This window comes from Xenopus tropicalis, chromosome 2 (genome assembly GCF_000004195.4).
Source record: "Xenopus tropicalis strain Nigerian chromosome 2, UCB_Xtro_10.0, whole genome shotgun sequence".
NCBI lineage: Eukaryota > Metazoa > Chordata > Amphibia > Anura > Pipidae > Xenopus > Xenopus tropicalis.
The window spans coordinates 70,868,624-70,940,712 of record NC_030678.2 but is presented as its reverse complement, the minus strand read 5'-3'; the positions used below and the strand labels follow the sequence as shown (position 1 = coordinate 70,940,712).

At 38.5% G+C, this 72,089-nt stretch overlaps 3 protein-coding genes across 5 annotated transcripts in view; all 3 read right to left on the bottom strand.

Annotated features, from left to right (window-relative positions):
- The window catches only part of LOC100489782 (gastricsin), a 7,326-nt gene extending 1,193 nt beyond the window's left edge, over positions 1–6,133 (bottom strand). The window contains exons 1-7 of the mRNA XM_002932982.3: positions 6,015–6,133; positions 5,569–5,710; positions 4,754–4,871; positions 3,474–3,604; positions 3,051–3,250; positions 2,448–2,555; positions 432–576 (exon numbers count right to left, since the gene is read on the bottom strand). Coding sequence (XP_002933028.1) covers positions 432–576; positions 2,448–2,555; positions 3,051–3,250; positions 3,474–3,604; positions 4,754–4,871; positions 5,569–5,710; positions 6,015–6,070 — 900 coding nt within the window. The 5' untranslated portion in view covers positions 6,071–6,133. The remainder of the gene's footprint in view (positions 1–431; positions 577–2,447; positions 2,556–3,050; positions 3,251–3,473; positions 3,605–4,753; positions 4,872–5,568; positions 5,711–6,014) is intronic.
- A 14,142-nt stretch (positions 6,134–20,275) lies between these two features.
- On the bottom strand, positions 20,276–26,119 carry LOC496913 (gastricsin). The gene is made up of 9 exons (XM_002932979.3): positions 26,014–26,119; positions 24,766–24,901; positions 24,436–24,553; positions 23,756–23,874; positions 23,393–23,592; positions 23,098–23,217; positions 22,802–22,949; positions 22,577–22,675; positions 20,276–20,592 (listed from the first exon to the last, which is right to left on the bottom strand). Exons 1-9 carry the CDS (start codon positions 26,067–26,069, stop codon positions 20,437–20,439), a joined length of 1,152 nt encoding a protein of 383 aa, XP_002933025.1. The 5' UTR covers positions 26,070–26,119; the 3' UTR covers positions 20,276–20,436.
- Positions 26,120–30,902: 4,783 nt separating this feature from the next.
- frs3 (fibroblast growth factor receptor substrate 3) lies at positions 30,903–52,549 on the bottom strand. 3 transcript variants are annotated; one of them, NM_001113669.1, is given in 8 exon segments: positions 34,535–34,810; positions 34,847–36,501; positions 38,311–38,462; positions 41,434–41,595; positions 48,643–48,829; positions 49,263–49,345; positions 51,001–51,144; positions 52,371–52,443. In NM_001113669.1, coding segments are annotated over 5 exon segments (1,554 nt in total). In that variant the 5' UTR covers positions 49,323–49,345; positions 51,001–51,144; positions 52,371–52,443; the 3' UTR covers positions 34,535–34,810; positions 34,847–35,508.
- Positions 52,550–72,089: the final 19,540 nt, after the last annotated feature.

Genomic DNA, 72,089 nt, shown 5'->3' with positions numbered 1-72,089 from the left:
TTGCCGTGAGAGGAAACCGTGTGTCACGGCCCTAAATCAGCAAAAAGTTTAAGATGGGCTTATAGATTATGTGGGTTTTTTGTTTTGTGTCTGATATTATCTGACAGGCCATTGGGAATAGGGCCATAGGATAACATTTGGAAACATACTGCAGTTCTCCTACACAATAGTATCATATTTTGGAAACAAAGGTATAACTACAAAATATCAATTCTGCATTTGTCTTTGTTTTATTATCTGCACTGGATACTGTGTTAAGCATAGTCCAGAAATATGTAGAAATGCTAGTAAACTAGACCAGGAATATTGGAGTTAAGTGAAAGACTGCATTCTGTTTTCAAACCACATTGTAAGAATATGCAAAGTAGCACTACAAATAACATAACTCCTTTTTTTGTGACATTATTTGTATAATTAAATTTGTTTCTTACTCCTCCATTTTGGGTCTGAATGCCAAGGTATGGCAGCAGCTTTGTCAAGTATGTCTGGGGGATATTGAGCTGTGTGGTTCCAGTGTCTACAATGGCCTGACAACCTTGGCTACACCACCCAGTAGCTTGTCCATTGATGGAGAACCTTGAAAAGTATAAATAAAAGTACAGTTTGCAGTTATTTTATATATTATTCAATAAGGCTAGGGGAGGCTAAGCCTCCCCAAACCTGCTTGGCACGTTAAAAAAAAACTAAACAAAAAAACCTCCCTCCGTTTCTGCGCTGTCCTGGAAATCTTCTTGACAGACAGTAAAATTGACCAATCAAAGCAGGGCTCGGGAGATTTTACAAACTGAAGGCAGTGCAGAAATGAAGACTGAAAAGGATCTGCAGACTGTAAACTTTACCTGAGAACCAACTCTCAACTTTTGCTGTGGATTTCATCCCACTCCCACAGGTACTATACACCGGTACAATACACAGGTGCTATACACAGGTACAATATATAGGTACTATACACAGGTACTATACAGTTCTAAAGGCTGAATCACTAGCAGAAATCGAATAGTTTTTTGCCTGGCCTGGCATCTATAATATCTGTATCACCTATCCTAACAGATGGATGGTAAGTTAACTCTTTCCACCTGAAAAAGCTCATTGTGCTATTATATATTTGTTGTTTTTTGCACTTACTATTTTTTTTTTTACTTTTGTCATTGTTTTGTTCATTTCTAGTTAGTTATAGTGGGGCCAATGTTGTGTATCAGTGCCAGTGTTATAGTGCCAGGGCCTGAATATCTGCCATTAGCACCCACTGCATCTCATTGCATATCTTGTGCGGGTTTTGTAAATAAAGACTGTATCTCACTGTATATAATGTCCCTGGGGTGTCAGTACCCACTGCCTTTCTTGCTATTAAACTAACGTAAACACATCTGATGGGGTGGTTCACTTTTAGGTTAACTTTTAGGGGCCCATTTACTTACTCACGAACCGGACGAATGCGTCCGATTGCGTTTTTTTCGTAATGATCGGTACTTGGCGATTTTTTCGTTGCCATCCGAATGTTGCGCAAAATCTGGCGATTTTTTCATAGCGTTAAAACTTGCGCGAAAAGTTGCGCCTTTTTCGTAGCCATTCCGAAAGTTTCGCAAAATGTTGCGATTTTTTCGGAGCGTTCGGATTCATTCAAGCTTCAGTATGGTGACTTTTCTTGGGCCAGGTTGGAGCTGCAGGGTGCCATTGAGTCCTATGGGAGGCTTCCAAAATCATGCTAAGTCTGAAAGTTTCGGCCGCCGCTTATGAGCGCTCAATACGAAACGAGCGAATCGTAATGGCTACGAAAAAATTGTGTTTTTTCGCGAAAATCGTATTGGTAACGAAAAAGTCGCGACAATTTCCGAAAAGTCGTAAAGGCGCCGAAAAAATCGAAAAAAATACGAAAAAGACGCAAAATGTTCGTTTTCCAATCGGAATTTTTCCAATTCGGATTCGAATTCATGTCTTAGTAAATCAGCCCCTTAGTATGTTATAGAATGGCCTATTCCTAGCAACTTTGCAATTGATCTTCCTAATTAATTTTTGAATTAATTTTTTGAATAATTTGCCTTTCTCTTCTGCCTCTTTCCAGCTTTCAAATAGGGGCCAAAAATGATTGCTCTGCGAGGCTATAATTTTATTATTATTATTGTCATTTTTTATTACTTATTTTTCCATGCAGGCCCCTTAACTATTCATATTCCCATCTCTTGTTTAAACCACTACTTGGTTGCTAGGGTAAATAAGACCCTAGCAACCAGATAGCTGCTGAACAAAAAGCTAAATAACTGAAAAACCATTAGCTTTATCTCACATTAGCTTTAGGTCAGTCTATGTATGGCCCATCTTTAGCCTCCCCAAACAAAAAAGTCACCCTCCGCCTATGATTATATAGAGATGAAAAACTTGACTTCTAACATATTCTTTGTCTAATTTTGTAAGGCATCACAATATTCTGGTAACACGCATATACTTACTCTTGAAGAGCAACCTGCCAATACAGTTCCTGAGAAAGGGGAGCCCAGTAGATCTGACCAGTGTAAAGATTAGAGTCCACGCCTCCAAAAATAATTTCTCCTGACTGGCTGTGTATTCACAACATATTAGGTGAGTCATATTGTCGGTTATGGCATTCACATATTGCAACAATTGCTCTCGGTATAGATTGTAACATTGTAACATAGTAATTAAGGCTGAAAAATGGCATATCCATAAGTACAGAGGATGGTGACAAAAAAACCCATCAGAAGCCATCTTGTGTCAAGGGGGAAAATGTATTCTACATTCTAAGAAGACAATAGGAATGGTCCCTGGATCAATCCCTATCTTTTCTTAATGGGTTTCTCCCAACTGTAGATAGTTGGCCAAAATATGCTGCAGATGTAGTTACAATTTTGATTATATTAGGGGTTTAAACTAGTCTAAAAATAATTAATGTAGTGCTTAGAAGAATGTTTCAGGTAATCTTACCTTAGTCTTTTTTCAGGGTTATGATAGTTAAATAGTTTCACAAATATTAAGAGAGATGGATAGGTTGATATTTTTCAATGAATTTGAATGAAAACCTTTGTAGCACCTACCTGCCCAGATAAATGCTGAACATTGATGGATTTAGCAAGTTCTCCTGCATCATTCCCTGTAACACTGTCTGAGCCCCTTCTACAGAGAGGCCAGGATAAGCCAACCCCAAAATGCCATCAAATGGAGAATAGTAAAAGTTTGAAGTCGGTTCTGTGATTGTCAATCCAAATTCCTGGTTGGTGATGGAAATTCCTTGGATCTAACAATAAAATGTTGAAAATATGATGCCTATTTTTCACAATTAATGATATGATTCACATTTTTATTTTATTAAAATCCTTCAGTCAGCTTCCATTTACAGTGTATGCTAATCTTTGCAGAGTGTGATGTTGTTTTGTACTTTCATTTTTATATAAGATTGTGCAACAATTTTTTGTTGTCTTATGGGTTTTAGCATTTAGGAGCAATATTTTGATACTTACACTAACAGTGTCATATCCAAACAGACCAGTGACGCTGCTCGCTACATTCCCACCACCATAGCCCATGGTGAATTTCTGTCCATTTGAGGAATAAGTAGAGGACTGACTTGGTTTAAACACATTGTGGTTTGCTGGAAGCATAAAGCAATCATCCGTTATGTCTGTTCATAATGGAACATTTGATCAAGACTGAAAAATTTGGACACTACAGTAGACTGTTTATTATGGGACATTAAGTTTATGATAAATAAATATATTGTTGAAAAATCAACAATATAGTTAACCGTAGACTGAATGGAACATATTTGAGCAAATCTTAGACAAAATGGATTAACAAATATTTGATGATATGAATGGTGGTGACAGTTTCAACTTCCTTTAGAGTAGACTAATAAAGAGTTGCATACTTAAGACAGGCTGTTGATATATGGAATGCAATTGTTATATTTTATATATTTTTATAAATGACCCTTAAATATACCCCCTTGTTCAACATGATTTCAATGAATAAGGATTATGCTGATCATACTTTTTGTCTATTTCTTGAGCTAAATAGAGTAAACAGGGAAATAGAAGCTACTCCCTTGCCAAGTACATAATAGATTAGCAGCGTAAAGATAATACTCCTGCACAAAGAACTCCTGCTAACAAAACAGTAAGGGCTATAACACAGAGCTACTTGTAGCCACAAAATATCCTGCCATAGACAATATTGAGAATTGTCTCTGCTTAAACACACGTAGAGACAATTATCGGTATTTTCTATTTTGTAGCTGCTACAAGTAGCTCCATGTGTCATTGCCATAACAAAAATGGTTAAAGACAGGAAGTTGTGTACTGGCAAATAAAACAATATGCAAAAGTTATATTCAGCACAAACCCTATTCTTTGAAGTCACGTTTAGCAAAGTGGGTGTACTAATTAAGTATCCCAAACTAAACTTAAAAGCGTCTATATAAAGCTAGAGTGCAAATAATAGAGATCTTGCTGTTGTGTTTAGAAACAGTTTATTACCAAGGCAAACCAATCCCTTTTTAATCAAGAAAAATTACAGCTGTATAAAGATAGTGGCATATGGGGGGATTATTTCCTAAAGTTAATTACAGCGAGCAACTAATTTCCCTGAAATGCCTTCTCACCGGCAATAAAGTAAATCACTGGTTGGATAACATATTTGTTAGTTCGTTTTCTGAAATTACCCAACATTTTCTGCAGAATTTTTAATTTAGATCTTGCATATGTGTTATTTCTGTCTTCCCACTTATCAGTTAAAAACTTACTGCAGGCTGAACTTTGACAGTAGCTAGATGGGACCCAGAGATTTGAGGATCCAGTATCAAAAAGAACCAGAAAATTCTGAGGAGGTGTTCCGATGCTGATTGGCCCATAGTAATATGTCTGAGGAATGATATATAATGATACACCTTTTAAAAAACTGTTCACACTATTAAAAATATGCACCATGCTGTTTTGTTTAAATATTCTAACTTAAAACACACAAAAAAATTATTATGAAAGGACAAATGTCTAAATAAGTTCTTACATGAATTTAATTTCTTTCTGCCCTAGTTTTTTTTAATGTCACACAGACATTGAAAGCTGTACAATAAAAGTCCTTTTCAAATTAAACATGAAATCCAAAACAGACATAGAGGTTGGGGCAAGCAGTTACTTTCTATTCTGCACTTCCTAAATGTCACTGCACTCCTCATTTCCCCTACACCCCCACATTCTATAATTGTTTATCCCGTGCATAGGCATCAGGTCCCCTATTCTGGTGGATAAACCTTTAGGGGTAGATTTACTAAAACTGTAACATTTGTCATATTTTCTTAATTTAAAATTCTAATAAACTCGTTCCCATGAATATTTAACATTTACTTAACATTTACTAAAAAGTTTGCACATGAATATTTAACATTTACTTAACATTTACTAAAAAGTTTGCACAGGAAAAGTTGTGAAAATTCTTCAACTTCGAGTTTTTCGACTTGTTGCATGAAAACTGTGACTTAATGCAAATATATATTATATATAGAATATATAGGATATTAGAAAATAAATTGAAAAAAAAATATGTTTTTCCATCACATACATCAAAGTACATGGACTCAGTAACAACAGCATATCCTCTATATCTGCTGGACAGGTCGATCTTATGTGTCTGCAAATACTTGTCCAAAACGCCAGCCTCTGCCATGTTCTGTCTGATGGACTTGGATTTCATCAGGGGGACCCTAAAATACAGCATTGTATTGGGTGATTGATCTGAACACACATACCAAATATGTTTTTTTATTGTCAGTAGCAAACATGGTTTCCATTGGTATGCAGTTTTTTATATTTATATATGCACTGATGGTTATTTATATTGTTTTGACAAGTTTCAAGGACATTACTATTGGTAATTGCATATTACCCTGTTACACATTTAGACATTGATAATTTTTTTTACGTGTTACATGTTATATTTTTTAGATTGTGATACAGTATCCTATCCTTGAATTGGCCATTCTATAACATACTAAAAGCAATACTCACCGCACCAAGCCCTCTGATAGTTGTAGACACACAAGAATAAGGATCAAGAACTTCATGGTTGCAGGTTTACACCAACCTCCCACAAGCAGGAAACCACTTTTTGTTGTAGCTGTGTTGGTAGCATTATAAATATATATATATATTTGTATTTATCAGATTGTACTGTCCTATCTTAACCTATTTAACTGGGTCATATCTACTTTAAAGTCAATATTAGTTGATGTTAAATAAATGTTACAGTAAGTTCATAAAGAAAGCATTTGGTTACTTAAGATAAGAGTTTAACTGAAAAAATGTAATTCATTTATATCTTATGTCTTCCACACACTAATTCAGAGGTGTCTGTTTAACCTTCAGGATCTGTTCTATAACATGTACAGAAATTTAGTATTGGTAATATGATATACAGTATAACCAAGGCCTTATTACATAGGTGGTAAATCATATTGGGATAATTATATTATACTATATGGCACAATTTGCACCTCAGTGTTAATATTTATTAACAAATTAGCTCTACAGATCTCACTAAAATTAATATAATTTGTTGCCTCAAGTAGATACATTTCTGACTTGTTACTAGATGACCCATAGTTAGTGGGCAGTAGATGTCAGAATGAGATGAAATCAGTCATAAAATTATTAAACCCTTCCAGTTAGCTAAGTTCATCACCTGAAGGGGCTGCACTGACATATCCCGTAGACCAGTGGTTCCCAAACTATGGGGCTGGCCCCCTGGGGGAGACTTGAGCAGTGGTTTACGCTCAACACAAAGGTCTGTTAGGTCAGTGAGAAAATACACATTTTCATTTATAAGTATGCATTATCATTTTTTAACAATATTTACAGTATTTACCTAATGGCAGTGTTGTTTTATGAATTTGTTTATTACATTAATTTAAAATGCTCAATACGTTTATGCAATTCATAATTATATAATAATAACAGCAACAATCACTAATTGTTCACATATTTTTATATAGGCTTGTACCCCCATTTAAAGTTTTTCTAACTACAGTATAGGCATATAGAGTGGAAATGTTAAAGGAGAACATCCCTGAACATTACAGCCCGTATGTAAAATACTGCTTCATGTAAATAAACCATTTTTTTAAAAAATGCACTTTTCTATTAATCTGCTATCTGGATAATCCTAAATAGAAAATTGCCATTTAAAGTAATAATGGCAGCCCCCTGACAATTCCATTTGCTTACACACAAAAAAGATAACACATCCATGTTAATGTAGATCAGGCAATGAATGGACAAGGCTCTTTTTTTCTCCCACACTTCCTGTTAAAAGTAGAGCTGCATTATTTCCCTTCATGTGATCTCTGAGAGATCAAACAAATAATTAAAAATAATGGCTCGAGGGAGAAAATTTAAGTGCAATATTTACTAATATATACATAGATCTGCCAATATGGTAAGCTTATTTAATATGTATGTATGTATGTATGTATATCTTTATTTATAAAGCGCTACTTATGTACACAGTGCTGTACAGTAGAATAGATTAATAGAAATAAGGGGTTATTAAGATAATAATAGATAAATACAAAGTATAACAATAAATACAGATAAATACAGTTGCAACAAGTTAAGAGTCAAAGACACAAGATGAAGGAGGTCCCTGTCCCGTAGAGCTTACAATCTATATGGGAGGGTAACTTACAGAAACAAATAGGCAAATGTAAGTGCTGTAGGTCACAGTGGGTGACATTACAATATAAGTGCTAGTTCCCAGATCAGGTGCTGGGAAGTTCTCCAAAAGGTAGTCTTTAAGTTTAGTTTTAAAAAGACTGAAGGTCCCCATACACGTTACACCATACACCTACGGGTGGGCGATATCGGGGAACGTGTAGGCTAAATTTTATCGTTTGGCCCTGGAGCCAAACGATCAAATTATATAGGCGGCAATGGGGCAGTCGGTTCGGGGACCGCATCAATGAGCCGATGCGGTCCCCGATCCAACTGAATCTTTTAACCTGGCTGATCGATATCTGGACAATTTCAGGCCAGATATCGGTCAGGCAGGCCCCTCGTTTCTGCCCCTTCATGTATGTGGACCTTGAGGGAGGATTCTCTCCAGAGGAAATCAGGGAGGGCATTCCAAATGTAAGGGGCAGAAAGGTTTAAGGCGGGGGGCGCAACCAAACGGTTGCTCTGCGAGGAACGAAGGAGTGGGCCAGGAACGTACGGAGACACAAGAGAAGAGATGTAGTGAGGAGCCGAGGAATGGAGAGCTTTGAAGGTTAAGAGAAGGAGTTTGTAAGATATTCTTTGTTTAATAGGAAACCACGATAAGGACTTTAGCAAGGGAAGGGCCTGAACTCTCCTGGATGAGAGGAGGAGAATTCTGGCAGCAGTATCTAAAATAGACTGTAGAGGGGAAAGATTGGAGATAGGGACTCAGGCCAGTTAGTAGCAGGTTACAGTAGTCAAATCATGGGGGAGAGCATACATGAGCAGCCTAGCTGTTGCAGTAGAAAGAAAGGGGCGGGTTTTGGCAATGCATAAGAAAAAGTGACAGGTTTTGAAAGTGGTGTTAATATGGTCAGAGAAGGAGAGACAGTAGTCAAAGATCACCCCCAAACAATGCGCCAAATCGACAGGGTTGATGAGGGTGCCATCAATAGAGATAGTAAAGGAAGGGGTAGGACCAGGCTTAGGTGGAAAGATCATTAGTTCAGTTTTTTTAAGGTTCAGTTTGAGGTGGCATTGGTTCATCCCATTGGAGATTGCTAGGAGCCAGTTAGAGATTTGAGTCTCAGTTTCAACTGTTAATGAAGGGGTCGAAAAATAAATTTGGATATCATCAGCATTCAGATGATATTTAAAGCCAAATGAGCGGATAAGATCTCCCAAAGACAGCTTGTTAATTGGTCAATTATGATTGAAAATATCTGTTTGTTATGTATTCATTCTAAAGGTATCATTTTCCTTTAATCCTAATGTATTATTCTACCTAATAATATTAATATTATCCCTGTTTCTTATAACATTAATACTGTTTCAGCAATTGTTTGCTGCCAGGATAATTTGTGGGATCAGGTACATTTCATCATGGATAAAAAGCCCCTAGTCTAGTAAATTGGGAAATGGGCCTGGAAGAAGCTTTCAGATATATCCGGGGCCAACTTCACATGAAGGAGGCTCAGGTTCTGCTAGGATGCATTTGATACCCAATTCCCTGTAAATGGGACCCTTTTTATGAAGTCACAAAGTCCTTAGCCCGAATATTCATATAACATATTTGTGTATAACTTCAAAGTTTACATAAAAGAGCATCACAGAGGGAAAAAATATGTTAGTTCGGTCAGTCAGAGTCACTTAAGGTAAAATCAATATTAGTATTTCTAAGACCTCAATGATATTCCAGGTAATTTTTTTCAGAGGTCATCAAACAAAATTCTTTATCTACTACAAACTACTTTTAAGTGTTTTACTATTCTAAGAAAACCAAGAATTCTCTGATAAAAGTTCTGTCCAATGACAAAAAGCATTCTAAAATGTCATTCTTCTTTTTTGGCAACTTGTTATTTCACCAAAGAAATATACTCCAAATATATTCTAAAAACAGACTGATGTTAAAAGACAATTACCATATCACATTTTTTTATTACATTTATTTTTTACCTATGCTTACATATCTATTTAATAGTTTCTGGTTTCAAAACTGCAATAGCTCAGTGGTTTATATTGTTTGCTTTATTGTTTGCTTCAGAGTGCAGAGACTATGCAGAGACTATGGGGCTGATTTACTAACCCACGAATCCGACCCGAATTGGAAAAGTTCCGACTTGAAAACGAACATTTTGCGACTTTTTCGTATGTTTTGCGATTTTTTCGGATTCTTTACGAATTTTTCGTTACCAATACGATTTTTGCGTAAAAACGCGAGTTTTTCGTATCCATTACGAAAGTTGCGTAAAAAGTTGCGCATTTTTCGTAGCGTTAAAACTTACGCGAAAAGTTGCGCATTTTTCGCGTAAGTTTTAACGCTACGAAAAATGCACAACTTTTTACGCAACTTTCGTAATGGATACGAAAACTCGCGTTTTTACGCAAAAATCGTATTGGTAACGAAAAATTCGTAAAGAATCCGAAAAAATCGCAAAACATACGAAAAAATCGCAAAATACCGATCATTACGAAAAAAACACAATCGGACTCCATTCGACCCGTTCGTGGGTAATTAAATCAGCCCCTTTGTATAGTTAAATAGGGTTGAAAAAAGACCAGAGTCCATCAAGTTCAACCCTACCAAGTGAACCCAGCACCCACAAACCTATACTGACCTATCTATACACTCACATACATAACTATATATACCAACATCATTACTAACTGTAGAGTTTAGTATCACGATAGCCTTGGATACTATGCTTGTTCAAGAACTCATCCAGGTCCCTCTTAAAGGCATTAACAGAATCTGCCATTACAGCATCACTAGGAAGGGCATTCCACAACCTCACTGTCCTCACCGTGAAAAATCACCTACTCTGCTTCAAATGGAAGCTCCGTTCCTCTAATCTAAAGGGGTGGCCTCTGGTACACTGATTTTTTTTATGGTAAAACATCCCCTATCTGTCTATAATCTACTCTAATGTACTTGTACAGAGTGATCATGTCCCCTTGCAAGTGCATTTGTTCCAGAGAAAACAGCCCCAACCTTTACAGTCTAACCTCATAGTTTAAATCTTCCATCCCCTTTACGAGTTTAGTTGCACGCCTCTGCACTCTCTCCAGCTCATTAATATCCTTCTTAAAGGAGAAGGAAAAGTAAAAACGAAGTAATCTTTTTGTATTTTTTTTTTTGTAAACATGATATTCCAGTGTCTGACTTCCTCTGTCAGAAACAGCCTTAAATCCCAGGGCCAGAGTCTGCGCAGTTCTCTCCTCTCTCCCCTCTCCTGCTCACCCCTCCCGCCAGAATGCTAAGAACTCCCTCCCCCCTCCCTTAGAATGTGTGAATATGCTGTTTACTCAGGTATGTTAATGGTCTCTGTAGAATAAATACATTGTTCTAGGTGGCACTGATGTGGTAAATCTATTGGCAGTAAAATGCCAAAATGACTTTCCTTCCCCTTTATGGACTGGAACGCAAAACTGCACTACACACTCAAAGTGAAGCCTTACCAGAGACAAATTATGTTTTCATGCCTTGAGTCAATGCCCTTTTTTATGCAAGACAGCACTTTATTTGCTTTAGTAGCCACAGAATGACACTGCGTGGAGACAACTTGTTATCTACAAAAATCCCCAGATCCCTTTTAACTAAGGATCCCCAAACACACTACCATTTAGTGTATAACTCACGTTTATATTATTTCTACCAAAGTGCATAACTTTGCACTTTTCAACATTGAAGTTCATTTTCAATATTGGCATATTTTGATCTTATTAATGAGTGTGAAGCTCAGCTACTCTTGTCCTCCCCACAGGCCCAGATTAGTGGGAAGGCCACAAAGGCCCAGGCCTTGGGTGGCATAAGTTGTTAGCAGGAGATTTGTTTTACTCTCTTGTGCGCCAATTCCTCAGTGCTTTTTTTTTCAGGACAAATGAAGTTTCTTAATCTACCAGAATCTTTGTGAGATTAGATTATATCCTGAAAGAGTGGTATTGTAGTATTTTATAGTATGTCCTATTCACAGAAAATTTGTAACTGGTTTTTATAGTTTTGTAATTATTTGTATTTTTGTATTTGTATTCCTGTTCTGACTCTTTCCAGTTTTCAAATCTGACCCCAGAAGCCAAAAACAATTTTATTGTTAGTGTAACTTTGTATTAACTTTCTATTCAGACCCTTCTCTATTCATATTCTTGTCTCTGTGTTGAACCACTGGTTGCTAGGTTAAATTGGACCCTAGCAACCAAATACATGGCAAAATTCAAAACTGGTTAAATAATTTTAAACCTGCAAATAATTAAAAATGAAGACCAATTGCAAACTGTGTCAGAATGGCACTATCTACATCAGGGATCCCCAACATTTTTTACTTGTGAGTCACAATAATATGTAAAAAGTGTTAGTAAACCTTACAAGCATGAAAAAAGTCGTTTGGGATGTCAAATAAGAACTGTGATTGACTAATTGGTAGCTCCATGTGGACTGCTAGCCTGCATAAGGCTCTGCTTGGAGTAAAACTGTGTTTCTGTGCTTCCAAAACTTGTCTCCAAGTCAGAAATGTAGAAATGTGCTCCTACTTCGAGGCCATTGGGAGCAACGACAAAGGGGGTGGGGAGCAACAGGTTACTCACGCACCACTGGTTGGGGATCACTGATCTACATTATAATAAAAGTTCATTTAAAGGCAAACAACTCCTTGAATGTGCCAATACCAATTTGTATACTTCCTTTCTTACTTTCTTACTCATAGTTCAAAACTTCTAGCTACCAAATTTTCACAGCACAGCTTCAGAAATCAGCATCCTTCAGATTTCAAGGACATAAATTCTACAGTATTCCTCAGGAAAACATAGGTTTTCTGAACAGTTTGATGAGCATGTAGGGAACACAAAATGAAACCACTACATATGAATTGTCGTTGCCATCACTTTATTTACCATATAAAAAAAATTAAGAAAAGTACACATTCTGCCCAAAATGGGCAAATATGTGTTTCTATTCCAAACTACCAAACAGTTTAGCTTTGCCAAAATTAACTTGTTGATAGCATTTCTAAAGATCTACTCAAATATTCAAATTTCAGCATTTTCTCTCCACATATGCTTATGGTGTAACCACATACTGCTAACAGTTTTTAGACACATCTCAGAAAAATGGGTACAAAAATTGCAATTTACATAATCTTATCTCCCACATATCCTTATATTCAAAGATAAAACATCCTTAATATGAATGTTACTGTCTACTGAACAGTTTGATGCCCAGCATGCATAAAATTCCCCATGTATGTGGCATGTAGAGGCCCCAAAATAGTGCATATGTATTTACTCATTTTGAATCCAAAATAAATAAATATGTCATTTAACTCCAAAGTACTGCAAAGCTTTGCTAAAATGGTGTTGATTGCATTTCTAAAAATCATGTCCAAAATGTAAACTTATCTCCCACATATTGTTATGTACAAAGATGAAACATCCTGTTCCTACATGTGAATTCCAGGGGTATTTTGAATAGTCTGGTACCCAATATGTTTAGTGTTACAAAAGCTACTGTTTGTAGCGTTTAGAGGCCCCAAAATGAAAATGCACACACATAATTTTCATACATAATCATAAACAATGCAGCATGCATCTTAATAAAACCACTAAAAGCAATAAAAATTGTTTTACTCATACAGAGTTTCTTTTGCAGCTATTCACCATAGTGAGTGTAGTGGTGAGTTGCCGCTGGAACTGGAAATTCACAGGAGAATTAAATTACTGTATATACTCGAGTATAAGCCTAGTTTTTCAGCACCCGAAATGTGCTGAAAAAGTCACCCTCGGCTTATACTCGATGCCATGGGTTCCTCCAGACTAGCACCCTCTGTCCTTTGTGTGCAAATTAGGCCACTCGCAACCACACCCTCCAGTGCCCTGGCCCGCTCCCAAATTTATCTTCATCTACCATCCTCACCTGTCCCATTCTGCACTAGGCATGGCACTTTATATTCTATATAAACTATATACAGTTTTGAAGGATTGAGCTAAGGGGGGTAGTACTCGAAGTTATCATTGTTGATACCATATTTTTTTGTTGACCCTCTTCTACACTTACAGAGCTAACTCTGTAAGTAAATATTTAAAAACATATACCCCACTGATGCCTCAATTAATGTAATTTTATTGGTATATATTTTGATTATTGAAACTTAGCAGTAGCTGCTGCATTTCCCACCATAGGCTTATACTCGAGTCAATACGTTTTTCCAGTTTTCTTAGGTAAAATTAGGTACCTCGGCTTATATTCGGATCGGCTTATACTCGAGTATATACGGTACTGTATATTGTACTCTCTTACAATCTTTTTGTAAGTAATGATTGTCGCATATTTCCATAGGAGCACTAAGATGTAGAGCTGGACAAGGCAGGCAAGTGATTTATGTAAATTCAGGATGTGGGGAATTGGGAATAATCTAGGGTGTGTGGAGCCACATTATTTCCTAAACGCTAGCTAATTTAGGAAGAAACTCAAACCGAATAGTTTAATTTGGGGTTTTCCAGAAATAAAAAAAGTCACACACTGGTAAGCATCAAATTTTTCCATTTATTTTCAATGAGCCTGAGAAATATTCCATGCTGTGTCACTTGTAGATTCATTGGTGATGTCTTTAAGGAGCAGTTTGATTTATAATAAGAATTTTTTTCATTTCTCTTTCTTTTTTTCAAGTTAACCGGTAAAATAAATATAAAAAGCAAATTCAATAAATATATATATGACATACTGTAAACGTCAAAAATGTATCTAATAGCAAGATATTACACTACATAAGGATGCCTCAAATCAATACTGAATATATGTATGTATTTGTATTAAGGAATAACAATTTCTAGGTTGCTCATTTACTAAAACAAAGAAATAGTTAACTTGCAAAGTAAATTTATAAAGGTCTAATATTATGCAGCCTATTAATCCTCATATTGTGTCCTATATTATGTTAGCATCCATTAGATACATATCCTTGCGATAACCCCTTATGGCCTACCCTTTTGGACATTGGGGATTTTATATAAGTATAAATATTATGTCCCAAGCCAATATTCCTTCATTTAATCAGTAATAGTCTGCTTGGTAATGTATCAAATGCTTTAGAAAAATCTAAGTAGATCTAAGTACATCACATCCACTGCCACCACAATGCCTAGACTTGCGCATTTCTTATGCAAATAAAAAAATCTTAGAAAACATATATCAAGTTTCAATAAGGCAGATTACATTTAGTATAAATTTAGTTTAGTTTTATTTTAAATACTGATATTCAGTGTGTGCAAATGATAACATATATATGATAACATAATCTTTAATATGTCTAAAAATGCTAAAACAATACCACAGCATCCAGGGCACAGAAGACCTGGTAAATTTACTATTAAGTAACCACAAGATGGTACTACATACCTGTAAGACAGCATTTGCTGGAGAATAAAGAGGCTTTATGTTTCCATATCTGGTTTTGGTGCTCTGAAATTAAACAGTTTTTTTTAGCACTTGGCTCCTACCTTTGTTATGAATTTTCAAGTTATATTCTTGTATATACTTTTTAAAAAAAAATAATTGATGACTTCTATACTGAAAGATTTACTAATCTGAGTTTTATGAATTTTGCCGCAAAAGTGTATAGTACCGGGTCAAAAAAATTGCTCATGCCTGTTGTAAAGTCCATGGGAGAGAAAATAAACATGCCATACTTTTGGAACAATTTAAACATTGCCCAAACATTTCAAATATTAAATCCAACACACATGTATTTTAAAATATTAAATGTACCTTTATAAAAAGATTACATAACAAAAACAATGAATTATAACCATGAAAAACTTGGAAACCTGAAATTCATATTTTACTCATCATTTTTATTGGGTCAACAAGATCGAATACATTTGAAATACTTGAATAAATACAGTGAGAAACATAAGTATTTGAACAGCCTGTGATTTTGTTCTCCCACTTAGAAATCATGGAGGGGTCTGAAATTCACATTGTAGGTGTGAATATGTCATGCAATTGGCTGTATCCACATGCTTCCAATTTAATCGCTAGTTATTACAGAATAGGATAATACTCCCCAAACTGGAGCGCCCCAATGAAAGTAAGTTAGAACATAAAAGTTTCTTAGTCAATTACACTTTAAAATATATTTTTTACAAAAAAAACAATAATATTCAATAAATTCAATGAGGCCATTGGACTCTACTGTTTACTGTTGCTTTTTCAGGGGAACTGCATCCCAAAAGAAAAGTGGAGGCAAACTAAGAACCACTGGAAAGCTTCATTAACTTTCTTTTTCTGGCTAAATATGATCTTTATTCTTTAAAACTTAAAAGTATATTTACACAACCCATCACACAACCTTCCTTACCGTTTTTTACACAAAAGGGGAGATTTATCAATCCACGAACGCTCCGAACGCTTGTTCGATCGGAGCGTTCCTATTTTACGCAAATTTTTTGTACCTTGCATATTTTCGCCGAATTTTTCATTATTTTACTGACTTTTTCGTACCTGCGTTAAAAATTAGGCGAAAAAATCGTATTGTCGCATCGACTACGAAAGTTTCCATCAAAGGATCAAAGTCGGAAAGGTTTTCTTGCATTTTATGATCGTTCGGTATGAAAATTTGAGATCGCCAATACGATATTATCGTGACTAATACGATTTTTTCATAAGCATATTCGTGATATTTGCAATTTATTAATTATTATATCCAATCCGAATTTTTCCCATTCGGGATTCAAACTCGTGTTTTAATGAATTGGCCCCAAAGAGTCAAACAGGTCCATGCCTTGGCAGGACAAGCATCTCGCATATAATTTGATGAAAGGTGAATCTATTATTTTGAAAGATCTTGAAACTACTAAATATGTTGCAATAAAACCTGTAGACACATTTGTAACCTGGGCAAGCAATTTTTTTCAGCCATCTGCAAGTTGAACAACGACAAACAAACATCTGATTGATTGCCATGGGTTACTGCCTAGTGCAAATAAGCCCAGTGTTTATAAATGACCTCCAGTGATTATGAATAAGGTTGATTACCATAAGCAAATATGTAGACAAATGAGAACACTTTAAAGTCCCTCTTTATAATCAGGTATTCAATATTGCCAAGACCATTAATATCATGGTAAAAGGAGCTGCAGAAAATCATGTACTTACTAAGTTAGCAATAAATACCCATTTACACCAGTTATTTACATTCTACCTTCACAGAGCACAAAGACTCTATGCACCCTCTGGGTTGGCCAGTAGGAGCTCATTCTGTTTTGCAACAACTACCAATATTTTTCGATAAACTTTTACAACCATTACCACAATTCAGTAACTTTTATATGTGAGATATGGCACACCCTTTATGGCAATCTTAAATAGATTCCTATTCTGGCTACCAACTTCTTTTTAGTAACTCTAGATGCTCAGAGCCTATACACTGCAATTTCCTATATACATTAGTTATGGGAATGTAGGAAACAATGGGTTCCAAAATGGCACCATCATATGCCAATATATTCATGTAACAATTTGAGGAATAATGCATCCATGCAGAACATCCCTTTCACACACAATTAGATAGAGAACTGGCTGAAGGATAGATTACAAAGAGTGGTGGTAAATGGAACATTTTCTAATTGGACCAGTGTTGTTAGTGGAGTACCGCAGGGGTCAGTCCTTGGTCCTTTGCTTTTTAACTTGTTCATTAATGACCTGGAGGTGGGCATAGACAGTACTGTTTCTATTTTTGCTGACAACACTAAATTGTGCAAAACTATAAGTTCCATGCAGGATGCTGCCACTTTGCAGAGCAATTTGATAAAATTGGAAAACTGGGCAGCAAACTGGAAAATGAGGTTCAATGTGGACAAGTGCAAAGTTATGCACTTTGGTAGAAATAATATAAATGCAAGCTATCTACCAAATGGCAGTGTGTTGGGGGTATCCTTAATGGAGAAGGATCTAGGGGTTTTGTAGATGACAAGTTGCCTAATTCCAGGCAGTGTCATTCTGTGGCTACTAAAGCAAATAAAGTGCTGTCTTGTATAAAAAAGGACATTGACTCAAGGGATGAAAACATAATTTTGCCCAACCTCTTTAAGACAAGGGATAAACCGGTGGACACCATACTTCATTGCTTAATCTGCTTTAACATCAGTTGTATTACTGAATCCTGTTATACCTCATCTGAGAGTGAGTATTGATTTGCCCTGCATTACCACCTTTTGTCTTGGACAAATAAACAGTTTTCTTTGCTTGCAAGAGCTCCTGGCGTCCAGCCATCATTTATCTGAGCTTTGCACTACACAGTGGCAGTGGGAGGAGTATTTACACAACACTCTCCATAAGCACCTTCCATTTAGCGAAGGCCCATCCTGTGAATCCGAGTCGCATGTACCCCATGCTCTTTTCACTTGCTGTTACAGTGAGTTACACTAAAATCTTTTGTAACATGGAGGCTCTAAAGGGCAGAGAGCTGTAGATTGTCTTTCTAGCTGGAAATCCTTACCAACAGGTAAGGATTTTTGGGCGATAAATGAGCTGTACAAGCAATTGTATTGTGTTTCTAATTGTTGCCATGTGCTCACTGCCTTTAGGATGATATTACTCCCAATGCACTGCGTGAAAGAAGAGTGAAGAGAGAGTCATTTCAATGCACTACCTGGTATCCTTACTATGTTTTCCACCCCATGCTTGTCATTTTAGCAATACTGTACTTCACATTCTTCTTCTACTTTCTCTCTTTGGGGTATATTCATCAAAGAGTGAAGTTAGAGCTCACCACGGTTCTCTACAGTGAAATTCCTCCACTTTCTATTGATTTCTATGGGATTTTTAAAGGCATATTTATCATATTCACTTTCACTCATTGATAAATACTCATTGAAAAGTACCTGCATATTGCCCCCCCGTTACACCCTAGACAGGTGCCTTTGCTGCCTACCCCTAGTTCTGGCCTTGTCTCACCCACTTTTCCTCTGATCTCCCCTCCCTCAGATTAGTTCTTTTCTTTTCCTCTTTTTTTACTGTACTCACCTTTTTTCTTTGCTTTCCTTTTATGCACCTATTTTCCCACCCACTTAAAGCAGAAGGAAAGGTATGATCAATGGGGGGGAGCCAAAATGTTAGGCACCCCCAGAGATTGTTATCACTTACCTGCAAAGACAGAAGAGGATCATTCACTTGCAGGTACCCTGGGCCAATGCAGTTTTCTGCTAACAGGAGCACCAGCCCGGGGTACCTGTGAGTGAGTGATCCTCTTCTATTTTCTGTCCTCTTCTATTTTCTGGCTTTGCCATGTGCAGTATCGTGAAAGCTGAGCTTTAACAAAAAGGCCAGATTTTTCACTGTACTGGAATGTATCAGGCTGAAGAAAGAAGACAGCAGGAAGAGAATCGCTTGCGTGCAGGTACCCCAAGCTGTTGCAGTTTTTTTGCTAATGGGCACTGGCCCAGGGTATAAGGTAAGTGATTACAATCTAAAACACTAAGGGCAATCGCACACAGGACATTTTCTTTTGTATATCTACACTACAGCGGATGATAAAATGTTCCTAATTTCCTTCCTACCAGTAGTACTGTTAATCTCTGGTCAGAAAACCTATGCAAAGTAACCCCAAGTCTCTCTATAAAGCAGCTTCGGGCTACTTCCAAAAGCAGAAGCAACGTTCATGTTTCCTTATCAGTCACATTACTGCTGGTGGAAAGGAAAATAGGGATGCTTTGCAACTGCAGTGTGCAAAGTGCAATTCTGAGCACAAGTGATAATAAAGTGATAATAAAAGCAATGATGCCAGCACTTGTCACAATTCAAAAAGAGCTGCAAAGTGGATTCCCCCATTATAGGAGATGGTGTGTGTTAAGCAGTCTCTTGGGCCTCCCCTGGAGGATGTGACCATAAGAGTTTTTCATTAAAATTATAATTTGCATAAATTGACTTTCTCTTGTTTGCCTGTTTTTCCCAACCCCTTAGGCTAACGGTACATCAGGCTGTGTACCTACATAGCAAACACAGGCAAAAAAACTGATTCAAGTTGACCTATTTTCTTGCTGTAAGTGAAGTGCACTGACAGGTAGAGAGTTGGACTGTGTGCAAGCACGCATGCATGCATACTTTTGTGTTTTTGTGCTAAAATCAGCTCCATGTCCACACACACCAGCATCTGTTGATGCCAACAGTTCTAATAACTGGCATGCCTTTTTGTGCGAGTTTGTGCATGCGCGGGGGGGGGGGGGAGAGCTTGGCCCGGCTCTGCAGGTATGAGACCCATTATCCAGAATGCTTGGGACCTGGGGCTTTCAAGATAAGGGGTCTTTCTATAATTTAGATCTCCATAACTTATATCCACTAAAAATAATTTAAACATTAAATAAACCAAATAGAATTGTTTTTCTACAATAAGGATGAATTATATCTTAGTTGGAATCAAGTACAAGGTTCTCTTTAAAAAGGAAATATTTTAAAAAAAATTTAATTATTTGATTAAAGTGCAGTCTGTGGGAGCTGACCTTCCTGTGATTCAGAGCTTTCTGGATGACAGGTTTCCGGATAATGGGTCCAATACTGTTACCTTGATCAATGGTAATAAACAGAAACGCAGTCAAGGGTTAATTTCCATTTTATTTATGACTGACAATTGCCAATAATAGCCAAAACTTTACCAAGACAAAATGTGCAATTTATCACACTAATATTGTGTATATCATTTTACTTTCATATATTTGCTGTATGTAATGTAGCCTACAAGCAGAAGGTTTTTCTTCATGCAGCAGATGCAAAACCAACTTGGTTGTTGCCCAAATCATAGACAGAATAGTACTGCCGAAGGAAGACATCACCCAGGATCCACATAGGTTGCCCATTCTGAGAGGAAAGGTAGGTGGGCATGATACCAATGGTACAATACCCACTGCTTTGCTACAAACAAAAAAACAGGAAGCAAAATAAGAACTAACATGGTATCTATTAAAGTGTGTATGTATAAAAAGTTGTATAATAAAAGTCCTTTTCAAATTAAACATAAAAACCCAAATTCATTTTTATATTAACACATCCAAACCCATTGTAAAGGAATTTAAAAATCCCAGCTGTCAATCATAAATTGGTTGCTTTCCATTCAGCACTACCTAGATGTCACTGCACATCTCACTTTTCCCCTCCCTCCTCCTCATCTAATTGTGTAGCCAGTGCATGGGCATGGGCATCAGGCCCCCCATTCTGGCACATAAACAAGATTTTGGCATGATACACAGATTGCCTTCATAACAGTGTCCACAAAATGGTGCCTGCCTGCTTGCTTTGATTGAGGTATTCCAATACGGAAGGAAACAAGATTTATATTATTTATATAGACTAAGTAAAGTTTATTTTGCTCAACTAACAATATAGAAAATAATTTGAAGTTATTTCTTAGGGTGACAGGTCCCCTTTAAGAATAGGCTCTTTACTATAAAGGTTGCCCTGTTAAAATGCAATTTATGTGTAATGGGCAAATGCACTTCTATACATTATGTATTATAAAGCATAAATGGTGCTGGGAGTTTTGATTATTGACTAACTAACTATTGCCACGGTCTACATAACAGAGGCATCTGAATCTTAGGGAGATTAATGCATGGCTAATGGTGAAGAAACATGGGCTGATAAAAGCTGCCAAAGGACAGATTCAGCAGCTTATCAGTCTATGTATGAGGCTCTCAGACGGCCTGCCTGACTTATATCTGCCCAAAAGTTAAGCATTATATGTAATGCTGTAAGGGCAAGGAGCACATCGACTCACAGTGCTCAAAGGCCTGCATTCCGCGTGATCTGATCATTTGGTCCAAGGGCTAAACAATTGGATCAATCCAATATCAACAACATGGGGAAGGCCTATAGGGAAAAGATCTGCTTGTTTGGTGACCTTGCCAAACAAGAGGCTCTTTCAGTGTATGGCCAGCTTAAGAGTCTCGTATAAAGAGAAAGCTTGGTCATTTTAGAGAACTAGGATGAATTTTCCATTCACCAAAAAGAATTTTGCCAGGGATAGCTGCACCTCATTGATGAAGAGGATTGCTAGAAGATTGCTGAAACTAGATATGGGGGGGTACAGTGACACATTATGTTGAAGATGGGTTAGATGAGGATCTGGGCATAATAGGGGAAAATGGGGTGGAAAGGTAAATACTGTAGAGATATCATGATATCATGTAAGACAGGAAAGGTCAGCAGTTGCATCTACACAATATACAAACTGGTAACAGTATTATTTGTATAGTGATTATGCTTATTATGCTAACTTTTTTTGTAAAATCCCAACTGAATGAATTTATGTTAAATATGGGGATATTTTTAACCTTCAATGTAAACCTTTTTTTTCTATCCCTCTGCTACTTCCTAGTCTAGCATGAAGCTCCGTCCCCTTTTATTTGCTGAGCTGACTGTGAAGAGGGTCAACGAGGTGTCTACTTTGCATGCTTGCTGTCTCTGCTTCAATGAAAATCAAACAGGCATGCACAGTAGACACCTCTTCGACCATCTTTAACTACTTTGTTATTATGGCATATTCACAATGTGCATGCCACCATATCTTTACAAATTTACTTATCAATATGGGATCATTATAGTAAATATATTATTTCTCGCAACATAAATTTATTTTGTTCTTAGATTGTAAGCTCCATGGGGAGGGACCTCCTTCCTACATTGCCTTTTAACACATGCCACTTAATCTCTGTATAGTGTACTTCTTTATTTTAAGGATTTATTACAACAATGCTTGTTCTCCCTGTGTATACATTTTTACATTGTAAAATTGGGCAGTACTGCATATCCCAGTAGCGCTATATAAATAAAGCTATACATGCATACATTATATATTATATTTATAAGCACATTATGCCATTAAAACACCGCAAGTTACCTGAAGAACGTAGGCAGATGGTGGCAGGGGGAAAGAGACCCCACTGATGGTGAAGCTGATTGTGGGAAGATTCTGGATGCTGCTACAACTTACTACATACTGAAAAGTGAAAATTAAAGACATTTGATGATTTAAATTTAAATTTGAAGAGTTCAGATTAGTATTTCTTGTTTAGAGGGTTTGAATCCCTCTCTAAGACTTAATATGGATAATTAAACAATCTACCTCTCCATTCTGATCTTGCTGAGCTCCAATATCTTGCATGAGTGAAGCAAAAATACTTTGAGGAGCAGTCAACAGGGAGGTTCCAGTATCAACGATACCTTGACATCCTTGGCTACACCAGCCTGAAGCTTGGCCATTTATGGAGAACCTTTAGAAAAAATAAAACTGTGTTTTCCTAATTGACATAAAAAACACTTAAAATTTGCTTGGTCAAAATACTTTATATTCATTTTGTCTTTATATGCACAGACCCAGATGAAAAATATTAGACTGTGTTAGCATTATATGTTTGTTACCCTTGGATTCCAATTTGCCAGTATGTTTCTGATGTCACTGGAGTCCAGTAGATTTGCCCTGTGTAGTAATTTTGATCAACACCACCAAAGGCCACTTCACCACCACTCTGAGTGTTTTCTCTGAAAAATAAAGTACCTTTAGAAGACATCTATTGCAGCGATTTTAAAATACTGTTTATACTAGATCTGTATGGTAAAACTAGGATTCATTTCCCTTTGTTTAATACCAGTGTAAGCACTGTTGTGGCATACTTAAATATTGTTACATTTTTGAGTAATTTTGATGAATGCTTACCCACTCAAGTAAAACCCAAAGACAGGTTCGTTTAGAAGATTTTGCTGCAGCATTCCCTGCATCACTGTGGTGGCTCCTCCCACAGCAATGGATGGGTAAGCTAGACCCAAAATGCCATCAAACTGTGCATACACAAAGTTGGTTCCAGGCTCGGTTACACTCAGGCCAAACTCTTGCTGGGAAATTGCAATATTTTGGATCTGCAAACAAGTAAACATTTCAACAATGAGGCAATAAAATCAAATGTTTTCTTTTTACCAATTATTCAATTTATGGTTGTTGTTAAGTCATTTACAGATCACCAGTACACTGCCTCTACATTATTTATATATGTAGCTAAATAAAACATATTTCACTACATACTGTCACAGTGTCATATCCCAAGATTCCTGTCAAGCTGCCAGTTCCGTATTGCAGGGAGAATTGCTGCTGGTTTGAGGAGTAGGTGGAAGACTGACTAGGGTTAAACAGTGGGTGGTTGGCTAAAATAAAAAAGACATTTTTATATGAATATATATATATATATAGACTTATTGTACAAATGCATCATATTATTTCTTCTGCTGGTAAATTGAGTACTAAATCTAGTCTGTTCTGATTATTATACCCCTGAATGTCAGATCTCTAAAACAGCCCATTTCAATAAAAACTGATTGTGTGTAAAACATTTATGGGGTTATGTAACAAAAGGTACTTAATTTGCCCAGGAGCAGTAACCCATAGCATTCAATCAGCAGGTAGCATTTACTGGTCACCTATTTAAAACTTGGTGCCTTTTAATACATATGGGGTTAAAGACCTATGAAAAGGTCAACAAAACTATTATTCTGATTTTAGATTCGTAAAAGAAGTAGAAAGAAAAAAATATATACATATAATATAATATATATTATAATAATAATGAATCAATATCTGTGGCAAAATTATCCTACTACCTACTGGGTTTATTTAATATTTAAATGATATATGCTACAATGTAACATTGTTTTCATTTTATGTTGTTACATAATGGACAACAATATTATCATGGAAAAGGTACTTACTGCAAGCTTGGCTTTGACAGTTAGTAGAAGCAACCCACAGATTGGAAGATCCAGTGTCAAATAAAACCAGGAAATTCTGAGGTGGGGTTCCAATGCTGATCTCTCCATAGTAAGACATCTAAACAGTGAACTAAATAATTACTATACTTATTTTGCAACATTTAAATTGTCTTCTATTAGTGACATTTTCGTTATTCAACACTTGAAAAGAAATAACATGATAATGGTCTATTTGCTTTTAAAGCTAAAAAAAAAAGTTTAAAGAAAGGCCTTAATGTGCGCAAAGCAAAATATTTGAGAACACAGTTGAGTTCTTTCATTGCTACTCACATCCATGTAGTTTGCAAGGGGTTCAAAAGCAGTAGCATACTGGTTGTAATACTTTGAGGCTGGATCCACTATTGGTGCTTTGATTCCATGTTCTCTCATGACTTCCCTCATAGACTTAAACCTCTTCAGGGGGACTCTAAAGTAAAACCATTAAACACATCAGTGAATACTAGGGTTTGCCAATTTAAGATGGCAATATTTTCAAAGTGAACTGCAAAATACTTAGAGAAACAGCAACAATGTCTCATTATTTTGAGTCCCAGCATTTTCTAATTACACCACCATCAATATACAGTTAGTTGTCTGCCACTTCAGTCATCTTTTTGAAACTTTCTAAATAGGCAATTCCAACATCAAGGTTTCTACCTTTTCACCTATGTGTACATGTGTACTTACCTAGACATGAATGGGGGAAGTAGGTCCAGGTTGGAGAGCCAATACTTCCTGGCGGGATTCAGTTTTGGGTCAGTGGGGCCCACATGGCCCAGTCTGACCCTGTTCCTACTAAGCTTTATAAATATGCCCCTAAGTCTAGGAATGTGCACAACAATTGCAATAATCTTTATACATGTCAAAAGCATACGAAAATCCCTCAACCCAAATGAACATCTGTGGGATGAAATGGAACTCTGATGCAAGCTAGGCGCAAGCCCACCAATATGTAGTGTAAATACTTCCCAGATGAGTAGTGGGTAAGGCTAATGGCACACACTTCCTCCTTTCTGGTGTTCAATAGCAGTGTTAGTAAGAGCATTCATCTAGATTTAGTTATGATTAGAGCTATAAATATCTCTAATTATTATTTAGATGTATTCTTCTTTTCTCATTTGCACTTAATTTCATTTAAATGTACAAATAATCACAATTACTAAACTGTATTTACTATTTATTTACCTTAGGGGGTAATGGCACATGTGCCTGTTCACAGAAGGTTATCACCCTAGTGCATTCAGCTAAAAAACACTAAATCACCTCTGTATTTTTTTCTTTTTCTATGCAAAAACATGTTTTGTTTGGAGAGCCCTCTTAAATGTTTATATTACCTTTTTCTTATTAGTAAACATGTAAATATTCATTATAGGTTTAATTTTTGATGGTTATATTTACATTTTCTAGTGGTGCATGTCTTTGAAAAAATCTAGCTGATAATAAATTAAATGCTTTACTGGTGTGATTAACCAAGAAATATTCAATTTCCACTTTTATATATGTATCCTACAGTTTTAAGGATCAGGATTATATACTTACTTGATTATCCCCTCTGAGAGCTGGAGACATACAAGTGCTAGTATGAGGAACTTCATCTTGATCAATTAGGTCCACAACTGAACCCAACAACTTATATACCCGAAAAAGGTGCTCAACTTTTTTTTACACAATAATGTTAATCATTACATCAGTGACATTTGGAAACCCTTATCAGTTCACAACTGATTTGCTTTATTAAAACAACTCTAATATCAGGAGGCATGTATTTATATTAAATATATTTGTGGAAATAAAAACAGTGAAATCTGATTATATGATAATGTTTACTCATTTCTGGTGACTTTGTAAATCTATCAAAGGTCGTGTCCACCTAAAAGCTGTTTTTTGCATAATGAAACAAAATACAATTCTAAGCTGTCCAATCATGCATTAAGAGGTTTGAATTATTTTATTGTTAATTATAAATGTAATTGCTATTGAAAGTAGTATTTGTGTATACAGGTATGGGACCTGTTATCCAGAATGCTTGGGACCTGGGGTTTCCAGATAATGGATCTTTCTGTAATTTGGATTCTTTCTGTAATTTGTACTTTATGTCTGTTAAAAAATAATTTAAACATTACAGGGATTTTCATGGTTTTATATTTTTTTAAGACCGTAACTAAACTGATTTCCACGAATCAAAAATCTGAATCAAAAAAGTTGTGAAAAAATCGCAAAAACTGAAACCTATTCACACAATAACCTCAACCTTTTGTATCATTGCACAAAAGCCAGCATCAAAAAAATCCTGACAATCTCTAAAACCACATAGCAAAGAAAGAACTTCAAATAAAAGGGACATCTGACTTCAACATGATCTCTCCAACCGAAAAAATCAAGCAGTAGTAAATGCCCCCCTACACTAAATAGGATTATTTTGCTTCCAATATGAATTCATTATAGCTTAGTTATCATCAAGTACCATAATACTGTTATTGTTACTGTTATTATTACTTCAGAGAAAAAGATATTCATTTTTTTAAATTAGAATTATTTGCTCTATGAGAGATGGCCTTCCTGTAATTCGGAACTCTGGATAATGGGTTTCTGGATAAGAGATCCCATGCCAGAAAAACAAAACATACAAACCCCCAAACATATTTTTTATTTATATATCCTTATATGTACAAAACTATTTTGGCACAATAATAACTACTAATCACAAAATCTCTGACATAAACCCACCAAATTAGTAAAGCATATTGCTGCTAAAAAAATTCCACTTCCTCATATGCAGAACGATGCTACTTCCTATAGGGGGCGAGTACTACTGTTTTATTTTTGCTGACGTTTTTCCTGTTATCCTCTCTTATCTCCCCCCCCTCCACCAAAAAAAAAACCCCCAAAAAACTCCTCTTTCTGGAAAACTTTCTGCACTGCTCTTTTAGTGGCCCCCTTCCTTATTAATTTAATATTAATGCTTACCTTTCCTGCACAAATTATCTACTTCAGCACTGGGGGCTGAAAGGTTAATCCTGATAGGAGTCCTAGCACAGATCATTTCTACAGGAAGGGTAAGAAGACCACGCATATATAATCAAGTAAAGAATGAATGGAATAAAAAGCCATTAAAAAAGAGCAGCACAAAGAAGAAGTAAAGAAGAGAAGTTTTGTGGTGCAAGTGTCAGAGTTTGACACACTTCTCTTTCTTTCCTGTATGGTGCTGTGAATGTCAACCCACAGTATTATTGAAATGAATTATGTGATATTATTAGAGCTGGGCGGTATGACCAAAAATTTATATCACGGTATTTTTCAAAATTATATCGGTGTCACGGTATTTGATGGTATTTTTTTTTAGGTATGCAGCTGTTCACAAAGAGATGTTCTCCACCCTGACTGGGGCATGTAATATCAGCATTATAAAGCATTTACAGAAGAAAGATCTGCTGATGCTGCAGCCAATACTATGGAAACAAGAAGAGCATCTCTGGTCCCCACAGGGCTCTATGTTAAAGCATAGTGCAGCAAGAACAGTCGCACAGCACAGCCAGCAGCAGCAGCTTTCCCCACAAAGGTCTCTGGAAGAAAACAAGGAGAAAATGAATAAAGCATAAAATATTTTTTTGCCTTCTCCTTCGGGCTTCGGGCTCCTCCAGTGAAGTGTCCCGAGCGATGCCGTTTCTGTTGTCTCCGAGCAGAGACAGGCCCTTTTATAAAGTTGCGCCCGTGTGTACGGACGTCACGTATGCACAGGGCAACCCCGATCTACACCGGTATGGGGGTATTTAAAAAATTAATATCAGTTTTTTTTTAAAAAAACGGTATTCGGTATATGACGGTATACCGCTCAGCACTAGATATTATCTTTGACAAACTCCCACAACAGAATAGTCATTGGCATTGGCACAGTTTTATTGGTATTGGGTTCAGTTCTAATAGCTCAGTATCTGTGTTTTCTACATATGGATGTTTTTTGGTTTCTGTTGGGTGCTCTAGTTTCATCATTGACAGTTAAGAAAAAATACACCTGTGAGTTTAATGGTTTTTGAGTTATATAACTTTAATTCCACTAAGAAAAAGTTGCTAGATAAACTCAGAAGTTGTGAGGTGCATTATCACACACTATGTATAAGCAAGATATAATACAGAAGGGCGTGTGAGCAAGACGACAACCTTGATAAAGGTTTATTTGCATGATTAGAACCTTGTGTTTGGTGACAAGTAAGGGAACAAAGATTAAAAATCATTTTTATAGTGTGTACCACAGAGTGACGCTTATCAGTCTAACGTGGGGCCTGGGTGCACATAACCCAGACCTGCAGGTTGAGGAGAAATCCAACACCAACATTGTACTTGGATAAAAAACTGGCTGAAGGATAGATTACAAAGAGTGGTGGTTAGTGATAAGCATTTTTTTTTCGGAAGGCATGGATTTGCAGCGAACTTCTGCGAAAATTCACTACGGAAAAATTTGTTGCGCTCCAAAAAAAGTCATGGTCGCATCAAAATGGACACAGCCGCATAAAAAAAAGACACAGGTGACAAAAATCCTGTGGGCGACAAAAAAAGTTGCGCGACAAACACGTTCTGCGGATTTTTTGCCGTTTCGCAAATTTTTTGGTCGTTTCGCAAATTTTATGGTGAAGCGAAACGGGACAGATTTCCTCATCACTAGTGGTGGTAAATGGAACATTTTCTAATTGGCCCAGTGTTGTTAGTGGAGTACCGCTAGGGGCCAGTTCTTGGTCATTTGATTTTTAACTTGTTTATTAATTACCTGGAGGTGGGCATAGAAAGTACTGTTTCTATTTCTGCTGATGATACTAAATTGTGCAAAACTATCTATGTTCTAAGTTCTATGCAGAATGCTGCTACTTTGCAGAGCAATTTGATTAAACTGGAAAACTGGTAAGCAAAATGGAAAATGAGGTTCAATGTTGACAAGTACAAAGTTATGTAGAAATAATATAAATGCAAGTTATACACTAAATGATAGTATGTTGGGGGTATCCTTAATGGAGAAGGATCTGGGGTTTTTGTAGATAACAAGGTGTCTAATTCCATGCAGTGTCATTCTGTGGCTACTAAAGCAAATGAAGTGTACAGCACTGCGTACATAAATAGCGCTTTATAAATAAAGATATACATACAAGTGCTGTCTTGTATGAAAAAGGGCATGGACTCAAGGGATGAAAACATAATTTTGCCCCTTTATAGGTCCCTGGTAAGGCCTCACCTTGAGTATGCAGTGCAGTTTTGGGCTCCAGTCCTTAAGAAGGATATTAATGAGCTGGAGAGAGTGCAAAGTGAAAGATGTGCAACTAAACTGGTTAAGGGGATGGTAGATTTAAACTATGAGGTCAAGGTTGGAGTTGTTTTCTCTGGAAAAAAGGCGCTTGCGAGGGGACATGATTACTCTGTAAAAGTACATTAGAGTGGATTATAGACAGATCATGATTATACAATCAACAATTTATCATCATGAGATCCCTGACAAACATATTATCAGGTGTCTAATCTCATTTAATGCCAGGTGTCAATAATCTTGTTATCAAGGCCCTATATAAGCCAGTGCTTTCCTGCCAGTTATTGCTGGATCATTGACTCATGTGTCCTACTTCTGTGTCCTAGCTGTTTGTGCCCATGCTCCTATTTTTTGCCCGAGTTTCCCCCCCCAACCCCACATCTGGCTTGTTATATGGACTCGGATTTGGTTTTGATTGGTCTTCTGTTTTCACACTACGTATTTTGGCTTCTTCTAAACACCAAACATGGAAACATCACGTTACCAAGCAATTCGGCTCCTACCTGCCACCCACTCACCTGTGGCCCAGCCTGACACATATATAGGGTTATGACAAAATTAATCCATAATACAAGGCATTAAATACATCCTGACAAAGAATTATTTTTAGTTGAGGGTGATTATCTCCTCCAGGAGGCTGGGAATGTAAACTGAGACTGGGTAAAGTACACTGTAAAAAGGTTTGCATATCTGGGAACAAACCTACTAAAAGGTCACAACCTTCTAGTAGGTTTGTTCCCAGCTATGCAAACCTTTTTACAGTGTACTGGGAGCAAAAAAGAATATTTTAATTACTTGATGGTAATTAAGGCTTGGTCTTCTGGACAGCGCCAGGTCCAGAGAAAAGTGCACCTGTGGCAAGCTGCCAATCAGACACCCCACATCCCTCATAGAGTGCACGTGCACACGCACAAGAGTGACAAGCAGGGGAGGGGTGTTATCTGTAAAGTATTTAGAAGAAACAGAAATCCCACCGCTCTTCACACAAAAGTTGGAACTGTGATACTTTAGAGCCTGAACTGAATCTTTGTAATTCAGTTTTTCAGAATTATCCAGTGGACATGACAAGATCAGAAAAATGTAACTGCTTTACCACTACTCAATGTAAATAAGTTAACAGTGGCTTATTTCAGTCTTATTTTATCATCTCTTTATTCTTTATACAGTCCAAATACACAATAATACATTAGCTTTCTTTAGTTCAAAATCACTGGTCAGTTGTATTCTGCATGAATTATCTCATAGATTTAATATGATCAGGAATGGAATGAAAAAAGTTCCACAGTGAGCCTTTAAAATGTACTTCCAACAGGAAGAGTGTCAGATCTCATCACCACCTGTGTCGGTAATATTCAATATTTAAAACACACAATCACAGATAATTACAACAGATCACAATTTTTCTAGGCAGGCCCAGGGGACCATAACCCAATGTACCTGACCAAGAAAATAATAACAAAAGGATACATTTTTTTTTATTTGAAGAGAAAAATAATTTACAATATTGCATGATTGCAAACAATGGACAGTGAGAAGGAACATTATCACCAGCAAGCAATATTTGCTGTATAAATGTATAAGTTCTTGTGCTTGCATCTTTGTCTTGTTCTGTCAGCAAGGCAGTCAAGCATATCTATGTTGTCTCATACAAATATTTCTCATCTAACCCTTGTAGTAACAAACTGCATACATTTTTGTTGCTTTTCCCCCAAAAGTTGTCTTTCAGTAAGCTTACACTACACATTCCTTATTATATCCAATTTGTGTTGTGTATTATAACCACAAAGGCTTTTTACATGTAACTTTAAAATTACATTTTAGATGGTCTGCTTTTAACCTAACATACATACTATATGTGTATGTCAGATTCACTTCCACAAGACAGATTCATTTAGGTTAGGACTGGTTTACAAATGTTGAACTTTAAGTTATAAGCACAGTTTATGCACAGTACCACTTGCATGCTATGGCACAGATTACATAAACCCATGTAAACCATGCAGTAGGGTATAAAATACCTGAAATGCATAATTAACTGGATAAAGTTTGTCACTCTTGTAAATTAGGCCTTAAATCTGTATGAGTGTACATAGCTTCCGCAGGAATGTAATGATCCTTACTTTGCTATTTAAAAAAAAAATGTAGGCATATGCAGTAAAGTACAAAAAGCAAAACCTTTCTTTTTAGCTAATATAGCAGCATGGGTGATTCAGACATCAGAGTAGAGCTGCACAGGCAATGAAGATCCAGATCCAGTCTTACAGGGACATTACCTACAGAAAATAGGGATGCCATGCCTGTATCTGTCTCAATAAGGGAAGTTATTGGGCCCCGTAGCATCGTAGCATTTTAGCAAATGCATATACAAATTCAGTGCGTGGCTGCACTTAGGTTAACTCAATTTTTTAAAACATCTTACTAAAGAAGAAGGAAAAAACTAAGTAAGCTGTATCAGAAAGGTCTATGTAAATACAGCCATACGCACTTACAGTTATACTGCACTGAGTCCTTTATCAAAAGAAACACACGATTTCTTGTCTCTTTTTTTGTAAACATGATGTTCCAGTGTCAGACTTCCTCTCTTAGAAACAGCCTTAATTCCCGTGGCCAGAGTCTGTAAAGTTCTCTCCACTCTCCTGCTCCTCCCTCCCTTAGGAATGTGTGATCAGAGCTATAATGGCTAGACTGCAGGCACAAAGCTACTTAATATGGCGGCAGCTGCTGTCTTAAGCAAACAGAGAAAGCTGTTTACTCAGGTATGGTAATGGTTTCTGCAAAATAAATATATTGTTCTAGATGGTACTAATGTGGCAAATCTATTGGCAGTAAAATGACAAAATGACTTTCCTTCTCCTTTAAAAGGGGACCAAATGAATTAGGTAAAGTTAGAAAAAAATTTGAATTAAGAGCAAAATGTCAATTATGACTTTCTCCTTGCATTGTAAATAAAGAGGAGAGCATCATCATGCAGTGACTGCTGAGAAAAAAAACTTATATATTTCAGATCACTTGTGTGCAGTAGTCTGAAATAAAAGTTTTTTCTAAGCAGTCAATCTGCACGATTCTGCTCTCCTCTTCATTTACAATGTACTAAGAGGCAAGCAGGAGCCATTGGGGATTGATGCATTGAGCCTGGAAGCAATAAAGCTGTGCAGTTGAATACATAAATTTTGTTTCTCCTTGATTATTGTCAAACTAAGAGGTACATTTTACACATATATCTTAAATATCTGTAAGTAAAAACAATATATAAATAGCATTATTATTATTATAGCGCCTGTGCACCTGTGTATACATTCAGAGTACCTTGAAATGCTTTTATAATAAATAGTATGCATTGTGGAGTAGAAAAGTTTTGTTTGGCAAAAGACCTTTATATACGTCATGCAGGCATGTTGTCTGTTATGCAGGTAAGTCACTTAGTTTCTCTTGTAAAGGAGAATGAAAATAAGATATGTACAATTCATGCAAATTGAACTGAGCAGTGCATGAACTATACAACAGACAAAAGGGAAACCTCTATTTAAAGCACAGATTACATACTGCCAAACAATTTTTCCTGATATTTTCAAGAAGGCTATTTAAAGGCAATCTATAACAAAATAGATGCAACTCAAAAAGCCCCATCAAAATACCTTTTGATTTTTTTATTTTTTTTTAACATACAAACTAGATCATCTTATTCCCACAACATACATTATTATCACATTATAGACCTACTTTGGGCTAAAAAGCAGAATTGGGAACTCTCTGCACATTTTGATACTAGTTGAATTAATAACAAGACAATGTCTGCCAGTGAGATTGTGGTGGGATTCAGAAATAATTCTTTGTTGCCACCATGGTATTTGTGGTGCCAGTCACTGCCACTACAGCAGGCACTCAAAGGGTTATAGTCTGGAAAGGAAAAACACATTGTTTTATCGGAGTGTCTTGGACAAGTATTAATGCTCTTGCTGCTTTAGCTTCCTGTTTCAAGAATAAAGGCAGAACAATGATTTACTAAAGTATAAACTCCTTCAGGGTGACAAAATCACCAATACGTCAGTGTTAACCAACTATACTTTATTTCTGTAAGACCATGGGACATGATGTATTTTCAGAAGGGTTTAGTAGGCCTGTAACAGTAATCCATGCCTTTAAAGTTGTCCTCAAGAGGTAGCCACCTTGGATCTTGTTAGCTTATCTTTTTAGTGGCACCCACATGCTCAATATGCTCTGGATAGCTGTTGGGGTAATCAGAAATCATCAAGCAGAAAATTAGGTTAATTTGTCATAGAAGTAGATGATACAGTGCTGTCAGAAGCCCAGAGCGAGTGCTACTTGCTAAGGTCCCCACTGGAACAGGCCAGCTCAAGCTTGTACCTATAGAAACAAACTGCATCTTACCCACTTCCTTTTATGGCTCTGGTTCACATTAAAAATAAACACAACCTTCTAATACATACAGTGTTTTCAACTTGTAAATGCCAAATATGCATGCATATCCAAAAGTGGACAAAAACAAAGTTTCACAAGCCAATGAGTCACAAAAGCAGTAACTGCAATTTTTTCCATAACTTCGATTCATTTGACATGACACTCAATAGATTTCTTATATACCACCAAAATTGTTAAATTTTGTGTAGTGCTGTATTAGCTTCTGGACATGTCCACGAAGCTGAAGCACTTACCTTATATATAGAACAAGGCAAAAGACGCAGCACAGACTTGTAAAGATTAGAAAGCAGAGCTGTACCATTGTAGATGGACCTTGCAGCAATTCATGTGTGCATGTTACATAAATTTTAATAAAACACTGTAAACATACACAAAGTATAAAGGAATCAAAGTACAATTACACAAAATTAAATTTTTACATGGCACAGGTAGAAATATTTGGCACTTTTAATTCAAGTAATAAGTACAGAAAATATGGGGCTTCTTTATAATCTGTATTAAGTCCTTCACATCTTACATTGTTTTTTTTTTCTGTTTCTGTTGTGTACATATATATTTTAAATTATATATATATATATATATATATATATATATATATATATATATATATATATATATATATATATATATATATATATATATAAAATCTTTTAAGGTCCATCTTTTTCTTATTTTAGCACCTATACATAACTGCAAAATGCAATAACTGGGTATATACAGTTCACTTGTTTGTAACATGCCAATATCCAAATGACATCAAAAGAGGTACAAGGATCTAACCAGTAATGCACATCAGTCAAGAATAATGACCTTCAGGCATTGTGAGACTAGGCAGTGTTATTCCAACGGCACAATACGGCATGGAATGTTTACAAAAATAAATAGAAAAATAAGTTAAATCAATAAATTAAATCAGCAAATGAGAAAATGTCTCAAGTCTACAAAAGCAACAGTAAAAAAATAAATACATAAAAAAACCAAACACTGAGATTTGACCCATAAAGAGCATTTCCAGCTGGGTGAAGTCACAGTCATCACCTTCAGTATCTTCCTGGTCCTTGCAGCACAGCTGGAGCAAGGAGTGCTTTTACTAAAACATCATCCAAACATCACTGCCCAAGATGCTAAATTTCACACATTCTTAAAAACAGAAATATCTCTCTTGGGAGGAACATTTTATACAAGGAAGTGGTGGGGTAGAAAAGACCAGGATGTACTCACACAAGAAGAGAGAAAAGCCAAACAGAGCAGCACAGATGGCTTTTGAAAAGAAAAAGGCAAAGAGAGCAATGGATACAGAGCTGTTACAGGGGCAAGTCTGTGCTGTTGTGCCTGGTCTTTCTAGACGTGCCATCGTCCCGTGGCAGTGCTCTCTGCAGGCTAGACATGGCTGCCGTCTTTTTTAGGTCGATAACAGCATAAGAGTCAGCACAGCGGACTGGGTGATTCGGAGCTGGGGTGCAGGTGATCTGTGGAATCGGACGTGCTTTCCCTTCATTCTTCCCTTCTAGTTCCACCTGAATGTAGTTAAGTTGTCTCTGCTCAGTATGTGGTCTTCGGAAGTCAAAGTTGAACACATTCGATGGGCAGCTTCGTCGTGGTTGGCAATCTAGTCGGTGATGGTGGTGGTACCCTCCACATGCTGATGCACTCTCAGCATTCATGTAGTTTTGCACAGGATCATCATGGTAGCCATTGAGTGAAGGTGTCATAGCATCGGCTGAGTCCTCCTCTTCATCATCCTCCTCCTCTTCATCTTGGTGCAGAGACTGGCACTCCCACACAGGAGGAAGTGGTGGCAGATTCTCATAATGTAGCATTGCTGTCCTCCGATGAGAGCAGCTGCTAAAGGGTATACCATCAGCTGACAGTTTCAGGCCCCTACTGGTGCCCCCCCTTCGTAGAGCTATACTTCCTGGTGGTACTAAGCCATTGATGTTCTCATAGGCACACTTGTGTGTGCTCCACTGATCTTTGCACTCATTATTATTGTTGTGAAGTGGCAAAGGTTCTCTCTCAACACTGCAAATATGGCCCTGGCAATCCCTGTGATGTTGGCAGAAGCTGTCTCCCCTCATTGGCATTCGCCTATAGGCAGGAGCTGGTCCCAGAACAAACTTTACTTCTCCTGGTTGAAGATACACCTGGGGGTTCCTTTCTTCCATGGAACAGCTTGGACCTAGCCTGTGTCTTGGTGGGTCGTGGTATGGTGCATGTGCCTCAGGCAAGGAATGCATACAATGTCGGCCTCCCAATTCTTCTTCCCCTCCACTGGCTGTATTCACATATGTGTGAGACTGTTAGAAAAGGAAGAAGAAAAGATGCAATGAAGAACTTTTTTTGTGTGTGTGGATCAGGCCACATATTAAATGTCTGTAACAATAAAATCCAAAACGGTGTATTTCTCTCTATATTAGTGGTTCCCAAAACTGAACTACTTGAGAAAAGAAGAGAACTGCCTCGGTAGGTAAGACAGAAATTTGTAAGAAAGCATGGACAACTGCAACACTTTAAAGGAGAAGCAAAAGGGACAAATAATAATAATGCCCTTCTTCTTGTCTCCTAAACCGCCATAATGATTTTTTAATAGTCTTTTTTAATAGTCAGTACTGTACATGAATCAGAACAGTGTCACTAATGCCCACGCCATATTAACTCACACAGACATCACTTCCCTATTCTTCTCCTGAGGACCCCGCTGTCACCACTGAAAGAAGACCAAAAAAGGGAACAGCGCGCAGAAGCATGCAATGAGTTCTGCACGGGGCAGCAAGGAGAAAAAGGAACGGAACTCTGGCACAGCAGGGGATCTAAAGGCAGGGCCCACACAGCAGCAGCACAGTAAGATATATATAAGGCGGTTTTAGTGAGAACTTGCAGATGCCGCTCACTTTTTTTTCTCCTTTAAGTCCATCTGTAAAGATCTTGTTTCTGTGTCCATCATACACAATGTTAACAAGAATTAAGGGACCCCTGGCGCTGTAGTAAATCTCTCCACTGAGGAAAGAGAAAATTTGAAGTGAACATGTGTATCTACATTTTTTAATTTTCTTTTTTTATTTATCTTTATTCATTTTTCCCTAAAAAAGATTTATTTTATTGCCATGATTGTGAGAGATAAGCAGGAATGCAATATATATATATATATTTTTAGGGATGTTATTGCATATTCATGCAATTGCGCATATGCACATTACTTTTTATTACTTGCTTGTCCCCATAAGGTTTTCTTTGCAGAGTTCCACTATTTTTATTGCTGTATATTGCAAGCTTTGAAGAAATGCCACCCAAACAGGGAGCACATATTGTTCAAAAACACCTAGCACAAAGTGCAACACATTACAAATCACAATCATTAATACTTTCTTGTCACCATAAGGTTTTCATTGCAGAGTTCCACTATTTTTATTGCTGTATATTGCAAGCTTTGAGGAAATGTCATTCTGTGGCTACTAAAGCAAATAAAGTGCTGTCTTGTATAAAAAAGGGCATTGACTCAAGGGATGGAAACATACAGTAATTTTTCCTCTTTATAGGTCTCTGGTAAGGCCTCACCTTGAGTATGCAGTGCAGTTTTGGGCTCCAGTCCATAAGAAGGATATTAATGAGCTGGAGAGAGTGCAGACATGTGCAACTAAACTGGTAAAGGGGATGGAAGATTTAAACTATATTCTTTTTTTTTCCCAGAGGCCACCCCTTTAGATTAGAGGAACGGAAAGCAGCATGTTTTTTCACAGTGAGGGCAGTGAGGTTGTAGAATGCCCTTCCTAGTGATGCTGTGATGGCAGATTCTGTTAATGTCTTTAAGAGGGGATTGGACGAGTTCAGTATAGGTTTGTGTGTGCTGAGTTACCTTGGAAGGGTTGAACTTGATGGACTCTGGCCTTTTTTCAACCCTATGTTACTATGTAACACAGTTGCCACTTAAAGGGTTAACTATTGTTTCTGTTTCTTAGAATGGTTTACCAGTTATTCCCTATTTTCACACAGGCACAGCCACTATTGTTACAACTACAGTTAGTATTTGGTGGATAATTTAGGGAGATAATAAATGTTAAAGTAACAACACCTTTAAATGCATAACATGTCAGAAAAATAATACAAACCTGATCCTCTGGTGCAATCAAACCATGACCTGCTTCCTCCCCAACGGAAGGATGTCTCATAGTTCCCACTGAAGGGTGACGAGCAGATGGATAGTTGGGCCCATCATGAGGAAAACTATGGAATCCATTTGGGAACCCTGTATACCCCAAACCTACAGAAATAAAGAAGGAAGAATAACTGGGAAATTGATTTAACAGATATTTTCATAAAAGGCATTTATAAACAACAGTACAACATGGTACTGGTAATTGCAGACAATAGAGAAGATCTGAAGCATTCCTACTGTAAGTTTAGATGCAGCACTAATATTGCAATATTTTTTTAGGTGCCCAATGGGTTACTAGTTAGGCAAAAAAAACCCAAAAAACAACAAATTGTTAGCTTAAAAGACGGTCAAAACACCAGTTTCCGGCTGTCATGGCTCTGATGTTATTAAATGTAAAGCACCCTGGCTGATGAGCACTAAGTGACAGGTGGACAGTCACACCAAAAAGTGTTTGTGCTGAGGTGTGCCTGTCACTGCTTATTGTGTGCCAGCCAGGGTTTTTCTCTGTTAACCTTTCTGCTGCCAACGAGGTATGGCATACGTGATTGCAGAAATATTCATTATGTGCCAACCACGTATACCATACGTTGTTTGGCAGATCGAGGTTTCTCTCTGCAGAGGCGGCATGCATCACTTCTGCAGAAAGTTCTAAACAATGACAGGCCCCAGGGGGGCTGTCATGTCGGTCCTGCGATGCGATCCCCAAGTAGCAGATGCTTCCTCCCCCCTCCAGAGATGCCCACTCACTTCCTGCTGCCTGATGAGCTCTGTACACGGACCTTCCAGAAGACTCAGGACCCCTCAAATATGGTTTTCTGGGGGACTCTGTATAGTTAGGGGGGGTCTTACCACACATAATACACTAAGAGGGGGCTCTGTGTGCAAAAGCTGAGTTTGCAGGCGAGAAATCCATATGCACTATTTTCATTTTGGGGTAAGTACATACCACAGACTTTGGTATATCTATGGATATTGGGCATCAAACTGTCCAGTAGACCATAGGTGTTCCTATTTGGAGTGATTTGCCTTTGTATGCCAGAAACTGTGTGAGATAAAAGCGGCAAACTGCAACATTTTTAGGTGATTTTCTGAAATGTCATAGAAACAACTAACTTTAGGAAAGCTTTGCAGATTGGTACTTTGGAGTAGAAAGGACTCTTTGCCCATGTTGGATTTGTCAGAATGTGTACTTTCCAAAAATATATGGTTTTCTGGGTTTTTATGTATAGTTAGGGGGTCTTACGGCACATAATACATGGTCAGTGGGCTTTTTATTTTTTTGCAGAAAGTTTACAGCTGAGAAAATTCATATGCATTATTTTCATTTGGGTGCCTTTGTACATCACATATCTTTGCATATTGGGCATCAAAGTGTTCATTAGACCTCTGGCATTCATATTCAGGGTGATGTGTCATTGTATGTGAGAAATGTTGTAAGATAAATGCAGCAAATTGCAACATTTTTAGGCGTTTTCCAGAAAAGTCATAGAAACCACTAACTTTAGGAAAGCTTTCCAGATTGGTACTTTGGTGTAGAAAGGCTTCTTTACAGATGTTGAATTTGTAATAATGTGTACTTTGCAAAAATATATGGCTTTCTGGGGTGAGTGTACTTTTTTGTAGCTTTATCCCACATAAAATGATGTAAATGTGTTGATTTTGCAGGAGCTGAAATGATAGATCATATGGGGGAATGTTCACATTGGGGCCTCTACATGCCACATACTTAGGTAAACCTATACATAGTAACATACATAGTAAAATAGTAAGTTAGGTTGAAAAAAGACGTACGTCCATCAAGTTCAACCATAATGCCTATATATAACCTGCCTGCTAGTTGATCCAGAGGAAGGCAAAAATCCCATCTGAAGCCTCTCTAATTTGTCGCAGAGGGGAAAAAATTCCTTCCTGACTCCAAGATGGCAATCTGACCAGTGCCTGGATCAACTTGTACTAAGAGCTATCTCCCATAACCCTGTATTCCCTCACTTGCTAAGAAGCCATCCAGCCCCTTCTTAAAGCTATATAATGTATCAGCCAGCACAACTGATTCGGGGAGGGAATTCCACAACTTCATATTGAGTATCAAACTGTTCAGTGGACCCCTGGTGTTTAAATTTAGGGTGTCTTATTTGGTTACTGACCTGTAGGAGATAAAGATACAATAGACTGGAAGCTTTTATGCGATTTTTCAAAAAAAAAAAAAAAATCACAAATTTTAATAAAAACCAATAAGTTCAGGAAAGCATTGCATCTTGGTAGTTTGGAGTAAACAGACATTTCTATCTATTCTGGATGCCCCAAAATCTGTTCTTTCCAAAAATGTATAAATAAATAAACCTTCTGTTAATGGAATTTTTGGCCTTGAAATCTAAAATATGCAGCTTTCTGGAGCAGTGCTTTGGAAATTTAGCAGTGTACAGCTGGGAGTTTTTGACCTTTAAAAGTGAGAATTCTCCATAAAACTATATATATTTGGTATTGGCACGTTCAGGAGACATGGGACTTTCCAAATCAGGTGTATTTTCATGCATAAAATAATTTTTGTTTCTGGTATATGTGTTTGTATTATGGAAAATTATTTTTTTTTATTTTTAGACATTTAGACAGAATTGTAATTTCACAAATTCTATCATATTTTGAAAGCTTGGGGTGTCCTGAAAAAAAGGATATATTATTTTCCTGGTTAAACTAAATGTCCCCCCAAGGAAAGGCTCCTAGATTGAAACATTGCAAAATGTTCATAAACTGTCTGGCAATACAAGTTCCGCTTTGACCAAAACGGCTGGCAGTAAAATGGTAAAATAACATCAGAAGCGGCAAGCCATTTTGTCAACGATTACTTTCTGGGTTTTTTTTTTTTTTTTAAGGGATGTACCACAGTATGGTGAGAAATGCGAGATAAGCTTGTGGCCAGGTAACCTAAGAAACAATAGCATCTTACACCAGGTATATTGCCCGTTAAAATGTACTTGTACAAAGGTCAATGAAAAACCAACTTATCGGCAGGATATATTTTTTGGTTAACGTTGTCTGATACATATTATTTTTTATGGTCTTAAATGTCTTAATATACCTCCTGGGGCCTGCGGGGTACGCACTAGATCCATCTCCCCAGGGTGACCAGTTCTGGTAATCATTACAGGTTCTTCCACAACACTGATGCTGTTCCGCTGCATAAGCTCCTGAAGCAAGTTGAAGATTTCTTCTGCCCTTGAGCACTTGAATGCAAAGATCCCTGGAGAAACAAAAAGAAAATACTAATTTGAATGCTAACCCTCAGGTCCCATAGGGTTCTGTATTGGTACCACTTTTATTTAATTTGTGCATAAATTACTTAAGAGAGGGTATTTTTAGTAATTTATCAATGTTTGCAGCCAGTGCTCAAAAAGGGTATTACTGAATTACAGCAAGTAAGCTGGCAAAGGGTGTGGAAAGTCTACATTATAAAGAAAGACTGGCCAAGCTGAGGTTGTTGAAAAAGAGGTGCATAATAGGAAACATGATAAGTATGTATAAATATTTAAGGAAACCATGTAATAAACTCTCTAATTCTTTCTTTACCATTGGTCCTACCCAGCAGACACAAGAGCATCCATTCAGATTAGAAGAAAGGAGGTTCCATTTTAATATTTGGAAAGGGTTTTTTATAGTAAGCGCTAAGAAGCTGTGGAATTCTCATTGAAGTGGTTATACTGCCAGATACATTAGCTAGCTTCTAGAAGAGGTAGGATAGTTTAACAAGGTGAAAAAATACAGGGTTTTTAAAAAAAGCTTTTAATACTAAGTTGATCCATTGTCTGGGTCCTGGGGGTTTAGAAATAAAGGATGTACAGTCATGGCCAAAATTGTTGGCACCGCAGAAATTTTTCCAGAAAATCAAGTATTTCTTACAGAAAAGTATTGCAGTAACACATGTTTTGCTATACACATGTTTATTCCCTTTGTGTGTATTGGAACAGAACAAAAAAAGGGAGGAAAAAAAAGCAAATTGGACATAATGTCACACAAAACTCCAAAAATGGGCTGGACAAAATTATTGGCACCCTTAACTTAATATTTGGTTGCACACCCTATGGAAAAAATAACTGAAATCAGTCGCTTCCTATAACCATCAATAAGCTTCTTACACCTCTCACCGGGAGTTTTTGACCACTCTTCCTTTGCAAACTGCTCCAGGTCTCTCTTATTGGAAGGGCTTTTTTTTTTTTCTTTGAAACTTGTTTGGGGCTGCTTATCCACCATCCGGACTATCCTGCGTTGCAACCTTTCAGCGATTTTTCTCTTCCGTCCACGCCCAGGAAGATTAGCTACAGTGCCATGGGTTGCAAACTTCTTGATAATGTTGCACACTGTGGACAAAGGCAAATCTAGATCTCTGGAGATGGACTTGTAACCTTGAAATTGTTGATATTTTTTCCACAATTTTGGTCCTCAGTCCTCAGACAGTTCTCTTCTCCTCTTTCTATTGTCCATGCTTAGTGTGGCACACACAGACACACAATGCAAAGACAAAGTGAACTTCTCTCCTTTTTATCTGCTTTCAGGTGTGATTTTTATATTGCCCACACCTGTTACTTGCCACAGGTGAGTTTAAAGGAGCATCACATGTTTGAAAATCTTATTTATCCACAATTTTGAAAGGGTGCCAATAATTTTGTCCAGCCCATTTTTGGAGTTTTGTGTGACATTATGTCCAATTTGCTTTTTTTCCTCCCTTTTTTGTTCTGTTCCAATACACACAAAGGGAATAAACATGTGTATAGCAAAACATGTGTTACTGCAATACTTTTCTGTGAGAAATACTTGATTTTCTGTAAAAATTTCTGGGGTGCCAACAATTTTGGCCATGATTGTATCTGTAATTTAGATGACCATAGCTTAGTATACTAAAAATAATTTAACCATTAAACAAAACCAGTATAGATTCATGCAGCTTAGTTAGGATCACATATTTGCTTAAAGGGGATCAATATTCTGAATTTGAACAGCCCTTGCCAGGAAAAACATTTTTGTAAATCATCTTTATATTTTAAATGTTTAGTTTAAACATACTCTGTGTATCAGCTCTGCTAAAACTTTGCTCTGCTCTATAATTACAAAGTATCACTATAACAAACTTGCATGTTGCCCACAGAACTTAACACTGAACTGGTACTGTGCATGCCTTCCCCTTCTTGCTTCATTTGGATATCATTGATCCAACTGACTAAATCTTGACAGCCAATGGTATCAATGATATGTAAATGAAGCAGGAGCAGGGAAGGCATGCACAGAACCAGTTCAGTGTCCTTTCTTGGCTGCCTACAAACTGGGGTCGGCAATCCCTTGCAAAGAGAAAGCAGAGAGAGTTTTAGCAGGGCTGAATCACAGCTTTTATAATCTGTAACTTCAAAACTTAACATTTAAAATAAAGATGATGATTTACAAAAATGTTTTAACTGTCAGGGGCTGTTCAAATTTGGACTATTGTTTGCAGGTGAACATCCCCTTTAACATGAGCTTTATAAAGTATGGCCTTTTTTTAATTTGGAGCTTTTTAGGTAACAGGCTTTCTGATAAGGGATCCTATACCTAAAACATACAGTATGTAAAAACAAAGGAAAATTATATTATATAAGAGATATTCCAATCAATAAGACGTTCACCTAAATCTTTAATAGAGTGTATAGTAGTTTAGTACCGTTTGAAATATAATTTAAATTCACTGTGACTATTTGCTTTCTGGAAATTTTCTTTTTAATTGCTATTTTTCTTTATGGGAGAGATTTTACATATAATTATAAGAAATACAGAAGAAACAATTATTCAAAACTCCTGTTTACACTGGTTGAGATGTCAGGGACTAAATTAGTTATTAGAGTGGAAAAGACAAGAATATTATGCAGAGACAAAGGGGTGCCAGGGCAAATTGAGCCGTACGCAGCAATCTCTGTTGCCTACCCCTAACTCCAGCCTGTGGCAGAGCGTACAAATCCAAAGTTTCCAATTATGGTAACATTAAAAAAAAAAAATTTGCCTTCTTCCTGATTATTACATATTTGCCTCACTGAATGTCTTGTAAGCTTTACACAAAATGTTAGATAGGGAGTTAACAGATAGAGGACAAAATACTGTTTTGTCACAGCAAAAAAACATGAATTTTTTCACAATTTATTATGCGACAAAACTACAACAAATCCAAAAGCAAAAATACGCCATTTAAAAACCTTCGAGATCATGTAGACAATGGCAGATGTCCTTTTTACAAATGGGATATCTTTCTTTGCTTTGTGGTTTTAAAGGTTTTCGGGGTTTGACACTTGCATGTGTGCGACAAGATAAAAATGTTGCGTTTTTACTGCGTCTGTTTTTCATTCTTTTTTCATTTGGATTTTGTGATAAAATGACTGACATTAATGGAAATGAGTTTAGTTGTGGTTTGAAAAGTAAAATGTTTATAAATGAGCCTCTTAGTGTTTGAAAAACTTTCTGTATTCTTGTGGCTTTGGCTCTGGGCCTGCACTATAACTTAGTTTTTGTGACCGTACATGAGTGTAAAACTGTTCAGGTTTTCTCCTTCAGGTGACCATCATTGCTGACCCAATAATACACGCCCTTTCACGTCTATGAAGCAAAGGAAAATCAAACATACTGGTTGCCATAGGGACATACTTACACTAGGTGAAGTCTAGCGAGGGGAAAGGGGGGTATTTAATGTATGTGATTGCCCTGTCCTTTATATTACTTTTAAATTATTAATGCATTGCTTTTTTTACAAACAAATAAATCCAGCGCTCAAAGTAATTGTCCCATTAAACATAGTAAATTGCTGCAGCAATAATTTTAAATGTTTCCTATAGTTTGATCAGTCTTTTATAATGTTTTTGAGGAGTTTTAGCCAATTCTTTTCAGAACTGCTTTAATCAGACACACTCCTATGCATAAACTATTCCTTTTAGTTTGTGCCATGGCATCTCTGTGCAAGTCAGCATTGCAACTAGGCCAATGCAATTTTATTTTGCTACTCCTTAGACATTAAAGGGGACATATACCATACCATTTTAATATATAATAAAGTAAAATAGTAAGCGCTTTTATTTTAATACCTTTGTGCTCTACCCATCCCTTCTGCAAGCTTCCGGTTTAGACTCTTCAGTATGTGGCTGGGGCCACCAGCCCCAATAGACTTCAGTAACAGAGCAACAGCTACTTAAAGTGCAGTGAATATGCATGGTGGGCGGGGCTTTGCAAAGTCACAGGCAGTCTGTTCCTGCTCTGCTCCCTCCTCTCTCTCCCTGCTACTGTTGAGTTAAAAAGCCTGTCAGTCAGTGCTGTGACCACTTTCTGTGGAAGACTGGAGTGACACTCCCATCTTTCATTTGGCTTCAGACTTAAGAGGTTGTCCATGCAGCTCTCATATAATGGCAGTTTTAGGAGGTAAAATGCTTTCAAAACATCTTTCTTTCTGCATCATTTCACATTTTGAGGGAGGATGAATATTATAACTGAATATGAACTTTCTTTAAAATGTCTCCTTTAAGCTCCAACTTTAAGATGACTGGACATTTTCCTGAAAAAGTCTTCCAGTTCAGAGCAAAATTCATTGCTCTTGTCCAGGTCCTAAGGCAGCAAACTATACTTATTTTACTTTACAGAGGTGGTAAGATCATCTAGAATATGCTGTGCAGTTTTGGTCTCCAGTACTTAAACTGGATATTACTGAATTAGAGAGGGTCCAAAAAAGGGCAACTAAGATGGTTAAAGTAAAACTACACCTCCAGAATGAATACTTAACCAACAGATAGTTTATATCATATTAGGTTCCCTATTAAAGAATCTTACCAAAGTGGAATATAAATAACAGTAAATATTACCCTTTTACAGGTTTTCCCTTGAACCCCCACTTTGTGATGGCCTGTGTGCTCCATCAGAGATCAGATCACATGACAGGAAGTAATGCAGCTCTAACAGGAAGAAGTAATGACAGAACTTTGCCTATTAATTGGCTCATATGACCTAACATGTGTGCCCTTGGTTTGTTTGTGTTCGTAAATCATATGATCCCAGTGGGCGGCCATTAAATGGCAATTTTCTATTAAAGATTACTCAATGACACATACTACTTAAAAAAAACGTATATTTTTATGAAAATTTTTTGAAAATGAAGCAGGGTTATAGAGACCTACATTGTTTGGGGTACAGTTTTCTTAAAGGGTATGGAAGGTCTCTACACTAGAGAAAAGGGAGCTAAAGGGGGGATATGATAAGCATGTATAAAAAATATATAGATATACTAATCTCTAATGCTTTATAAAACAGTGGGTTCTCCCAGCGGAAACAATGGCATCCATTCAGATTAGAAGAAAGGAGGTTTAATCTAAATATTCAAAGGGACAAAGGGAGTAGGAGAGCATAGTAGGAATAACATTTGAGAGACGTTGAGGAAGGCCTAAATGACCTGACTCTAACCTAACGGCACAGTTTGGGCCTACAAGAAAAGGATTTTACGTTAAGTCCAAAATCTCCTTTTCTGTCAGGGCACGTACTAAAGCGGTCCCCTATAGTGTGGGTATTTAGTCCTGGTGGGAAACTGCCACCTGCAGCACCTTATGTCCGTAGGAGGCCTGTGCTCAGGTGGCTACCTGCAAACAGTAAAATTTCAGCCTTATCTGATAAAGCTTACTTAGTTTTTACCTTTTTTTCTCCTTTAAGGACTGGATGAAGCAAGCCCTCCTTTTTGACTAAAAATAAGGCTGAGTAGAATCCCTTGAATCTTTGCTGCAGATGAACCTCTATTATCACTCTGTTTTGTAGTCGCAAATGGCATTCTTGAAAGACTTTGTTTTCGGTGGATTGCTGAAGGTATGAACCTGTACCGAGGAGGTTTGTCTGTGAATGGGTTTCTGTTACCTTCCTGAATTATCGTTAGGACCCTGGGGTCTATAATGTGGTTTGCCATATATCTAAAAATGCACTACCCTGGTGTCATGCTGAAGAAGACTCCACTGTTTCTTGACTGTTGTGACCAGGAATTTTGTCCCTTTCCCTTAGGTCTGTTGGAGGTTTGGTTGTTCTAAATGTCTTTAATGGATAAAAGGAGTGACCTTGTGATGAGCCTCCTCTAGAGCTCTTGGGTGTGATGTAAGTCAAGTCTCAATTTGAAAGAAATGTGCTTTTTCCGCCCGAGACCTCTGAAGTTATTTGCTTAAGGAAAGGGCCAAATAACTACTCTCCTGGAAATTTGAGTCCCAGGAGTCTAGATTTGGGAGCAGTGTCGCCACAGTGCTCTCCTGGCTATCACTATATTGTATGCAGATTGAGCTGCAAATTTAACTCTATCCATGCCAGCCTCAGCTATGAAGTACAACGGTGTACTGATCTTCTGCAATTCTGCCACCATATCCTGATCGGAGACTGGGGGATTTCCAAGCAGTTCCTTGCACCAGAAACTAGCGGTTCAATGGATGCTGTAGCTTGAGAATGTGTGGACGAATGCTTAAGTAGTGTTGTCTCTATTTGTCTGTCCATCAGGTACTTGAAGACGTTGTCATTCTGCTTGTAGGGTGGTATGTTCGGAGAGAGACTATGGAGTCAACTTTTGGTGCCTTGTCCCAGAATTTAACAATTTTTATCAGGAACAGGATACGTGCAGCAGAATCTTTTCATCAGAGTTATCCTGCGGTCTGGTTGTGTCCACTCTGTGTCTATGATCTGTTGGACCACTTTAGATATGGGGAAGGTTCTGGATCTCTTAGGTTGTACTCCCAAAACGTTGCCGGCTTGCTGCTACTGTCCGTCACTCTGTATCTTGTGCAATAATTCTAATGTTTTGAAGGTGTACTCTTACGTGAAGGTTTAGTGGATTGAGCAATAGTAGTTTGTATAATGGATTCTCAGGGGATTCTCAGGGGATGACCGATTTAATCTGACCAGAGTTAAACTGCATTTTCATGTTTTGGACAAAATGAAGACCCCCCCCCCCCCTTTGATCCAAAACCACACTGGGCTATGTCAATTCAAAACATTATTAGTAAATGCCTTACTGAGCGTGCAGACATTATTTCCCCTAAATTTACGCTACTGCTTGATGTAGTTATTGTCTGTCAACAGTCACCTAAAAATGCAGTCAATGGTATAATCTGTGGGGCACAGGTGCACGGGGTATGCAAATTACTGTTTACCGTAGATTATGTTTAGCACTAAAAAACACTATTTTATCCACATATACCATTTACATATCACATGGGGTATAGGCGTTTTTTTAAAAGTCAGGTTAATGCTTTTAATCACATTAGAGACATACCTTGACCAGTCTGACACCTTCGCCCACTTTCGAAGGAAAAGAGGTTAGAGTCATAGCCATAACGCCGTAAACAGAGGTATGGCCATCTCACAGCATCACGCTTTCGGGTGTGAAGGACCAGTTCAGTTTGTGTTAGTTCCATGACCCCTGAGCCCAACTCTGTTCCCTCATCATCCACGTTGGTGACCTGTCAAGACAGAATTACTCATAGTTACATAAAACATAATAATATAATGGGTGAGGCTGTAAAAATGCACATTATATCAACATAAAACTTTTTGTTCAAATAAGACCAGCTTAACTGTTGATGCAGAAAGGTTAAAAAAAAAAAAAAAAACCACAAACACATCACTTATGCGCCAGTATAGTAGAGAAAATTTCAGACTTCACGGTTCATACATTAAATCACTCTTTTCACATATAAAACCTCCTTTTTTCTAATTTCAATGGATGCCTGCCTGCTGGAAGAATCTAAATTTTGTAATATATATTAGAAAGTTGCTTAGAATCAAAGACACAGAGTGGTAATTTTTTTCTCCCCAAGTTTTTTTTTTTTTATTATGCAACATTATATATGTGTCTACAAGCTCTTTCACTAGTATCTTAGCTGGTATACTTACCTTAAATTTTGTGGGATGATCGTCTGGGAGACCATCTCGACAACTGCAGCAGCTTCCCATGATGTCAGCATATCAGGTGACCTCTTAAGGAAAAAAATTAATTGAAATCCAGTATGGAAGACAACAGACCTCAGACCCAATAAACCTCTGAAACCGATTACACTACAATTTGTCAAATACACAGTTCTGATCCATCAGGCCTGATATACCTGACAGGTTCCTACTTGGGGCTTGGCCTGATATTGACAGTGCCACTTGAATAATCACATTGGTTAAGGATTGCATTAGCCCATCAATGTGGCTCTCTTGCAATGGATCTGCATAGGCCTCTAATCTGATCAAGCCTATATGTCCTAGTACAGTATATATGTTTATTTTAACAGACATTTTACAAATAGATACATTATCCACTTACTTGTATGCTTTATAGTGAGTATCATGCACTGTTTTAGATGCAACACAGTGCTAACAAAATCAAGGTCAGCTATATAAACACGGTGACCAAAACGGATGACATAATCTCAGAGTTGTTCAGTAAGGTTGAGGTCATGGCTCCAGGCAAGCCAGTCAAATTATTCCAATCCCATCCCAAAATCCAATTTTGTATGAACTTTGCTTTGCCTAGTAGAACTCCAGTTCATGCCTGTCATTACCATAATGATATTAGGTTTACATTGATCAGCTTGCCAATAAAAGTAATCCTGACAAATATTTATTTTGCTAATTTGCATATAGTGACAATTTTAAAAGGGGAGTCTAGATACCTATGCTCAATAGTGTACCACCAAATGAATGGGTTGTTCAAAATTGTACAAGTCTGGAATATTCCACTACCAGTGACTTCTAGTTGACCTTCCTACTACCTATTGACTTCACCACTTGAAGTATTCGGGCACAACCATCAAACAGGTAGCTGAAATGTAATGGGGTAGTTAACATTCTAAGAGGAAGTATAGCTCCTTTTTCAATATGAGTTCAATAAATGAGGTTTGTGCTGAACATACTTTTTTGCCTATTCTTCTCATCACACTATAGGTTTTGTTAATTCTTGAGTTAAATAGGGCAAACACGGAAACAAACTACTCAATGTTTGGTCTTTGTGGGGAAGATAATCATAATACCATTATACAACCCCCCTCCCTTCGCCCTCTGTTTTAGCTTAGAGAAAAGCCCATTATGCAACAATATCAAAAAACAGGTAGGCTATGGAAAGGATTAACCAGAAACTGGAGGAAGATATGACTATGCATGCATAACTTTCTTGAGATAAAGTTTAGGGAATGAAACTGCTTGTTGACCCAGAGAAAGGCTAAAACCCCCACCAGAAGCCTCACCAATTTGCCTCAAAGGGGGGAAAATTTGTGCTATGAGCTAATTTCAGCAACCTTGTATTTTCTCACTCGCAGAACCATAGATCCAATGCCTTCTTGAAGCTATTTAATGTATCTGCCAGTACAAAATACAAAAAAGTATGCGTATTGGTATTTACATAGCACTGCATAGTACTGTACATTAAAACAATATATTAATACAGACACTTTGTCTGACACTAGCCTAAAACCTCAGTAAAGCTTATTCTTGTGGGGAAGAAACCAAAGCTTTATATTCATAAGGCATTTTCATCACGAAAATGAAGGGTCTGTCACACAAAGGGTAGGACTAACTACTACCATCAGAGCATGCATATTTTATTATGAATTTCAATCTTCCAATTCCCCTTGGTTTAGAATTGTATTACCTTGAGCTAGCCATGGATGACAAACCAGATGCGTAAATTTTATGGGCTACCTGCCCTACTTTGCTCCCACATCCTGTTCTTTGTTGGTTTTCTCAGTGCCAGTGATAATAGAAGTGCCATGGCATCTGTCACCCTTTGTGTCACCTACATAAAAGGAAAAACATAACAGCACTGATTTTATGCATTTATTAAATGTTTACATTTACAGTGTAGTATTACATAGTTTCCCAAATATAACACTATGTAGGTTAGGACTAAAGTATACAAAGGCTTTTTACTATGAGCTGTTAAACAAAATAGATCTCCCTCTATTAAATTTCCTCTATAACTCCTCATATTTAAGGGAGAAAGAAAAGGTACTAAAAAGTTACAATTACTGGGGGGTGCAAAATATTAAGCAGAGCGATCCTCTTTTTCCCTTATATTTTCAAAATCCTGCGGCCGACGCATGCGCAGCAGAGTAAAAAACTTTTGGTTAAAGTTTGGCTTTTTTTTTCTACAGCTCATGCACACCCACAGCAATAAAGAAGGTGGAAAAGGATTGTTCACTCTCATGTACCCCAGGCTGTGTAATTTTGTGCTAACAGGGGCATTGGCCCAGGGTATAAAGTAAGTAATTACAATCACTGGGGGTGTGCCTAAAAGTTGCCATCCCCCAAAGTGATAATTATCTTAAAGGAGAAGAAAAGGTACAAAAACTTTATGCACAGGTATCATCAACTATAACAGTGTCAAGCATTACCAGCATTATTCAATGCAATACATAAAATGCCTGAGTTTAGTGCACCTGCAGAGCTCCTGGGCTGGTTGCACCTTCTGTGTGCCAATGCCTTGGACTTGCAGTAAATACAGGGATCTAGATGCACCTTGCATTTACAATGAATGTTGGATATGATGTCAAGTTAAGCAGCATCAAAAATAGAACATCCTCATTCCACTCATAAGCTGCCTTTAACGTCTTGGGCACAAAATGTGCCTGTCATTGTCAGGTGCAAAAAAAGCAGGCACAAAGTGCATTGTTGCAAAAAGCACATACCTGTATTTTGCACTTTACCCCACTGTGATGAGCCCTCTTTAACATAACACTAGTAATTGGACGGAGAGGGGGGAGGCAGAGTAAGGGTTAAATGAATCCATAATGATAAGGCCTTTATAACAGGAAAAAATACAATATACATTTTTTTTTTTAATTTAAAAATAGTGCACAACACATATACAGTACACGGCCCACTTATTTGGATTTGGTTGTATTTAGATGTCTTGCCCTTTTATTTTAATGTGTTATCCTTTATGTTTTCCACCCGCTGGTCCTCATATTCTGGCTACAGTCTGTCACCATTACCCAGTAGTGGCATTTGGATCACCCATACCGCCCAACACGCTCTTCCCGAAATAGTCTCGATTTTCTTAACACAGCCCGCAGTCCCGGATCGCTGCTTAAACGTCCCGCAACGCCGTTATTATCCAGCTCCTTGGCTCCTGCCGGACAGCTAATCCCGACGTCACATACTTCATCTCGCGAGATAGTGACGTCTCGACCACACACACACACACACACATATACACACACACGTATATATGAGCGCCGCCTTTGGGGCGTAACGAATATCGGTGCTTGATAAATTGGGAGCGTTTTGAAAGATAATGCAGTATGTACAGGACACGGTAGACAGTAAATGTCCTAAGAGCAGAAGTTTCAATAATAAAAAAAAAAAAAGAGCAGAAGTTACTTATATATAGATAACGGACATCGGTGCCGGATGCAGAGGTTATTAGAAATATAGATAGATGATAGATACATATATATATATATATATATATATATATATGTAGCCCACTTTTGCTGGCAGTGCTTCTACTGGCTATTACTTTGGTGCTACAGGAGTCCTGAGCCCCCGCTTACTATTGTGGGACTGGAACTCCCACCCTGGGAACTTGATATTACACGTTACTCCTTGACTGGGACTGCACACAACTCCCGGCACCTTGCCCCTCCCTTGGGGTATTTGCTTAGCGGCCAGTAGGTGATCCCTTGGTAGGAAAGAACCAAACACAAGTGGATATAGTGAACCAGATGAATCTCTTTATTAAGGGCAGACCTCTCCAGGAGTGGAATACATGCATCAGGGCACCGTCTCCTTAAATTCACTTTTAGAGAACCTCTCTCCTGTTGGGCTACCCATGGTACTCCCGCCAAGTGATCCTATCTAGGTGCTCCCCCCAGTACTCTCACCGGAAGACCCTTTCTTGGGGCTCTCCCCGGTACTCACGCCAGGCTAACCCACCTCAGGGACTCACCCCGGTACTCTTGCCTGAGCACCCTCAGATTAGGAATCTCCCTCTAGTATTGGCTTAATCCACCTGAGTAGACCTTTGGGCCCTGATCTCCAGCTGATGGATTGCTGGGGGATCTTAACCCCTTTATCACTCCTGGAGGGGCAATATCTGCCCTTTCTAACTTAATTGCCTACATGTCACTCCTAGAGCAACCTATTATAGGAACTTGCTACCTACTAGCCAGGCCTGTTGCACACCTCTGTCCAGAGGGAGGTCCCAGGCTGCAAAACCTGCTAAGCATGGGAGCTATCCACTTTTATATGTTTACACACCACCCTGTGGCTGTAACCTGAATTGCAGGGAACTCCCATTTAAGTGTTAACATCTCATTACCATAGTAATACCCTCTAGGGCTGCTCTAGGGGTGTCCATCCTACGGGGCCCATTTAGTCAAACCACTACATTTATATATAACAGTTTCCATATGTAGGGAATGTATAATGGCATACTTACTATAAAGTAGTAGTTAAGCCATTTGTATCAATGTAAGTGTAACGCATTTTTGGATAGAATAGACCATGTCCAGCTAGGCCCCATGTATATTGGACTCTCTTTCAAAGGAACATCAAAAGTGGGTCATGACCTAACTCAGCCCTGCTTACTGGTCTGGCGTCATTTATATTTATAGGCCTGTGCCTGCCCTGCCCCCTCTGTGATGTCATAGGCGGGGCAGGTTCGGGTCTAAAAAAAGCTGCGGGCCAGTTTGGGTGTGGGTGAACAAATAGTCACTAGTATGGATGGTGTTGTGGAACTACAATTCCAACTGCAAGATGTATTATACTGATGTAAAAGAAGGACACCAGGAGTTCTTTTGCAGCAAACTGAAACTAATAACTTTTATTGTCCAAGACAATAGCAAAGCAATGCAGGGTACTCAACTCACAGTGTAGATGGAATGGCAGACATAAAAGGCACAAGATGGCAGTAAAATTCAGAAAGGTGAACCGCTGCGGAGGACAAGCTTTTTAAGTAGATTTATGTCTTTATGGTTTCTTTCTACCTTAAATGGCTCGGATCCCAAACAGCAGACTTGATCAGGGAAAATACTCTAGGTTTGATACCCTTGTCAGTACCTTCACTGAGGCACAGAGCCTGTAAAGAAGACTAGTCCTGCTATCTCTCCTGGTTGGAGCACAAAAGAGCTGCTCTTACAAAATAAAACTGGCTTTCCTAGAAAGTGCTAGGAAGATACACAATATTTCTATAATAGAATGACAATGTGAATTGCAGATTCAATTCATCATCTTTTAACCTTAACCCCACAATAAAATTATCAAATTCCACTGCTTTTACTGACCAGACAGGTAGGTTTCAATAAAGCTCTAGAAGAAACACATTTGTTAACATGGTTTCCTCTCCTACAAATATTAAGGACTCATACTGGCATACGTGAGTGTGAACTGGGTCCCCATCAACGTGTTGCACATCTGGAAAAATTGCACTCCATTATACATGAAGGAATTATGCATTAGTAAGTACCAGGCTGCACTGAGTATTAAATTTCTCAAAACCTCAGTTTACCTGCTGTATCGTCACTGTTATCATCACAGTTATCAGTGGTATTTAAATCAAAATTTAAGAAACTCACACAATTGGCCTTGTCTCTGCTTTTCAAGATTACACTAACAGATTAACATAGTAACATAGTAAGTTGGGTTGAAAAAAGACATACGTCCATCAAGTTCAACCATAATGCCTATATATAACCTGCCTAACTACTAGTTGATCCAGAGGAAGGCAAAAAAAACCGCATCTGAAGCCTCTCTAATTTGCCGCAGAGGGGAAAAAATTCCTTGCTGACTCCAAGATGGCAATCGGACCAGTCCCTGGATCAACTTGTACTAAGAGCTATCTCCCATAACCCTGCTGTGTAACCTGTGCCTTTTCTCCTTTTTTCCAGCTTGAATGGCTGCCCCCGTGGCTACACAGCAGCTTATTATATAAATTATAGCAGTGTTACTGTAGCAAACACACCAGTTTTACCAGTGCAGGGCAACAGTGCATTATATTTTTATTACTTTAAAGCTCTTTTATTTTTTGGTGTTACTGTTCCTTTAAAGTTATATAATGTATCAGCTAACACGACTGATTCGGGGAGGGAATTCCAGAACTTCACAGCTCTCACTGTAAAAAAGCCTTTCCGAATATTTAAATGGAACCTCCCTTCTTCTAAACGGAGTGGGTGCCCTCGTGTCCGTTGGAAGGACCTACTGGTAAATAAAACATTAGAAAGGTTATTATATGATTCCTTTATATATTTATACATAGTTATCATGTCACCTCTTAAGCGCCTCTTCTCCAGTGTAAACAGACCCAACTTGGCCAGTCTTTCTTCATAACTGAGACTTTCCATACCCTTTACCAGCTTAGTTGCCCTTCTCTGGACCCTCTCTAACTCAATAATGTCCCGTTTGAGCACTGGAGACCAAAACTGAACAGCATATTCTAGATGGGGCCTTACCAGTGCTCTGTAAAGGGGAAGAATAACCCCCTCCTCCCGTGAATCTATACCCCTTTTAATACAGCTCAAAACCTTGTTTGCCCTTGCAGCTGCTGCCTGGCATTGCTTGCTACAGCCAAGTTTATTATCTACAAGGACTCCAAGGTCCTTCTCCATTATGGATTTGCCTAGTGCAATCCCATTAAGGGTATAAGTGGCTTGCATATTTTTACATCCCAGGTGCATGACCTTATATTTATCCACATTAAATCTCATCTGCCACTTAGCTGCCCAGATTGCCAGTTGGTCAAGATCCTGCTGCAGGGATGTCACATCCTGGATAGAATTGACTGGTCTGCAGAGTTTTGTGTCATCTGCAAACACTGATACATTACTTATAATACCCTCCCCTAAGTCATTTATGAACAAATTAAACAAAAGTGGACCCAGTACAGAACCCTGATGGACCCCGCTGAGAACCTTATTCCAAGTAGAGAACGTACCATTAACAACCACCCTCTGTACCCGATCCTGTAGCCAGTTTTCTATCCATGTGCAAACGACTTCACTAAGACCAATATACCTTATCTTAGAAAGCAGTCGTTTGTGGGGAACGGTATCAAATGATTTGGCAAAATCCAAATAGATTATATCTACCAACAGTAAGGGGCTGATTTACTTACCCACGAACGGGTCGAATGGAGTCCGATTGCGTTTTTTTCGTAATGATCGGTACTTTGCGATTTTTTCGTATGTTTTGCGATTTTTTCGGATTCTTTACGAATTTTTCGGATCCAATACGATTTTTGCGTAAAAACGCGAGTTTTCCTATCCATTACGAAAGTTGCGTAAAAAGTTGCGCATTTTGCGTAGCGTTAAAACTTACGCGAAAAGTTGCGCATTTTTCGTAGCGTTAAGTTTTAACGCTACGAAAAATGCGCAACTTTTCGCGTAAGTTTTAACGCTACGCAAAATGCGCAACTTTTTACGCAACTTTCGTAATGGATACGAAAAACTCGCGTTTTTACGCAAAAATCGTATTGGTAACGAAAAATTCGTACAGAATCCGAAAAAATCGCAAAACATACGAAAAAGTCGCAAAATGTTCGTTTTCAAGTCGGAACTTTTCCAATTCGGGTCGGATTCGTGGGTTAGTAAATCAGCCCCTTAGAGTTACTCCATCTTTCTCTGATATATTCCCTATTCCCCTCATAATTTATGCTTTCTCTGTTAAATTTAGATACTTTTAACTTCACAATCTTGGTATAATTTTTTCCTTTTAGTTTAACATAACAACAATCATATTCTGTTAGTCCACTACTGTCTGATGCAGTAGCCTTCTTAACCCTTTAACTGCCAGCTGTTTTAGATACTGCAGTACTTTTATTGCCAGACCATTTTTGAACATTTTGCGCTCTTTCACTTTAGGGGCCTTTCCTAGGGGGTATCAAATTAAGGAATATTGGCCTAGAACATAATATTTGTAATTGGATAGAGAACTGGCTGAAGGATAGAGTACAAAGAGTGGTTGTAAATGGAACATTTTCTAATTGGACCAGTGTGGTTAGTGGAGTACCGCAGGGGTCAGTCCTTGGGCCTTTGCTTTTTAACTTGTTTATTAATGACCTGGAGGAGGGCATAGACAGTACTGTTTCTATTTTTGCTGATGACACAAAATTGTGCAAAACTATAAGTTCCATGCAGGATGCTGCCGCTTTGCAGAGCGATTTGACAAAATTAGATAACTGGGCAGCAAACTGGAAAATGCGGTTCAATGTTGATAAGTGCAAAGTTATGCACTTTGGTAGAAATAATATAAACGCAAACTATCTACTGAATGGTAGTGTGTTGGGGGTTTCCTTAATGGAGAAGGATCTAGGGGTTTTTGTTGATAACAAGTTGTCTAATGCCAGGCAGTGTCATTCTGTGGCTACTAAAGCAAATAAAGTGCTGTCTTGTATAAAAAAGGGCATTGACTCAAGGGATGAGAACATAATTTTGCCCCTTTATAGGTCCCTGGTAAGGCCTCACCTTGAGTATGCAGTGCAGTTTTGGGCTCCAGTCCTTAAGAGGGATATTAATGAGCTGGAGAAAGTGCAGAGACGTGCAACTAAACTGGTTAAGGGGATGGAAGATTTAAACTATGAGGTGAGACTGTCGAGGTTGAGGTTGTTTTCTCTGGAAAAGAGGCACTTGCGAGGGTACATGATTACTCTGTACAAGTACATTAGAGGGGATTATAGGCAGTTGGGGGATGTTCTTTTTTCCCATAAAAACAATCAACGCACCAGAGGTCACCCCTTTAGATTAGAGGAACGGAGCTTCCATTTGAAGCAGCGTAGGTGGTTTTTCACGGTGAGGGCAGTGAGGTTGTGGAATGCCCTTCCTAGTGATGTGGTAATGGCAGATTCTGTTAATGCCTTTAAGAGGGGCCTGGATGAGTTCTTGATCAATCAGAATATCCAAGGCTATTGTGATACTAATATCTACAGTTAGTACTAGTGGTGGTATTTATAGTTTATGTATGTGAGTGTATAGATTGGTAGGTGTGGGTTAGGTGTGCGGGGTTTACTTGGATGGGTTGAACTTGATGGACACTGGTCTTTTTTCAACCCTATGTAACTATGTAACTATGTATATTTAGTTTACCTGGGAAACAGCTAAAATGGGTGATTTTTATAATATTTCCAATAATCACCTCAAAGCTTTCACTTTGCAGCATCTTATCTCTCTCATACTATTAGGTACCGAGATAAAACATCCTAATTATGTTCCCCAGGGGTCAAACTAAACAGTCTGATGCCTAAGTATATGGCATTTATGGGACCCCAAGTGGGGTGCAGGGTCCGCAGCAGCTGCCACTGCAGGGACCCCGCACCCCCCCAAGGTACCCTGTGGTCATGGCTTACATTATTCACCTAAATCATAAACACACGGCCAGTGTGGTAAAAGCTGCAAAAAAGGTGGGTATCATGCCAGCATTGTATTTCCCTGGCATGTCCAGAGTTAAACTTGGCAGCATTTGGCTTTGTGTCCACAAGGGACCCTTAAATAATTAAATATGCAACAAGGGACTCTGGGAAGGTGACAAATTTATCTGGGCTACAAGACAATTCGGAGCCAGGCCATTTGGGGCAGGAAACTAGGGCCATTGGTTTCTTTGATCTGTTGATCAAAGAAAGGCAATTGTGGACCTAAGAACAGCAGGAGGGAGCAGCTATGAGAAAATATGGATTATAAAAAGGTATCCATATTTCCTTTGCTTTAAAGTTTACATCCTCATAAATCACATATTGGTTATTAGGGGTCCCAGCAGGGTTTAAAAGGGCAAGAGACCCAGGTACTGATAGCTCATCCTTGAGGTTCCAATTCTGTTGGGGTGTGTGCTCAGGTTTCCAAACTCTTGCCTCAGGAGGACAAAGAAACTAACTTGGTAACATACATAGGTTTTCTCTGTGTTTTATTCCCTTTTATTTTATATGCTGTTATGTATGTGTATGTCTCTTTTTTGTAATATCTTTTTAAATTCACTGTTTACTCTTGTGATATTAAATATAAAATTGAATAAGTTATGTCCTTTGGCTCTATATAGATCCCCACGTACCTTGTATAAATGCAAGGTACGTGCGGGGAGCGGCGGAGGGTTTGTGGCAGGAGCTGGGAGCTGGGGGGGGTTTGTGGCAGGAGCGGGGAGCTGGGGGGGGTTTGTTGCAGGAGCAGGGAGCGGGGGGGTTTGTGGCAGGAGCGGGGATCGGAGGGGGGGGGCTGGCTTGTGCTTTTCAGAAATAGCCCATACAGACATGCTGGACAAGATGGCAGCGCCATTCACTGAAACAAGTATGTAGGTTCTAGTATGTGTATCTCTGTAAATCTTTTATTAGGCAAGCCAGAAATATTGCGTTTTTACACAGCAATAGTAGTACTATTTAATAGTGTGCTTAATAGATTTTGACTTTCCTTGTCCTTTAAGACAACTCTAAAATGAGTAAATATTTCTTTCCCCCCAAACAACAAAAAGGCCATCTGTTTCAGAAAATTGACAATAAAAGCTGCAATTTGACTCACTTATCTTCACCCCAATATGCATAGGTTTACCGAATATGTGGTATGTATGGACCCCAAATGAAAATTGTGCATAATAATTTTCTCACCTGTCAACTCAGTTTCTGCAAACAGAACCCCCGGACTGTGTATTATGTGTTGTGACTCATAAGACTCCCTAACTGTACAGAGACCTCCAGAAAACCATATATTTTTGGAAAGTACTTATTCTGATGAATCCAGCATGGGTAAAGACATCTTTCTACACCAAAGTACCAATCTACAAAACGTTTTCTTAATTTGCCACATTTATCTCACAGAAGTATAGTGAACAGTTTGATGCCCAATATGCATAGATTTACCAAAGTATGTGATATGTGCAGACTCCAAATGAAAATTGTAAATGCATTTTCTTGGCTGCCAACTCAGCTTCTGCAAACAAGACTCCCTGCTTGCGTATTATGTGCCGTAAGACTGTACAGAGACCCCAGAAAACCATATATTTTCGGAAAGTACACATTCTGACTAGTATGGGTAACCAGTATGGGTAAAGACTCCTTTATGCACCAATCTGCAAAGCTTTCCTAAAGTTAGCATTTTTTATGCCATTTCTGAAATTCACCTAAAAATGTTTTAATTTCTCACACAATTTCTTACATACAAAGGTAAATCACCCAAAATAAAAATGCCAGAGGTCTACTGAACAGTTTGATGCCCAATATGCCTAGATATACTAAAGTATGTGAGAACCCTTAACTGTGAAGCATGTATGTGATACAGGCTTGGCAGTAAAAGGCTTTTTCTGCAAGCATGTATCACATATGTGCTTGACAATAAAGGGGTGGCTAACCTTTAGCGTAACTTGTAGTATGTTTTAGAATGGCCTATTCTTAGCAATTTTTCAGTTGGTTTTCATTTTTTATAGTTTCTGAATTACTTCCTTTTATCTTCTGACTCAGCTTTCAAATGGGGGTCACTGACCCCATCAGCCAAAAATGTATTTCTCTGTGAAGCTACAGTTTTATTATTATACCTACTTTATATTATTAATCTTTTTATATAGGCCATATTCTACTCATATTCCTGCCTCTTTTTCAAACCACTACCTGGTGGTTAGGTTAAACTGGACCCTAGCAACCAGATAGTTGCTGAAATTCCAAACTGAATAACTGCTGACCAAAAAATAATTAAAAAAAACTGCAAATAAAAAAATGACCAACTGCAAATTTTCTCAGAATAGCACTCTCTACATTCTGCTAAAAGTTAATTTAAAGGTGAACAATCCCTTTAAACAATGCCCATATTATATTGATCTGAGTGCCCATTTTACCTGACACCTGTGTACCTAACTGAATTGAACTGTAACTGAATTGACTCTGTTAACACCTCATTGCATTTATCAGTAAAAGTACAATCTACTGTACCATAGACTGGATACTTCATGATCCTTAAGCCTCTTGGCATCATTTTAAACAAAATTTTGCTCTAACCATTGAAACTTTTTGTAATCAAAATTATTTTTTTAAAGCTGATATAAACATCTTGTCTGGTTAAGCTAATGTAGGTGGTTCTCTATCTAAAGTCTAATGTGTGTCTCATTGCTTTAAAGAAACAGTAACACCAAAAAATGAAAGAGCTTTAAAGTAATAAAAATATAATGCACTGTTGCCCTGCACTGGTAAAACTGGTGTGTTTGCTACAGTAACACTACTATAATTTATATAATAAGCTGCTGTGTAGCCACGGGGGCAGCCATTCAAGCTGGAAAAAAGGAGAAAAGGCACAGGTTACATAGCAGATAACAGATAAGTTCTGTAGAATACAATGATGTTTTATCTGTTATCTGCTATGTGCCTGTGCCTTTTCTCCTTTGAATGGCTGCCTCCATGGCTACAAGCAGCTTATTTATATAAATTATAGTAGACTTTCTGAAGTAAACACACAACTTTTACCAGTGCAGCGCAGCAGCACATTATATTTTAGTTACTTTTATACACTTTCATTTTTTGGTGTTACTGTTCCTTTAATGAGCAGCTCAACCATAATTAAGTTGATTTTTCATCCACAAAGTCCCACCACAGATACCTCTGAATCTGGTTTTCGATGTGTTCTGGACTGCATCTCTTCCAGGCCATGGGCCCACCAAGCCCTCTAAAGACAAACATGAGATACTGACTCAACCCAGAAGCTTAAGTGCAAGAGAGTCAGTCACACACATACCAAGGAGTATTTAACAGATGGCAGTGAAGGGAAGGACGTCCACACTATTCACACCAATTAATTAAGTCCCTCTCTCTCTATAATTGTTGGGAATTATAGATCATCTCTGACCCTGTCAAACTATTCTTTAGTTAATTTATAACAAGGCTATCAGGCACAGTGGGCATTTTTCACAGTCTTATGATGTCAGGGGCAGCTGTCAGTTGTAGTTCAGCCACAACTAAGAGGGCCCCAGATTAGTGCCAGACCTGTTTTACAATCTTCAAATCATGTTAAAAATTGCAGGTGTGCATAATATAAATAAATAAACACATTGTTAGGAAATGTTGGAACACTATCTTTAAGGGCTCGCGAGGCAACTTCTGCGATTTGCCGAAATCGCCTGCGCAGCGTGTGCCATCCCACCGGCGACTTACATTTTCGCCGGTGGGATGGTAGTTCGGGGAGATTAGTCGCCCGTGACAAGGGAGATTTGTCGCGGGCTCCTAATCTCCCTGTGTGCCAGAGCCCTAAGACTTCAAGTGACCAAAGCAATATGATTACTGTTGGGACAAGCCCTGAAATCTACTGGAAAATCACAACACCCAGATAGTGGTTACTGATATACACCGATTACATAAATATAAACATGGAGCTCTGCATCCAGATGCCTTTTGTGTGTATTCAAATCAACAGAAATGTATATGATCAAATGTGCATTTATGATGGAATGTGATCGTAAATATGTAAAATATGTAAAATAAAAAAAAAAGTGTGAAAGATACATGTTTTCATTCTGTTTATATAAACACAGACAAGATGCATTCACCTATTTACATACAGCTGTGCAAGTCTGCTTCCATCATTCCCCCTCACTGTACCTGTGAGTGTTCAAGCCTTTAATGAATCTTCATGAAGCTGAAGACCGGTAGCTCATACATTACTATACCGGTGCCACTGCTGCCCCCTAGTCTGCACCACACAGGCCTCCCTGCTGGGGTCAAGGGTCACAGACCAGTAACCTGGGTAGAGTATTATATGAAAGACTGGCTGAGGGAGCATGCAGAAAAGATGTGCTCTGGCCTAATATCAGACACTTTGCGCTAGTGCACAACTTTTGATCTAAAATGAGATAGAAGGTTCTATGTGTACCAAGTGACATTTTCTTAGTATCACCCACTGTTGTAACAATAAAACCTGGAATAATAGAGAGAAATGACACAGTGGCTGCACCCAAATAATAGCACTTGAGTGTAATCTGAAGGATTTAGATTTATCCCTGTTGCACTTTTGAGTCTCCTGTCTGGCGTCAAAAGACAATTGTATTTATAGCTAGTTGTGTTTGTTAAGGCATTCAGACTTGAAAGTGTAGGTTTTATGTTTATATGTTAGACGTAAACATTCGTTGATTTGCTGCTTCTAGTATTGATTGCTAAGAACTATCGTTTGTTTATGTCAGGAAGAAGATCTCATGGGGGAATATCTTGCTTTAGGGCTCTGGTACACGGGGAGATTAGTCGCCCGCGGCAAAACTCCCTGCTCGCGGGCGACTAATCTCCCCGAGTTGCCTTCCCTCTGCCATCCCACCGGCGAACATGTAAGTCGCCGGCGGGATGGCAGACGCGGCGGCGCGATTTCGGGAAATCGCCGAAAAAGACTCGCGAGTACCAGAGCCCTTACATGTTCGCCGGTGGGATGGCAGAGGGAAGGCAACTCGGGGAGATTAGTCGCCCGCGAGCAGGGAGTTTTGCCGCGGGCGACTAATCTCCCCGTGTACCAGAGCCCTTACAGGTTGCTGAATTGTGCAGAGCATAAGCTGCTAGAACTTAAAGTTATAAATTAACTGATAAGGAATTGCTGTAGTATGTGCTGATGTCAGCCAGGGGTTGCCAATAGATATTCATAACAATTATGCTCTACTAGATACTCTAGGAAGGCTGTATGGGCAACATGACATTTCAACAGACTGAAGATAAATAGTATGAAAACATCTGCTTTTGCACCTGAAATTTGCCTCTCAGGAGACTTGTGGGCTGACACAGCTGACTGACAGCTGCCAGACCAGGCAGACCCTTGCCTGAATTGACTACTAGCCAAAATTACCTTCTGAGGCCAGCTGTAGCTTGTATGAACATCTGCATGAACGTAAATTTGCAGTCTGCAAATGCCTATATTTTATGTGTTCCACTTTCAAATTTGCAGACACATAACAAGATAGGGCTATGTTTAGCTGGGCATCATTGTTTGCAGCAGCTCCAGGCCTGCTTGTTCACCGTATTGTTTGCCTCTGTCTTTAACTGGGTTATGTAAGGCAGCAGATACAGTGGGGGAATATCTCAGTAAGTGCCTAAGTACTAAGGGAACCAGCACTATAAAAAAGAATTTTCAAGAAAAGTTAGGATATTTAGGATATGTACAATATGTGTCACTAATATTAAGAACACACACACCCTTGACAATTATTTTCAAGCTTTACTGCCTCTTAAATCTTTCATGCTATTTATTTATTAAAATGGGTGTGGCAGTTTAATTAAATCACTCAAGGAATAAATGTAATACACAAGAAATAATTTGTTACTGTTACCAAGTTTTTATTATGATAAATAAAAAAAAATAAGGGGGGGGGGGGGCATAAAATGGCTTGCTTACGGTGCCCCATGGAAAACTGTGATCTGAGTCAACCTTCTTGACTTTAACTACCTCCACTCTCCTCCTTGCCACATATTACTTATAGATGCTTTATCCCAGATTCTCTATCCACCCCTAACCCTAAGGCCAGTGGAACACAGAGTAGTTCTAAATGATGCACAAGTTGGGGGTGGGGGGAATGCCTACGTGCCTCCTCTTGCCCAACCAAATTAGATTGAGTGCCAGCTAACTCAGTCAGTTCTTGATGCCACATCTCTGCAGTTATTTGCACACAGCAGTGCCAAATGCAGGCTCTTTTGCACTTTGTATGCTCCATTTGGTGTTTCAAATGAGACCTAGTGTTTTCTACACCAATGGAAAAACAGCCTATCTGCTACCATCTACTTGTGTGCACATTTGGGCATTAAAGCGCACATGGATTTTGGTGTGAAAATGTGTAACATTTCCTTGGCAATATCTGCCCTGTGTGTGTGATGACCGGCCAATGCCGTACTTGATACATACAACAAAGCTTGAACAGGAGCAGATCAGGCAGCAGGGAAACATTATGGTTCAGACCTATCATAAAACTTGTAAAAGTATATTCCAAGCTCAAATTTTTAAAACCACCCAAAACTGAAATAAAAACATTTGGCAACTAAAGGTGAGCTTAAGTAGTAGTATTTGTGATGGTTTTTAAATGAGCAGAAACAGAACTAGGGTTAGGCAGAAGAGGCACATGCCTAGGGCGCAAGGTTGGGGGGGCACTAAGCACATACCTTTTCTACCTCCTACAGGGCCGCCATCAGAAACACGGGGCCCCTCACAACAAAATTTTCTGGGCCCAATCCCCCAATGGCCCCTCCCATCAGTACAAAGGACACACAGACATTGATAGCCAGGGCCCTCCTAAAACATTAGTAGCCAGGGGTTTCATTTTGCATTGGTGCCAGGGCAGGGCCCCCCACTGTCCCCATACTATGGGCCACTCCCCACTGCAGCATCCTCCAGCTCCCTCCCAGCGTCCTCCCCAGCATCCTCCAACTCCCTCCCAGCGTCATCCCCAGCATCCTCCAGCTCCCCCCTAGCATCCTCCAGCTCCCCCGCAGCATCCACCCAGCATCCTTCAGCTCGCCCTAGCGTCCTCCCAACATCCTTCAGCTCCCCAATCGTCCTCCTCAACATCCTCCAGCTCCCCCCTAGCATCCTTCAGCTCCCCCCAGCGTCCTTCCCAACATCCTTCAGTTCCCCCCAGCATCCTCCCCAAAATCATCTAGCTCCGCTCAGCCTCCCCAACATCATCTAGCTCCCCTCAGCGTCCTCCCCAACATTATCTAGCTCCCCTCAGCGTCCTCTCCAACATCCTCCAGCTCCCCTCAGCGTCCTCCCCAACATCCTCCAGCTTCTCCTCCCCCTCGCCTGCCTGCTTCGTCCGGCTGCATTCCCCGTCTCTTCTTAGGTCCCCCGTTTCGCCGCTGCAGCTACTCTTTTATTAGGTTGCGCCCCGTGTGTATGCGTGACGTCAGCACGCACTGGGCGCAACCTAATAAAAGAGTAGTATAAAATTAGCCGCTGACCACCAATGAAGCAAGGGCCTGTAACTCTTTAAAGAAGACGGAAAGGCTAAGTCACTTGGGGGTGCCAAAATGTTAGGCACCCCCAAGTGACTTAGATCGCCTACCTTCTACCCCGGGCTGGTGCCCCTGTATGGAGAAAACAGCAACAGCCCGGGGTAGCAGCGATCGCTTCCTCCTTCCTCTCTCGCTGCGCGCGCATGTGCAGTAGAGTGAAAAGCCGAACTTTAACAGAGAAGTCGGCTTTTTCACTCTACTGCGCATGCGCCGGACTCGGAGTCTAGGGGAAAGGAAGGCGGAAGCGAATCGCCCCAGGTGCCCCGGGCTGCTGCGGTTTTCTCCTAACAGGGGCACCAGCCCGGGGTTCGAGGTAAGCGATTCAAGTCACTTGGGGGTGCTTAACATTTTAGCACCCCCAAGTGACTTAGCCTTTCCTTCCCCTTTAAAGGGGGCCCGTGCTTAAAAACTGTATCATGGCCGGGCCCCCTTTAAATCCACGATCGTCCGGGCCCGGGACGCCCCCGATGGCGGCCCTGACCTCCTACCCTACATTTGCATGAATGTGGTCATTTGCATATTTGCATAAGCACATGCAGCAGGTAAAGTGGCTGGCCGGGTTGCCTAGGGCACTGGCCTGCTTGGCCTGGCACTACAAAATTAGTAAAAAACTTGAAAAGTAGAATTCTAGCAATGCCTCCCATGTGCTTCTGGCATAAATCCCTGCACGTAATTGTATTTTACCATAATTCAATAAGACAAATATTGTACTTTGTGCCTCTGAAACCCCCAATCTTGGACAGAGTCACAAATTCTGCACCCCCTCTAGTTATGCCCCTGAGACAGGGTTACCAGATCACTTTAAAATCTGGAAATGTCTGGAAATCCCGGAAGGGCTGAACTGATTGCAATTAAATTTAAATATAATCAGTGCACTCTACAACATGCATATATTAAATGTGTGGGTCTGGTGATGGTGTGGCAGGTCCAATGTGGAGAGGGCAGATTAGGGTCTAGCTGGTTGGCGTTTTGTCAATCTACAGATCATGCATAATGCACAGATTATATGTACTGGAGTGATACAATGGCAAAACACCCTATTTTTGGAACACACGCATAGCTTATGTTATGCATGAGGGCTCTTTACACAAAGATGTTTACAACAGCATTAGAAACACAGCTGTAAATGCCTCAGTGTAAGAGCTTTTAGTTTAGACTGTTATATCTGTCTTTGTACTCCTTTTACAAGCAATGCATGTTTTCATATCCACAAGATTGTGTTTTAGCATATAGTTACCATTTGCACCTCCAGCTACACTGTGTTTTGAAGCTGCATTTACTGCACACTTGGAAGCATTATTGCCTAGAGGCACAGTCTGTCAAGTTGACAAACTTTAAAACATTTATTTCTAGGCCCTTATACCATCCCAGAGGTGTACTTATAGATGGCACACCCAACGTCTTTGACATGCTTAATGTCAATAATTATTAGAGTTTTATTGCATTGCAAGCAACCTCTTTTAATAACTATAGGTTTAACATGAAGGGAAATATTTATCAAACTGTGTAAAATGTTTTACACAGAGCTTGAATTGGGGTTAAAAAAGTGGAGGGATGCTATGTGCACCATGTGTAGCTCCCTGTGCCAAAATAAGTCACATCCACTGTCATACTCTCATGCCCACTAGCATTCTCTGGTTTCGCCCACTTTAAAGTAAAGCCTTATTGTTATTTCCATCTACTAAACGGTTTGATGCCCAATATGCATTCATTTACCATAAAACCGCCAAACAAACAAAGGCCTTTTCTGAAAAACGAGTTTAAAAAGTAAAGTATTCAGACCCAAAACCCAGGGTGAGTTAGCAAACTCACACAGGGTTTTCTTTATGATTGCTTGAGCTTAAAGTCTCAAGTAATCATAAATCAGGCCCCACCAGGTCATAAATATAACAGAGACCCTGATCACCGGAAATTATGGGCATGGCTTGTTGGGGGCCCCAAATTATGTCACTGTGCACAAAGCCCTGCTGATGCCACTAAATTCTCACTGCGAATGCACACATGCCTTTCCACAGAACTGAATGCTCATGTTCTAGGGGGGATGCTCCATTGTGATGGGAGGCCTGGGGGAAGGGGACTCATACACAAGGGCATTCCACCCTGTCTTCCCCTCTGGAGAAGTTCTCCTGTGTTCCACTCCAAGAGAGCACAGGACAAAGAAAAATCCATTCTTTCTCACTGTGCTGTACTGACAAAGATGCATGCAAGAGCTGAATGCAGGTTGAGCGCATTATGCAACATGCACCTGTGTCAGTACAGCCCCATAATAAATAATGGATTGTGGGTAGGGATGGGCAGGGTAAAAAGCCTGTGTGTATGAGCCCTTAAATAGGTAACTCCTGGGAAAACTGGGATAGTTGATAGGTTTCATAAATGTTTTTTGTGAGTGTGGTGTGTAAGGGGTATTTATAGTGCCACAATTTAAATGAATGAAGCATAATAAAGATAAAACAAGTGGGAGTTTATCCGAGGCACTATAATTAGAACATAAACTACTAAGACTGTTGTTGTCTGTCTTGTCCAGGTGATGCTTCATGACTCCTGCACTATAATTAACCACATCTTTTTATTCTTGGACTTTCTTGTATGTTCTCATATCCCTAGATTATAATTATCTATGCCTGAAATTTTGTGTGTTATAGTAAAACCTAAAAATAATACCTTTACCATAGAATTACAATAACTCATTGAATATCATTGGTATTAGGTTGATTATTGTTTGACTGATGTCATGTGGGAAAATAGCCCTAAACCTTTAGCTTTGAAGGTGATCTCTAACGAAATAAAATTCTTTATAATAAAAAAATGTAATTCCAAGCAAATTTTCAATATACATGAAGCCTAAGAGGCCGATTCACTAAAGGTCGTTAACGCTTAACGTTAAAAAGTGTTCAATAATTAAGTACCGACTCATCAAACTCATATCGCATGCGCAAAAATCCTGATTATCGCAAAGCGTTATATCCATCGCATTGAGGTAATTATCGAATAGAAATAATACTAATGCATAATTCACAAACATATTTGAAGTGTTGAAAGCATAAAATGTGGCGATAATTACTATGAAACTTAACGCCTCCCAGGAGTAGGCGTTACTAAATAAAATTGCAGCAGGTGATTGTCTGTGGTGACAAGATGGAGTTTGCAGTCAGTTTTTTTCAAGTATGTGATTGCCTTAGAGTGATGCATCCTCCAGTTTTCAGGGAAATTGTAATTTTCAGAACAGTAACGGTTACGTGTGTAATAGCATGCGCTAATATCGCATGCTACGAAATAACACATAAATATATTGCATACTTTAAAATAACACTTATAATATGTCATCGCCAGATAAATAACGACAATAACATCGCTTCTTAATTCTGACAAGTGTCCTTTTAGTGAATCAATTGTTAATTCTCAAAATATAAGAAGTGATAATATTTTCAATGCATGCTATAAATATTACTCGTTTTTTCGGACAGTGAATTGCCTCTAAATGTTCTATGCTCCCTATTTGTTACTGCTCCTACACAAACATAACCAACCTCAACCAAGGCATCCTAATAATCAAATAACCACACTGAACACATAATCTTGTGGAAAATATAAGGGACCAGAGGTTACAGCTTTATTAAGCTATTAAGCAACATTTAGATTAAGTCCCCTCCACCAAATGCGGCCCAGTTAACACACATGTAAGTTTTTAAGAGTATCCACCAAGAAAGAGCCCAAGGAAAAGCCCAAGGAAATTTTGTCTGCTATATTTCGATTTGGGTGCCACTGCCTCTAAATCAATGCATATTGGGCATCAAACTGTTCAGTAGTCCCCTGACTTTCCTATCTAGAATGTTTTATGTTGATACATTATGAAATGTGGGGTATATAATAGGGTAAAATGCAAGCTTTATGATGATTTCATAAAAACCTCTATGTTGAGCATAGCTTTGTTGTTTGGTAGTTTGCAGTAGAAAGATATATTTACTCATTTTTGTTTTGTAAGAATGTGTACTTTTGGAAATGATTTGGTTTTTTAGGGTATCTGTACTGTTAGGGGTCTTAAAGCGCACAATACATAATACATAATGAGGCAGCCAGTGTGTCAGACATGAAAATTTGCACTATTTTCATTTGGGTGCTTCTATCAGGGCCGGAACTAGGGGTAGGCAGAAGAGGCAGCTGCCTAGGGCGCAACGATTGAGGGGCGCCAGGCAGGAGCCTCTCCTGCCTAACCCTAGTGCTACTTTGTCATTGCCTCCGCCGCAGCCAGTTTGCCAGACGTGAAAATTCATATGGGTGCCTCTGGGCATCAAACTGTTCAGTAGGCCAATTGCGTTCATATATAGAATGTTTTATGTTGGTACATTATGAAATATGGTGTATAGAATGGGTTAAAATGCAAGCTTTGAGACAATTTTCAGAAATTAATCCTATGCACAATAGGCATTAAACTATTCAGTGGACCCTTGGCTTTCCTATTTTAGATGTTTTTTCTTGGTACCTAATGCTATGTGGGAGAAAAGGTGATTGAAAGTAGAAGGTTTGATGTGATTTTTAGATATTTCATCAAAACGCTAATTTTGGGAGAGCATTGCGCCTCTGTAGTCTGAAAAACCATATGGTTTTGGGTGGTCAAAGTATTTTTTTGTGTTTTTACAGTAAATGCAGTAAATGTGTTGAATTTTCAGTAGCTAAAGTGATTTCTGGGGTCATTTGTATTCCCTAACTTCCTTTTGGGGTCTCTAAATGCCAGATAATTTTGGTAATTTGGCACAATGGGCATCAGACTGTTCAGTGGACCCTTGGATTTCATATTTAGGATGGTTTTTTTTTATTGGTACCTAACATAGTAACATAGTAACATAGTAACATAGTAAGTTGGGTTGAAAAAAGACATACGTCCATCAAGTTCAACCATAATGCCTATATATAACCTGCCTAACTACTAGTTGATCCAGAGGAAGGCAAAAAACCCCATCTGAAGCCTCTCTAATTTGCCACAGAGGGGAAAAAATTCCTTCCTGACTCCAAGATGGCAATCGGACCAGTCCCTGGATCAACTAGTACTAAGAGCTATCTCCCATAACCCTGTATTCCCTCACTTGCTAAGAATCCATCCAGCCCCTTCTTAAAGTTATATAATGTATCAGCCAGCACGACTGATTCGGGGAGGGAATTCCAGAACCTCACAGCTCTCACTGTAAAAAATCCTTTCCGAATGTTTAAATGGAACCTCCCTTCTTCTAAACGGAGTGGGTGCCCTCGTGTCCGTTGGAAGGACCTACTGGTAAATAAAACATTAGAAAGGTTATTATATGATCCCTTTATATATTTATACATAGTTATCATGTCACCTCTTAAGCGCCTCTTCTCCAGTGTAAACAGACCCAACTTGGCCAGTCTTTCTTCATAACTGAAACTTTCCATACCCTTTACCAGCTTAGTTGCCCTTCTCTGGACCCTCTCTAACTCAGTAATGTCCCATTTGAGCACTGGAGACCAAAACTGAACAGCATATTCTAGATGGGGCCTTACCAGCGCTCTGTAAAGGGGAAGAATAACCCCCTCCTCCCGTGAATCTATACCCCTTTTAATACAGCTCAAAACCTTGTTTGCCCTTGCAGCTGCTGCCTGGCATTGCTTGCTACAGCCAAGTTTATTATCTACAAGGACTCCAAGGTCCTTCTCCATTATGGATTTGCCTATTGCAGTCCCATTAAGGGTATACGGGGCTTGCATATTTTTACATCCCAGGTGCATGACCTTACATTTATCCACATTAAATCTCATCTGCCACTTAGCTGCCCAGATTGCCAGTTGGTCAAGATCCTGCT

Excerpts from the sequence above, each read along its gene's own strand:
- LOC496913 (XM_002932979.3), bottom strand. The coding sequence starts at position 26,069 with ATGAAGTTCCTCATACTAGCACTTGTATGTCTCCAGCTCTCAGAGGGG. Across the intron at positions 23,593-23,755 it reads TGGGATATGACACTGTGACA|ATCCAAAATATTGCAATTTC; the intron begins GTATGTAGTGAA and ends ACTTGTTTGCAG. Across the intron at positions 20,593-22,576 it reads CATCTGCCTACGTTCTTCAG|CAAAGCAGTGGGTATTGTAC; the intron begins GTAACTTGCGGT and ends TTTTGTTTGTAG.
- frs3 (XM_012960231.3), bottom strand. The coding sequence starts at position 49,322 with ATGGGAAGCTGCTGCAGTTGTCGAGATGGTCTCCCAGACGATCATCCC. Across the intron at positions 48,830-49,262 it reads ATCATCCCACAAAATTTAAG|GTCACCAACGTGGATGATGA; the intron begins GTAAGTATACCA and ends CTGTCTTGACAG. Across the intron at positions 41,596-48,642 it reads AAGGTGTCAGACTGGTCAAG|GGATCTTTGCATTCAAGTGC; the intron begins GTATGTCTCTAA and ends TTGTTTCTCCAG.